This window comes from Nicotiana tabacum, chromosome 14 (genome assembly GCF_000715075.1).
Source record: "Nicotiana tabacum cultivar K326 chromosome 14, ASM71507v2, whole genome shotgun sequence".
NCBI lineage: Eukaryota > Viridiplantae > Streptophyta > Magnoliopsida > Solanales > Solanaceae > Nicotiana > Nicotiana tabacum.
The window spans coordinates 114,113,130-114,185,218 of record NC_134093.1 but is presented as its reverse complement, the minus strand read 5'-3'; the positions used below and the strand labels follow the sequence as shown (position 1 = coordinate 114,185,218).

General features: G+C 38.1%; 1 protein-coding gene across 1 annotated transcript; it reads left to right on the top strand.

Moving 5' to 3' along the window:
* Positions 1-22,056: 22,056 nt before the first annotated feature.
* Positions 22,057-27,199, top strand: LOC107765706 (flotillin-like protein 6). Its single transcript, XM_016584380.2, has 3 exons — positions 22,057-22,356; positions 24,632-25,600; positions 26,351-27,199. The coding sequence occupies exons 2-3, from the start codon at positions 24,671-24,673 to the stop codon at positions 26,891-26,893; spliced, it is 1,473 nt and encodes a 490-aa protein (XP_016439866.1). The 5' UTR covers positions 22,057-22,356; positions 24,632-24,670; the 3' UTR covers positions 26,894-27,199.
* The last annotated feature ends 44,890 nt before the right edge of the window (positions 27,200-72,089 follow it).

Genomic DNA, 72,089 nt, shown 5'->3' with positions numbered 1-72,089 from the left:
CGCATGCGTATCAATATCACAATATATCACAATTTGCACCTTAAGTGCCCAAATATTTCAATTTGCCAAAATAAATCAACGATATTTTCCACAATAAAGAGCTCACGGCTCATGCTAACATAAATCATCAATAATATTTTTCCACAATCAAGAGCCTACGGCCCCATCACAATGAGTACAAAAATCTTACAAAAATATTCAGGAATAAATAATTTAGCAAAATAATATTTCAAAATCTTTAACACGTTGCTTCAATACCAAATTTAAAATGTCAAATACTTCATATTAATAATATTTAATTTAAATAAAATTAATTTCAAATAATGCACAGAATAAAAGAAACCAGGTTTTAACCAAACATGTAAAACAATTAGCACGAAAAGGTCAAACAAATTTAAAGTATACAAATCAAATCAATGATGGAGAATATAAAAAGATTTAATAAATTAATTAATATCCAATAGTGATCTTCACAATTTAAAAACATAATCCTTCACATTTAGTCCGTGTACACACTCGTCACCTTGTGTATACAACTTTCATCACATTACAATTAATACCAATCCTAGGGGAGATTTCTCCCACACAAGGTTAGACAAGTCACTTACCTCGACTTGCTCCGATTTAACCAAGTAGTATACTTTTTTTTTCGATTTTTTGATTTCGATCGACTGGTATCTAGTCATAATTAATTCGATACAGTCAACAAAAATTATAGAATTAATTCTATAAGAAAATACTACATTTTTCAATAAAAATCCGAAATTAACTCAAAATGGCACGTGGGGCCCACATCTCGGAATCCGGCGAAAGTTACGAAATATGAACGTCCATTCAACCACGAGTTTAACAATTCCAAAATGACTAAATTTCAATAACGATTCGACCCTCAAATCCTCAAATCTATCCAAGAGGGTTTTCAAATTTTTCCAACTTAAATCATCAATTAAATGTTAAAAACAATGATGGATTCGGGTAATCTAACCAAGATTGAATTAAGAACACTTACACCAATGTTTTTCCTTAAAAATATATCAAATATAGCCTATGCTCAAGCTCCAAGTTGTTAAAAATGGCGAATGGGACGAAGCCCCCATGTTTTTATAAGTTATAGATTTGTCCAGGGTGACCTCGATCATGGGGTCCGATCCTGGACCTCGATCATAGAAGTTCGATCGTGGGGATTCCGATCATGGGGTGTCCGATCATGGGGATTCCGATCATGGGAGTCCGATCATGGAGTCCGATCATGGGACTGCCTCGATCTTGGGCTGCCTCGATCTTGGACTGCCTCGATCTTGGGCTACCTCATCTTAGGCCTCGATCAGTGGCCTTCGAGCTTGCCTTCGATCATGGCCCTCGAGCCTTGCCTTCGATCATGGCTCTCGAGCCTGCCTTTGATCCTCGGCTCGATTTCTGGGATTGATTTCTGGGCTCGATTTCTGGCCTTCGATTTTTGGGCTCGATTGCACAATAGAAGAAAATTTGTTGCAGCTTTTGCAGCATCTGTTTAAGTCCCATTTTTTATCCGTTAACCATCCGAAACTCACCCGAGGCCCTCGGGGCCTCAACCAAATATACCAACAAGTCCTAAAATATCATACGAACTTATTTGAAATCTCAAATCACATAAAACGACGCTAAAATCATGAATTATGCTCCAATTTAAGCTTAATGAAACTTTAAAATTTCCAACTTCTACATTCGATGTCGAAACCTATCAAATCAAGTCCGATTAACCTAAATTGTACACATAAGTCATAAATGACATAACGAAGCTGTGAAAATTTTCAAAACTGGATTCCGACACCGATATCAAAAAGTCAACTCCCCGGTCTAACTTCCAAACTTTAAATTCCTATTTTAGTCGTTTCAAGCCTAATTTCTCTATGGACTTTCAAATAAAATTCCGATCACGCTCCTAAGTTCAAAATCACCATACGGAGCTGTTGGAATCATCAAAATTCTATTCCGGGGTCGTTTGCACATAATTCGACATCCGGTCGCTATTTGAATTTTTAAAGTTTTAATTTTTTATCAAAATTTCATATCTCGGGCTAGGGACCTCGAAATTTGATTTCGGGCATACGTCCAAGTCCCAATTCACGATACGGACCTACCAGAACTGCTAAAATACTAATCCGGGTCCGTTTGCTCAAAATGTTGACCAAAGTCAACCCAGTTGAGTTTTAAAGCTCTAATTCATATTTAATCCATTTTTTCACATAAAAACTTTCCAGAAAATTTTACGGACTGTGCACACAAGTCGAGGAATGATAAATAGTGCTTTTTAAGGTCTTAGAATACAGAATTAATTATTAAATTTAAAGATAACATTTTGGGTCATCACACAAGTGCTGGAGGCTCCGATGATCTATAAATAACTCACAAGCCATACCATAGAGATAGTGCCTCCAAATCATCAATGCATGAACTATGGATGCTAATTTTAAATCATGAATAGGGTAGTTCATTTCATGTGGCTTCAACTGGCGCGAAGCATAAGCAATCACTCTACCCTCCTGCATTAAGTCACACCAAATACCGATTCGAGAAGCATCACAATACATTGTATAAGAGCCTGAAGCTAAAGGTAAAACTAGAACTGGAGTTGTGGTCAAGGCAGTCTTGAGCTTCTGAAATCTCTCTTCACACTCATCCGACCACCTGAATTGTAACGACCCGACCGGTCATTTTGAGTATCATGGCCCCGTTCCCCCATTTACTGCTTAATTTATGCTTTATAGTTGTTTTGTGACTTATCGTGTTAGTGAGTTCGGGTCCGGAAGAAATTCAGAGTGAAATTAGACATTTAGTCTCATAATTGAAAATTTAAGTTAGAAAAGTGGATCGGATATGGACCTATGTGTAAACGACCTCGTATTTAAATTTTGATGATTCCAATAGCTCCGTATAGTGATTTTGGGCTTAGGAGCGTGTCCGTAATATTATGTGGAGGTCCATAGTGGAATTAGGCTTGAAATGCCGAAAGTTGAATTTTTGAAAAGTTTGACCGGGGGTTGACTTTTTGATATCGGGGTCGCAATTCGATTCTGAAAATTTGAGTACCTCTGTTATGTCATTTATGACTTGTGCACAAAATTTGAGGTGACGTGATTTGGTAGGTTCTTGAGTCGTTTGTAAAAATTAGAAATTTCAAAGTTCATTAGGCTTGAATTGGGGTGTAATTCATAGTTTTAGCATTGTTTGAGGTAATTTGAGGGTTCGACTAAGTCCGTATGATATTTTAGGACTTGTTGGTATATTTAGTTGAGGTCCCGAGGGGCTCGGGTGAGTTTGGGATGGTTAACGGATCATTTATGGCCATGGTGGGATTACTGATATCTGTTGCTACATTTTTCAGATTTTCTCTTTCGCGTTCGCGAAAAGGAATTTTAGGCAGGCAGGATTTACTCTTCCCGTTCGCGATGGGGTCTCGCATTCGCGAAGAGGAGCTGGTTTGTGCATCGCATTCGCGTTTGGGTATCGCGTTCGCGAAGGGAAAAATAGTGGAAATGGATTTTTGCCTTCGCGTTCGCGAGCAGTGTCTCGCGTTCGCGAAGAGCAATTGTTGGGCATCACATTTTGTGCTTCGTGAACGCGAGGGACCTGTCACGTTCACGAAAAAGAGAGGTCTGGATAGAAAGTTTAAGTTCAGAAAATGGGACTTCGTCCCATTTTCCATTTTTAACGATTTTGAGCTCGGATTGAGGCGATTTTTGGTTGATATTCAGAGGAAACAATGGGGTAAGTGTTCTTAACTCATCATTGGTTAAATTACCCGAATCCATGGTTGTTTTTATCATATAATTGGTGAATTGAGTTGGAAAAGTTTGAAAACCCTCTAGATTTGAGGGTCGAGTTGGGGTCGGATTTTGGTAAAATTGGTATGGTTAGACTCGTGGTTGCATGAGCTTCCGGATTTTGTAACTTTTGTCGAGTTCCAAGACGTGGTCCCTACGGGCAATTTTTGAGCTAATTTTTGGATTTTTATGAAAAATTATTATTTTCTTATGGAATTAATTCCAATGAATTTTATTGATTGAAACGAATTATTTATGGCTAGATTCGAGACGTTTGGAGACCAATTCACGAGGCAAGGGCATAGTAGAGAAAAGAATTTCACGGCTTGAGGTAAGTAACAGTTTTAAATCTGGTCCTAAGGGTATGAAACCCCGGATTTTTGTATCATGTGTTTATTTTGGAGGTGACGCATATGCTAGGTGACGGGCGTATGGGCGTGCACTGAAGGGATTGTGGCTTGGTCCATCCCGGAAAACTGTAAAGTTGAATAATTTGTTGTTAGCTATAGGCTCTCTATGTGTTGATAAATTTTGACTGTAAATCGTGTTACAAATCATGCTTAGGCTTTGTGATAGTACTGTTGGGACCCACAGAGGTTGCATACTTGTTGAATTGCCTGCTAAATGCTATATGTACTCAGTCTCAGTTTTTACTTGCACATTTTATCTCAATCTCTGTTATTATTATTGATACATCATATCATTATTGTTTGGGCTGATTTCATGATTATCGAGAGCCCGAGAGACTGGAGAGATTTATGACCGAGTGAGGCCGAGCGCCTGATTGTGAAATATTGATACCATAGCACGTGAGTTATCCGTGCAGCATGTGAGTTGACCGTGCAGATCCTTATATTATACTATAGCACGTGAGTTGACCGTGCAGGATGTGAGTTGGCTGTGCAGGACGTGAGTTGGCCATGCAGGACGTGAGTTGGCCATGCAGATCCTTATATTATACTATAGCACTTGAGTTGGCCGTGTGGATCCTTATATTATACTATGGCACGTGAGTTGGCCGTGCAGCACGTGAGTTGGCCGTGTGGATACAGATATTTATATTATGGCACGTGAGTTGTCCGTGTAGCACGTGAGTTGTCTGTTCAGATTATAGCGCTTGGGCTGTAGGAGCCCTCCGGAGTCTGTACACCCCCAGTGAGCCCGGGTACCCATTGAGAGTAAGTGATGAGGGCTGGGAGCCCAGGGAGTGATGGGGGTTGGGAGCCCAGTGAGTGATTGTACTTGATTTTCATTTGTTGTTGCACCTAGTTGCTATCTGTCATTGTTGTGAAATCTCTGAAAGATTGTTGATATATGGATTACATCAACAGGAACTGTATAAAAATTGATTTGACATTAAACTGTCAGATTTGATAGCATGTCTATTCTTTGCTGGAATTACTGGAAATGAACCATAACTGTGTAGCTCGTTACTATCTTCTGTTCCTTATTTATTATTGTTACTTGCTGAGTTGGTTGTACTCATACTACACCCTACACTTCGTGTGCAAATCTAGGTGTTCCCGGACATAACGGGTGTTGATCCTTTTGCACGGTTAATTTTCAGGAGATTTTGAGGTAGCTGTCGTGTTCCACAGACCTTGTCTCTCCTTCTCTATCTCTTTGTTCACTGTATTTGGTTTCAGACTATTATAGACTATATTTTCCAGACTTGTATTCATATTAGATGCTCATGTACTCAGTGACACCAGGTTTTGGGGAGTGTTTGTATTATATTTAAATATTATATTTTCAACCTTAAAGAGAAGTTTTGGTTTATTGAGATTATCGGCTTGCCTAGTATCGAGATAGGTGCCATCACGACAGGTTGGGATTTTGGGTCGTGACATGAATGAAACACCTTTCCGAGTTAATTTAGTCATAGGCACTGCAATAGACGAGAAGCCCTCCACAAAGCGACGATAATACCCGGCCAAGCCGAGAAAACTCTGAATCTCAGTAGCTGAAGATGTCCTGGGCCAACTCTGAACTGCCTCTATCTTCTTCGGATCCACATTAATTCTCTCACTAGACACTATGTGTCCCAAGAATGCCACCAAACTAAGCCATAGCTCACACTTAGAGAACTTGGCATAAAGTTTCTCCTCCCTCAATCTCTGTAATACAATACTCAAGTGTTGTGCATGTTCCTCCTGGCCATGTGAGTACACCAGGATATCATCAATAAATACTACGATAAACAAATCAAGATACGGCTTGAGTATACTATTCATCAAGTGCATAAATGCTGCTGGGGCGTTGGTCAGCCCAAAAGACATCCCGAGAAATTTATAATGACCATAACGGGTCCTGAATGCTGTCTTTAGAATATCCGAATCCCAAATTTTCAACTGGTGATAGCCAGACCTCTAATCAATTTTAGAGAACACCCTTGCTCCCTGAAGCTGGTCAAATAAATCATCAATACGTGGCAAAGGATACTTGTTCTTGATTGTAACTTTGTTCCACTGCCTGTAGTCGATGCACATCCGCATAGTACCGTCTTTATTTTTCACAAATAGAACTGGTGCACCCCAAGGGGACACACTAGGCCTAATAAACCCTTTATCAAGAAGTTCCTAAAGTTGTTCTTTCAATTCTTTCAACTCAGCTGGTGCCATATGATATGGAGGAATAAAAAATGGGCTGAGTACCCAACACCAAGTCAATACCAAAGTCAATATCCCTGTCGGGTGGCATACCCGGCAGGTTTGCAGGAAATACATCCGAAAAATCTCGCACTACCGGTACAGAGTCAATAGTAGGAGTGTCTGCATCAATATCTCTCACAAAGGCCAAATATAACAAACACCCCTTCCCAACCATTCGTTGGGCCTTTAAGTAAGAAATTACCCTACTGGAACATAATCTAGAGAACCTCTCCACTCGACCCTCGGCAACCCCGGTATCGCCAACGTCATGATTTTTGCGTGACAATCCAGAATAACATGACATGGAGACAACCAATCCATACCCAAGATAACATCGAAATCAACCATACTAATCAATAAAAGATCAACTCTAGTCTTTAGTCCCCCAATAGTTACTACACATGACCGATACACACAGTCCACAACAATAGTATCACCCACCGGCGTAGATACATGAACATGTGATACTAGGTACTCATAGGGGCATATCCAGATAACGAGCAAAATATGATAATACATATGAATATGTGGAACCAGGGTCAAATAATTGTCACGACCCAATTCGATGGGCCGCGACGGGCACCCGGTATCTTACTCAATCGAGTACCAACATAACGTATCTTTTCGTATCATACTATCATAGATAACTAAGCTGGAAAGGCTACCATGAGATAAGTAGAATACAACATGTAATACCAACTTATACATAAGACATATGGGCCTATAAGACCAAAATAACCATTCGTACACTGGACATAGGCTAACAAGGCCATACAATCTTTTACTTACATGACATCTGTCTACAAGCCTCTAAGAATACATAATTATCATAAAGGTCGGGACAGAGCCCCGCCATACCAAATAATACACATCTAAATCATACTGACCAAACAAGCAATTCCGGGACAAATGAAGGGCACCAACATCTTCTGCTGAGCTGATCGCCTACTCGGAGGACACTCGAACTGTCTATCGAGACCTGCAGGCATGAAACGCAACATCCCCAGGCAAAAGGGACGTCAATACCAATAATGTACCGAGTACGTAAGGAATAAAAATCAGTAAGGAATAGACATGAGAGAAACATGGAGTAAAAGACTCAACATGTAAGTCTGAATAACTCTGTAAATCATTTCATATTTATAATGTCATGCATATGCGTATAAATGTCATACCATGCATAGGCATATGCGTTCACAACATCATCAAGCCTATAAGGACATCCCATTATCTCATCTCGGCCACTGTGGGCAAATCATCAACATATACCAGCTGATCAGGTGATGGTGTGTATATAACGCCATAACCTTTTCCCATATCCCATATACATATAATATACGCCTATATAACGCCATTTGGTCATGGGTCAATGTGAATATATAAATGAATGAAATGCATAAGAAATATGTTAATAAGATTTCTCGGAATGTCATAAAAATCAATATGCTTTTCGGATAAACTTTATCAAATACGTATTTTTTTGAGACCCATGAACAAAAGATATAATAATAATTCACATGGGGAATCAAGAATATAGACACCCCTAGTATTTTTATGAATAGAGTCATTTATGAAAGTTGCGTATTTTGCTCGTTTCATTTGTATTATTTGGATCATGCCAAAAAGAAAGAAGAGATAGCCTTAACATACCTGAGCCGATTCTCTTGACAATCCCTCTAACACACGTCTTTTGCGAAGAACACGTAACGGTGGATCGAATTAGGGAAAAATCCGTATGATATTCTTAAGAAAGGTTGCACCGTACTCCCTTATAATTGCAAAATCCTGTTGCTATTATGCTAAGAAGTCTCGTATGAATTTTGTTTCAAGAAAACTCACGTTACTACCATTCAAATGCTTGCATGAATTATTGAAGCATTTTCATCCGTTACTGTATTAGTAAGTAATGACCATCTTCATTAGAGAAGCCTTTTGTATTAGTGGGTGTGGGCCCCACTTATGTGTGACTAAGCCACAAAAATCCTCTAAATAAGCCACCACCTCCTTAAGCATATGACTAGATGTCAAATTGCTGCCAACTTTCCAAAATCCCACGTGGATTGTCATCCCCCTTATAATTATCCAATAAAATCTTACTTAAATATTTATCCACAAATCTAATAATTAACCAATTATCCACATAATTAAGAATTATCTCAAATTACTTAAAATACTACTCAATTTTAACACACTTTGTACACCTTACTATTATGGCCATGCGGTACCTTGTATGGCACTAGTCCATAAATACGGGGTATTTTAGCTCGGACCGTATTTTATCCCAAAATGCCAAACTTCGACGGAAATTCATTTTCTTCGATTTGCTTACTCTCTCACCTTCACGAATTTATTTATCACTTGTTTGAAATAGCATAATGCTTGCAATCTCAAAATAATCTTATTTCCCAACTTACATCGATTAACTTACGGCTAAACTTTAACGTACGAAAATGCGAGATGTAACATCATTCCCCCCCCTTTGGAACATTTGTCCTCGAATGTTGACTGATGCACTTATCATTATCATAACCCATGTCTTCCGAATACTTTAGTACTCTCCTTGCAATCTAGGTAACTATTCTGTGAATAATTCCAAAGGCCAGGGCATTCCCCCCTTTAGGCCTCTTTCTCACACCACGACTTATGGTCGGAATTCTTCCAATCTCGTAACTGTTGCTACCTTCTATCATGTAGCCTGCACGACTCTGACCTTGTAAGTGCGCCTATGTGACTCTTCTCTCCTTTTTTCTTTGGCTTTTAGCCCATATCTAGGCCTCACTTTGTAAACATATACAGAGCTTGACAAGATGTCCCTCTGGGCATCTATAGGTATACTGAAGTTCTTCGCTCGGTACTTTGTCGAACTTACAAATATTGCTATATCTTATTTTATAGGCCCGATTATCTATCCGCATGACTTTACTGCATCAAAGTAGGTCATAATATACCATAACTCTTACCTCGATTTATCATAACTGAGGTCTGCTACCAAACTCCAGGTTACGTTCGTTGCTTATCCCATATGTATAAATCTATGTCCTTTAATACTTCCTCATTATTGTTCATCTTAAGAATGACGTCCTAATCTCACCTCATATTTTGTGACTTTTTTCTCTCCATTGTTGACTCACCTTAATGTCGATCTATCATCTACCACTGATAACTTGATCTCTTATGTAACACTGCCGCTAGGGCTCACGTCTCATCAGGGACATCTGGAGTAATTAGATTGATCCACCTAGGGTCTATACTATACTTTCATAACCGTATTTTGTAGCATCCCAATATGACTCACCTTACATGGGTATTTTAATCCCATACAATTCATGAAATCCTCTTCAAGTTATTACTCAATCTAGGGCCCAAACGTCATCCTTTATCTTTCACAATCACATCTCCATTCCACTACCGGGGCAATATTTCATTTCTTCTAGATGCTATTAGTCTTAGACTTCTTTGATTTCACTCATGCTATACTGAGATTTCTATTATTTAGAGAGACCATTAGCTCCCTTGTTTTCATGGGCTTAATCCTGAGGACTTATCCATTCTCGTCACCTTCTCACTCTCCCTTTCTTATCCTTACTCCTACCTTCCTAAAACCTTGTCGCTTTACCATCCATACTTTAGCTTGCGATCTACACATATCTATTTATACTACTCGCAACCTTCCTTCAACTTGCTTGCACCATAGATTTCCTCGTGTTATTCTGGAACATCAAGCGAGACATCACATCATCTCTAACTCTTCTTTATTCTTTTAACTAGACCTCTTGATACATAGAAACCATAGGCCAGAAAATATGCCACTGACGATGCCGTTATCATTCCTGGATACTAAGTCTCAGTGTTTCTGGCCTTCTATCTGAAGTATGGACTATTCACAACCTTCTGCATTTGAGTATCTCGTACGTTGTTCACCTTTAACTTACTTACATTAAAATCTCGATCCTCACATCTTCTATCTCTTTTATGACCTCCCTTCCACATAGGTATAATTCATATCCACAACTTGAAACTTTATTATAGCACGTGCACCTCTGGTGCATACACATTCCAGTGGGAGCTTCATACTGACTTCTTATGAGGCTAGTACTCTTCTAACTGGATTTCTCGTAGAGCCGTTATGAAATACAGTTGTTATACTATCTCTCTTGTACATATTATATTAAGGGTGATTTTGCAATATTTTCAGTCACGATTTCTATAATTTTCTAGGTCCAATAATCGGACTCCTGATTTGCTTCGTTGATGTAACTCTTTAGTTTCCTCTTCCTTATGATCAACCTTTGTGTAGGCTTAAGCTATTTTCCGATCTGCGGCTCCTGGTATTAGTTATTACTTTAGTCTTTCATAGCTGCTATGGAATATCCGTGATACCATCATCCAACAATTCAATCCCTTGTCTATGACCTGGACTCAATTCTTTCTTTTAACTTATACTAGAGTCTTCTACAGCTGTATGATTGTCAACATATATGCTGCATGGATAATACTCTGAAATCTAAAGTGCATTCATAACGTAACTCACTCTGGATCACTGATCGAATAATTTCTTTTGTTCCTTCTCAACTTTCTTTAAATGTAAGCAATTACTTTTCCTGGTCGTTTTTCCACTTGTTGCATGTATACTTAGCTTATCTAAGTTCCCACGCATGCCAAAATTTTCGTGCAACTCATATGATCTCGAATATTACTTTTGATTTTTCTTCCCATTCCTTAGCCACGGTAAGTGCCACTTTCTAATGGAGTGCATATAATATTGTAGTGAGACTGTGCTTAGCTTGAAGCCTTCTTCCTTATTTCCTCAGCTGGTCTTTTATTGTAGTACTTAGGGAGGATCCTCTGATTCTTGTAAAGCTGTGAGCTTATTACATTGTATACTCGACGGACTTTTTGATGTCCTTTCCTTGCCTATAATTATCCATAGTTACTTACCTCTACGTCCTTGTGCTTGTAGGGTTGCTTCTGAACTTGATATTTGACTGTCTTCCTAGTGACACTCTCTTTTATTTTCGTAACACTCATATGGTACCTTTAACTACCCCAACTCCTATCTGAATATTTCTCAAGTATTACAATGTCATAACTGCGAGGCTGAATTCAGTATATCGGGTTTTACTATGTTCATCTTGTATGATCTACTGATCTGTCTATAACCTCTCGTCTAGCCATAACTAGGCTCTTCCTTAATCAACTACTAACTACTCGTTGGCCCATTCTCATATCAATATTCTGCGTAATCTATCTTGGGTTATTTCCTTTGTCTTAACTTACGTCTTGCACTGGCTCCTTATCTATCAATAACATCTCGGGCAGGGACCCTTAGTTCCTTTCCTTGACGCCATATTTGCGTAATGTTCTGGAATCGTAGCATATCTCTAGGCTTTGAATAAGTGCAATCTCATCCCTTTTTTATTTTTTTATCGCATTCTTCCCTTACCATTCCATAATTACTAGAACTACCTAATTCTGACTTAATACCATATCACTCCATATTTCCCCCCTTTAGTGGAGTACTAAGAGTTGGAGCTACGACGACCTACCTATAGATGTTTTACCTCTTCATCTTTGGTGTCCTTTCACTTCATCGATGACCCTTACTCGCCTTGCGGTAATCCTTCTGTACCAAGGATAACGAAATTCCTAACTCGCGAGGGTGACACTTAGTATAACTGGCACATACAATCCCTTAAGCTTAAATTTGCTCACATTGCTTTATTTAGGGAAACGTCTTCCTGATTGACCATTCTATGAATTTCTCATGAATCTCCTTCTGCTGTCCATTCTATTATCGCCGGAACGAAATCTGAAATTCTCACGATACCGATTATTATCAAATCACTCAGTCCCTAATTCATGTTTAGTTTATCTTGTTCATCAGTCCATACTGATTTCTATTATTCTGGGGTCTAACTTTTCCTTTTGGTAATAACGTTAGAGTCACAAACTTATTTTTCAAAACAAGGATATGACTTTATGGCCTATATTCTTTTGTTGCCTCAAGGCCTGTCACCTCTAGTCTTTTTTATTCACTTGACTATAGACTCTATAATACTGTCATCTTTTTGATCTACCGTTGTCATCCATGTATCATATCTTACTCATAATGCTTCACTGACTCTCTTCTTATTTCCTGCTAACATCTATGTCTATCACTTTATTCTGAAAAGTAGAACAAGACATTCTTTTGCTTTTAGCTCCCCTTGCTCCATCCATTGGCTCTTCGAATTTCCTAACATTCTTCCTCTACTAGGGACATGAGCCACACTACGATAATATTTATCCCTTCAAGGCTTCCAGTGCCTATCTTTGTAGTACTCATGTCTAGCTGTACTATTTTAGAGTGCACCATTTGGGTGTCTCACAAGGAGATCTATTAGCACATTTGCAATATCCTTCGGAAATGTCAACTAATGCAAACAATCCATCTACCATTTTGGGTCACTCTAACCCCATTTGGATTCTCATATCCGTCCTTCTCTTATACTACTTATGTTAGCTTCCATAGGGCATAGATGAGATGAGTGTGGCCAATTGTACATACCTCTGTTACAATTGAAGGTAACTCAAAATGCTTATATTTCTCTGCATGAATGGTAAATAATGATATTCTTCACTAACTGGGTACCTCGTACCCTTCTTCATCTTGCTTTTTTTACTTGTTGAAATTTGTATCTATCTTCTGAATCTCTTATTGCCTTTCACCATAGGGGTGGACAGAAGATATTCATGCCTTAGGGCTCCGTAACAAGAAGCTTACACGTCTTAGTACACACATGTTCTGATGAAGATCTCACATTTATCCATCATAAGCATGATGCAAAAATTGAATTCCTCTGACTCAACTCTTCCATAGCTATATCTCTTACCAACCGTCTTTCTGGATGTAGGCATCGTCGTATTATGAATAAAATAGAATTTAGGAGTTCGAATTCTTACAATTGAGCTCTACCACACGATCTAGAGTAAGAAGAAAGAGTGACAATCCTAAATGCCCTGTAGCCTCCTGCTTATAAGTGTGGTGCATGACACACCCATAAACAAGACTCTACTAGATACGACTTGTAGACTCCCTAGGACAGAACTACTATCATACCACTTTTGTCACGACCCAAGCCGATGGGCCGCGATGGGCACCCGGTACCTTACTCAACCGAGTACCAACATAACGTATCTTTTCGTATCATACTATCATAGATAACTGAGCCAGAGAGGCTGCCGTGAGATAAGTAGAATACAACATGTAATACCAACTTATACATAAGACATATGGGCCTATAAGACCAAAATAACCACTCGTACACTGGACATAGGCCGACAAGGCCATACAATCTTTTACGTACATAACATATATCTATAAGCCTCTAATAATACATAATTGTCATGAAGGTCGGGACAGAGCCCCGCCATACCAAACAATACACATCTAAATCATACTGGCCAAACAAGCAACTCCGGAACAAATGGAGCGCACCAACATCTTTCGTTGAGCTGATCGCCTACTTGGAGGACTCTCGACCTATCTATCGAGACCTGCGGGCATGAAATGCAGCATCCCCAAGAAAAAGAGACGTCAGTACAAATAATGTACCGAGTACGTAAGGAATGAAAATCAGTAAGTAATAGACATGAGAGAAACATGGAGTAAAAGACTCAACATGTAAGTCTGAATAACTCTGTGAATCATTTCATATTTATAATGTCATGCATATGCGTATAAATGTCATACCATGCATAGGTATATGCGTTCATAACATCATCAAGCCTCTAAGGACATCCCATCATCTCATCTTGGCCACTGTGGGCAAATCATCAACGTATACGAGCTGATCAGGTGATGGTGCGTATAAAACGCCATAACCTTTTCCCATATCCCATATACATATAATATAAGCATATATAACGCTATTTGGTCATGGGTCAATGTGCATATATAAATGCATAAAATGCATAAGAAACATGTTAATAAGATTTCTCGGAATGTCATAAAAATCAATATGCTTTTCGGATAAACTTTATCAAATACGTATTTTTCTAAGACCCATGAATAGAAGTTATAATAATAATTCACATGGGGAATCAAGAATATAGATACCCCTAGTATTTCTATGAATAGAATCATTTATGAAAGTTGCGTATTTTGCTTGTTTCATTTGTATTATGGGGAATCAAGAATATAGACACCCCTTGCTATTATGCTAAGAAGTCTTGTATGAATTTTGTTTCAAGAAAACTCATGTTACTACCATTCAAATGCTTGAATGAATTGTTGAAGCATTTTCATCCGTTACTTTATTAGCAAGTAATGACCATCTTCATTAGAGAAGCCTTTTGTATTTAGTGGGTGTGGGCCCCACTTATGTGTGACTAAGCCACAAAATCCTCTAAATAAGCCACCACCTCCTTTAGCATATGACTAGATGTCAACTTGCTACCAACTTTCCAAAATCCCACGTGTATTGTCATCTCCCTTATAATTATCCAACAAGTCTCACTTAATTATTTATCCACAAATCCAATAATTAATCAATTACCCACATAATTTAGAATTATCTCAAATTACTTAAAATACTACTCAATTTTAATACACTTTGTACACCTTACTATTATGGTCATGTGGTACCTTGTATGGTACTAGTCCATAAATACGGGATATTTTAGCTCGGGCCGTATTTTACCCCAAAATGCCAAACTTCGACGAAAATTCATTTTCTTCGATTTGTTACCCTCTCACCTTCACGAATTTACTTATCACTTGTTTGAAATAGCATTATGCTTACAATCTCAAAATAATCTTATTTTCCAACTTACGTCGATTAACTTACTGCGAAACTTTGACATACGAAAATGCGGGATGTAACAATAATATAGAAGCTTCCATGTGGCATACTGAGACAATACATGTGATCACTGCATCTGAAGCAACGGCATATGGCCTGGCAGGAATATCATAGAATCGGGCCTGACCGCCCTGATCTGCATCCCTCTCTAGGGTGACCTATAACTGCCTGAGCCCCACCCCATGCTGGGTGGGTGGGTGGTGAAATAACTGGTGCTGGAGTTGTAGCCTGACTCCTCTACTGAACTGGACCTCGAGAAAGGCGGGGACAATATTTCCTCACACGACCCAACTCTCCACACTCATAGTAATTCCTCTGGAAAAATGGTGGCAAGTTATGAGGCAGACCTCGAGAACCAGAATAACTACCAGAAGAACCTGGTACAGATGAACCCTGAACTGATGGTGCACGAGATGAACTCTGCGCTGGAAGTGCACTAAGAGAAGACTGACTCGGTCGAGCACTATATGAACCATGGCTAGCTAATGTACCACGATGAGCTGGATGAGCCATCTGAGTGGGCCTATAAGTTCGACCCCTGCTGTGATAGGACTGTACCCCAGAAGGAACACCGATGGAATTACCCGGACCACAAGACCTCTTGGCCTCCCTCTTCTCACGCTCCTGAGTACAGACCATTTTTAGCTGTCGAGCATTGTCAACCACCTCGTCGAGTTTAGCACCTGCTACATTTCCCAAGGTCATAACAAAACAGAACTGATAGTTGAGGCCATTAATGAACCTCCTGCTCTTCTCCCTATCAGTGGGAACCAACCAAACTACATGACGAGCCAATTCTAAAAACCAAATCTCATACTGAGTCACTGACAGTTTCTCCTGACGTAAATGCTCGAACTGCCTGCGGAGTTCCTCTCTGTGGGTCTGTGGCACAAACTTATCCAGGAATAATACGGAGAACTCATGCCATGAAAGTGGTGCTGCACCAACTGGTCTGCTCATCTCATAAGTCTCCCACCATATGAAGGCTGCCCCGGTCAACTGAAAAGTAGTAAATGAGACCCCACTAGTCTCCAAAATACCCGCTGTACGAAGCATCCGCTGGCATCTGTACATGAAATCCTGAGCATCATCTGATTCAGTTCCACTGAAAGAAGGAGGACATAGTCTCTCAAATATCTCTAGTCTCTTCTGCTCCTCATCATTCATAATAGGACCCACCTGGGCCTAAGCAGCTGCAACCGACTGTACTGGTAGTGCCCCCGGTAGCTAAAGTCCCTGTACTACCTGCTCTGGAGTACGGGCGACAAGGGTATGAGTACCTCCCACGGCCTGAGAAGTGGCTGGTGCGACTTGAGCCGAAACCACCTGAGCAAGGCCAGTTCAAGTAGTCAATAACTAGGCTAAAGCCTCCCGAAGGCCTGGAATCACAATAGGCATAGCTGGTACCTGAGCTGGTCCCGCCGGCTCAACTATATATGGAACCTGCTCTTGAGCTGGAGCAACTGGTGGTTCTACATGTGCTGCTCCAAATGCTGTGCGAGTTATCCCTTATTCTATACCATGACCCCGATCTCTACCACGGCCCTGACCTCTCGTGGCCCTAACTGGTGGCTAACTGACGGATCCGGTAGTACGTGTCCTCACCATCTGTGAGAGAATAGAATAACAGAAATCTTAGTTTCCGGAATCAACAAATTCGCACGACAGAATACAAGAAAGTGAAATTTTCCTAAAGATTCGGCAACCTCTCGAAGATAAGTACAAACGTCTCCGTACCGATCCGCAAGACTCTACTAAACCTTCTCATGACTCGTGAGACCTATATAACCTAGGCTCTGATACCAACTTTTCATGACCCAAAATCTCACTTGTCGTGATGGCGCCTATCTTAATACTAGGCAAGCCGACAACCTCGATAAACTACAATTTCTTTTAAGTTTGAAAACATAATAAATAAATTTAAGAGTAAAACCCCACAAACTTTTGATACAAAATACTATCTTTATACAATACACTCCCAAAATCCAATGTCACTGGGTACATGAGCATCTAAATGACAACATAATCTGACTGATAAAAATATTGTCTGAAAATATAGAACAACACAAATAACTGAAGGGAAGAGAGTCAAGGTCTGCGGATGCCGAGCAGCTACCTCAATAGTCCCTAATAGATAAATCCACAAATATAGCAACCGCCGTATCCGGAAGTACTTGGATCTGCACACGAAGTACAGAGTGTAGTATGAGTACAACCGACCCAATGTACTCAATAAGTAACAAGACTAATCTTTGGGCTGAAAGTAGTGGCGAGCTTAAAAGGTACAGTCCAATATAAAATAACAGTACAAAAATATAGGCATACTTTCAAGTTTAGCAATTAGCTCAATATAAGAAAAATAGATCAAATCTGATTGATATGAGGAATATGACATCTCAATGTCTACATGCCAATGTACATGCCATATGTGATACAACATAATAAAAATCTCACGTACTCACACTCTCAGAGTACTTAATCACTCAGTACTGTACGGGAAAATTCAGTCCAGGGAAGATCCATCCCTCATATAAGTAGATAAATAAGGTAACTAAATGCCGTGGGAAGTCTATCCCAAATATAAACATCAACTGCACTCACTGTGGGGGTGTGCAGAGTCTGGAGGGGCTCCTTCAGCCCAAGCGCTATAGAAAGCCAATATGGCCTACTGCGGCATGCAGTCCGATCCCATAATAATAAAGCCTATAAGGCCTGCTGCGACGTGCAACCCCGATCCATATAATAATAAATATAAAGCCAATATAGCATGCTGCGACGTGCAACTCGATACCATAAATATCCTCACAAATGGATGAACATGACTCAGTATGAAATTTACATTTTAAAATAATTAATTTCAACAGCAACACGACCCTGTGGCTCTCAAAATATCGACACGTAGCCTAAACAGGATTTTTAATACGAGTCTCAACTCAATTTCTCTAACACGTGGAGAACATTTGAATAATGACATGATTCTTTGATTATGCAACTCTACAAAATTTATTTAAGTCGCAATTTCTATTGTGCACGACCACACGCCCGTCACCTAGCATGTGCGTCGCCTCCAAATAATTCATATAACACGAAATTCAGGGATTCATACCCTCATAACCAAGTTTAGAAGTATTACTTACCTCAAACCATGAAATTCTTTATTCCAATACGCCTTTGCCTCGCGAATCGCCCTCCGAACGCCTCGAATCTAGTCACAATTAATTCGATACAGTCAACACAAATTATATGAATTAATTCCATATGAAAATACTAATTTTCCAACAAAATCTGAAATTCAACTCAAAAATTGTCAGTAGGGCCCAAGTCTCGGAACCCGACAAAAGTTACAAAATATAAACGCCCGTTCAACCACGAGTCCAACCATACCAAATTTATCAAATTCCAACATCAATCCGACCTTCAAATTCTTAAATCTTATTTTCAAACCCTAGGCCCAAATCCTCGAATTTTACCTCAAAACACGTAATCTAGTCGAAATAATCAATGATAATTCAATATTATTGACTAACAATGATCACACATGACTTATCTCAAGTTTTCCCGTGAATTCTCGCTCAAAAATCGCCCCAACCCGTGTTTGAAATGTCCAAAATGATAAAAATGTCGGACCCTTCTGTTTTTTTAGCTTGACCAGCATTTTCGCTTCTGCGGAGTACTTAACCGCATCTGCGGTCTCGCAGATGCAAGGTACTCCCCCACTTCTACGGACAAGAGGTCCGCTTCTGCGGCCTCGCTTTTGCGGTCGACATTGCCGCTTTTGCGGAACAAGCTGCATCCCTTCACTCCGCATCTGCAGCGCCTGGCTCGCACCTGCGGGTTCGCAGATGCAGAAAGCTTCACGCACCTGCGACCTAGCCCCATGCCAACTCCAAATCCGCTTCTACGCAATCCAGGCTCGCTTCTGTGAGCTCGCACCTGCGAGATAAGTTCCGCAGGTGCGATTGCATAAGTAGGCAGCATGTTCCAGCTTGTTCTAAGTCCAAATTTGATCTGTTAATCATCCGAAATTCACCCGAGGCCCTCGGGACCTCAAACAATTATACCAATAAGTCCCCAAATATTATATGAACTTAGTCGAGGCCTCAAATCATTTCAAACAATGCTAAAACCATGAATCACACCCCAATTCAAGCCTAATAAAAACTAACAAATTCCAACTTCTACATTCGATGCCGAAACCTATCAAATCACGTCCAATTGACCTCAAATTTTGCGCACAAGTCATAAATGACATAACGGACCTATAAAAATTTTCAGAACTGGATTCCGACCCCGATATCAAAAAATAAACTCCCAGTCAAACTTTCAAACTTTAAATTTTCTATTTTTTGCCATTTCAAGCCTAATTTAACTACGGACTTCCAAATAATTTTTCAAATACACTCATAAGTCCAAAATCACCATACAGAGCTATTGGAATCATCAAAACTCTATTCCGCAGTCGTTTACACATAAGTCAACATCTGATCAAGTATTTCAACTTAAGCTTTAAATCTTGGAACTAAGTATTCCAATTCATTCTGAAACCTCCCCGACAAGTCACATAATTATAATTGAATACATGATAAGCAGTAAATGGGAAAACAAGGCTATAATACTCAAAACGACCGGCCGGGTCATTACACGCACCTGCGCCCCAAGCTTCGCTGAAGCGAAGCTTCTCCCATGGCCTCAAAGTCGCAGAAGCGACAGTGCCTCCGCATAAGCGACCACGCACGTGCGACCAAAATTGCGCAAGTGCGATGCACCAGAACCAGACCTGTGTTCTTGAACAAAAATGGTCTGAAACTTGTCGGAACTCACCCGAGTCCCTCGGGACCTCGGCCGAATATTTCAACAAGTCCCGTAATATAATACAGACTTATTCGGGGTCTCATTTCATGTCAAACAACGTCGAAACTATAATTCACACATCGATTCAGACTTGTGCGTTTATGAAATTTTTAATTTTATAACTCACGTCGAAACACGCCAAATCAATCCGGAATAACCTCAAATTTTGCAGATAAGTTCCAAATGACATAACGAAGCTATTTCAACTTTCGAAATCTCAATCCGAGTCCGATATCGACAAAGTCAAATCTACGGTCAAACTTTGAAAATTTTTAACCTTTAAATTTCTAGTTTTCTTCAAATGGCGATAATTCGAGCTAGGTATTTTCGAATTTGATTCCGGGCATACGCCCAAGTCCCAAATCATGATACGGACCCACCGGGATCATCAAAATACCGATCCAGGTCCGTTTGCTAAAAATATTGATCGAAGTCAACTTAAGTGAGTTCTAAAGCACTATTTCACATATTTATTTATTTTTCACATAAAAGTTTTCCGAAAAAATATATGGACTACGCACGCAAGTCAAAAAATGCTTAATGGTATTATTCGAGGTCTTAGAGCATAAAACTAAATGTTAAATTTAAAGATGACCTATCGGATCATCACATTAGGATTTTGAGTTTAATTACTTGTTGGCTTGTAACTGTTTCATAATTCCAAGGCCCTGAAAAAAATTTAATGCTTTATTATTTTTAAAATTAATATATAAATATATTGTTCACATTGTAAATTTATTCGGTACGGTTCGGTATTTTTTCGATTTATCTTCATAAAATAAAAAACCTACCCTAATTATTGGTACGATTATATATTTATATAAAAACCTACGATTTTATTAAAAGAAACCTAAAATTCGGTTCGATACGATATGTTTTGGTCGGTTTAATTGATTTTTAAATATCGGTTGACATCCCTAGTAAAAGGGTCGAAGAAGAAACAGATTCTTGGACTACCTGTGTTCCATCACTACATAACTTTTATTTCTCTCTCGATTTGTTCTTCTTCTTGGTTGATTTTTATATCCGATTTTAGATTTAATCATGGGTAAATGACCTGGTTTCTACTCCAACATCGCAAGAAGGCATGAGATCTTTTGTGCATGGACTACCAGATGGGGGAAGATCCAGCCTGTTACATGTGGGTTCCCGTGAACTCGGTGACTTTTAAACATTTCTTGTATATATATTAAAAAGATCCACTAAATATCCATAAATATTTGATTTTGAACTCACACATTTACTTAAGGTCGCTATAAAAACTCATAAACTTTAAACCCTGAATCCGCCTTTACTACCATACTGAAGTTGCTATTACTTCATTGGCGCTGAAGAAAAGTGATCTATTTTTTGGCTGATGTATAACACTCAATTGAAGAACAAGAATATCACAACAGATAGTAAAATAGACTTAAATACAATTGTTTTGGCAATTGTTGCGATTGATGAACCTGCTCTTGGGTTGAAAACTATTCTTACTACTCGCTCTGTTTTACTACAGTATTTTGGATAAATGTGTATTTGATTAATAAATTTATTTTCTGATTCGATGGGTAAAAACGAAAAGATGAGATTTATGATGCATTGGACCGCGTATGTATTGTGCCGGGATCGCCTATGCATTGGACAAAAACGTATAATTGTCCAATGTCCAGCATAATTAAAGGTTATTTTTGACATTTTAAAAGTATATACAATGACCACCTTTTTAAAAATTAATTTAAGATGTTGCGCCCCAAGAGTAAGGTGGAGAGTTCTTGGAGGGAGGGAGCCGAGGGTATATCGAAAACAGCCTCTCTAGCCTAGGATATGGGTAAGATCTGCGTACACATTACTCTCCCCAGACCCCACTAGTGAGATTATGAGATTATAATGTATTGTTGTTGTTGCTAAGATCACACGGTTTTATTGTCCAATTCAAAAGATGTAGAGGTATTATTTTCCAAACCCAAAATATTAAGGGGGTTCAGTAAAAGTTACTCTCTTAACTACATTATTTAACCATGGTAAACAGTAAAAGTTTATGCAAAGGACACGTGTCATACATTTATTCGCTTGAGTGAACATTGGTTAAGTTCCTTCTACTAATAGAAGTAGAATTCCTGGTTTGATTAAAATTCTCAAGCGGAAATACAATGGCGATAAAATCACTCAACTGAACGTTCATTGCTAAACTAGGGTTTTTCGATTGCTGAGATTCTACCCAAGGTAAGTTTTTTCAGCAATGTTGAGCTCTTAATGACTGTTGTAGTTCTGATTTTGCATGTAAAATAGTTTAATAATTAATGATTGTTGTAGTTCTGATTTTGCATGTAAAATAGTTTAATAATTAATGATTGTTGTAGTTCTGATTTTGCATGTAAAATAGTTTAATAATTAATGATTGTTGTAGTTCTGATTTTGCATGTAAAATAGTTTAATACTAAAAGAATTATGAGAAATTATTGTTTGATAACACTACTTTGGTTGTCACTTTTGGTTTCCTGGGCCTCAGCCCTCAAGTCATTAATTAACCACAAAAGGTTAAGAACTCTTTTTCAATTTCTTTTTTGCTAAAATTTATCGTTCGACGGAGCCGGGTCTATCGGGAATAACCTCTTTACCTGCACAATATAGGGGTAAGAGTGCGTACATACTACCTCCCAGACCCTACTTGTGGTATAACGATGGGTGTGTTGTTGTAATTTGCTAAAAAATTGTCATTTTCTCGTTCTTCTTGCTTTTACTTTCTTTGAATTTTGTTCATCAAGTCAAGTAATTTATATACACTGTGCTCAATCTTATAGGTATTTTTTGAACTTTCTCTTCTTTGAGTTTTTTTTTTTGGTTTATTCATCCTAGAACTCACTGGGCTGACTAATCTAGATTCGCATCGGGTATTGGATCATTTAAAGGTTAAACATCCCTATGAGGAATTTTTCCATTCTCCGTGCTTAAACTTGAACCTCCGGTTAAGCATGGAGGGATCTCGTGGATTCAGGATTTGAACTTTATGGCTTTGATGTTGGGATTTTACCACAACCAATTTGATTTACTGGGTTCAAAGCCAATTATTTATATTTTGTTTATGTTTTAACGCATAAGCAGAGTTTAAGCAAAAGATACTGAGTTTGAATAAACCCCTAACATTAAACTATAATTGTTCACCCCTGGGCCATCACACCACATCCCTTGGTGGTGAGTTTTCCCCATTGTAGTGATCAAATAAGACTCTAATTGTATGTGGTGTTTGTGATGTGTAGATTAATTGATGTATCTGCTTCAGCTAATTAATTAGAAATTAAAGACTATTAGATGTTGGAATTAAAGTTGTTTTCAGCGGCTTTGACATAGTAGAAAATTTTCCCTGATCTGGCTAATAGTCGTGTACTTTTGTGGCTCATAAAGCTGTCTTCTTTTGGTTTAATTTCTCTCTTTTAGCTCTTGTAACATCTTTTAGTCACTGATAAACTTATTGATAAAATTTCCGTCGTTTCTCTTCTTTGCATTTAAAGCATGAAAGTAACTCATAGGCCTTTGGTTTAGTGATAAGAACGAAACATGATGTGTGGGTAGGCATATGTCACGGATTGGTGCCTTAGAAGTAAGTCTAAGTGGAAAAAGTAGAGGGGCGGACCCATTATCTATCGAGTTTTAAACCTTACGCTACTGGCGAATCTCTAAGTTATCTAAAAAAGAAAAACATGAAGTAGGTGCAGAGCAGGTTGGTGCCGTGCCGTGCTTAAGTGGTTCCTTGGCATTAAGTATACAGCTGATCAGACATAAGCTTTGTCTTGAATGGAATGGTGTTAAATGTAGTTGGCAAAATGATATATTGATTGTTAAAGAAAAATAACTAGGAATTGGAAATAGGAATCTAACATAAGAAAATTAATCACAAATCGAACTAGAAACTTGTAACTGTAGAAATTTTGTATGGTTTGCAGTTGAAAGACATCATTACTTCAATAATGGGAATTCCTTTACCATACAATTGATGTTTGAGTTATTCTTTCTTACATTGCATATATACTTAATATTATTTCTTCATCTACTCCTTTTCATTGCTACAACTTATGTATTAATTGTGCCTTGAGCGTAAAGTCCGAAAAGGTTAATATCCTAATTCTCAAATGTCAATTCAGTTAGAGGCAGACCAAAGAAAGCCTTATGTCTTTGCTTGTTTCGTGGTATGGACCAATCCGGATTGAAACTTCATGAGAATATTGATGTTGAAATGTCACTGATAAGCTGATGAGTTCACCGTCATTACACCCTAATTCCCATATTGAGCATTAATGCACTTCAGTATTGAGCCTACAGTACAGACAATAAGCTCAGTACCAAATCTTGCTGTCAGTTAATCCGTATTTCCGCTTGAGACTTTTTTGTACTTGAGACAGAGATTGTCAATTTGTATTTTTTCTTTATGCATCTTACAATGCATGCGTATTCTTAAATTGAGTTCTATTTTGGTGTATAACCAGTTTACTTTTGTTTTTAGAAATTTCTTCAGGAGGTGCAACAACAAAGAAACAGAACAATGTGGTACCATGTGGCAAAGCCATCTGAGTTTTTGGTCATCACTGGCAAAGGAATTGATGAGTTGAAAATTGCAAAGAAGGCTATGGTATGGCCATTTCAGAAATGTGAAAAAATTGATGTTACCCCTGTAAATTACACCTTTGAAGTCAATGCCATGAGCACAGAGAAGCTATCTTTCCTACTCCCTGCCGTTTTCACAATTGGTCCCCGGGCTGATGACCACAGCAGCCTTGTCAAATACGCAAGGCTTCTTTCTCTTCATCAGCGCAATTCCCATGATGTAAAAGAGCTTGTTCAAGGCATCATTGAGGGAGAGACACGTGTCTTGGCTGCTTCAATGTCGATGGAAGATGTATTTAAAGGCACAAAGGATTTCAAGCACGAAGTTTTTGAAAAGGTTCAGCTGGAGCTTAACCAATTTGGACTTCTGATATATAATGCTAACATTAAGCAACTGGTTGATGTTAGAGGCCACGAGTACTTTTCATATTTGGGCCAGAAAACTCAGATGGAAGCAGCAAACAGGGCAAAAGTTGAAGTAGCTGAAGCGAAAATGAAGGGCGACGTTGGATCCAAACAGAGAGAGGGATTGACAATTCAAAATGCTGCAAAGATTGATGTTGAGACAAAGGTTATAACCGCGCAAAGAAAAGGTAAAGGTAAAATGGAGGAGATTAAGGTAGGATCAGAAGTCAAGATTTTTGAGAATCAGCAAGAAGCTGAAGTGTCTGAGGCAAATGCAAAACTAGCTACGAAGAAGGCAGCATGGTCGCAGCAAGCAAAGATGGCAGAGGTGTTAGCTGAAAAAGCTGTGGCAATACGAGAGGCTGAGTTACAGCAAGAAGTCGAGCGAAAGAATGCCTTGACTAAGACTGAGAATTTCAAGGCTCAGTTCCTCAGTAGGGCTAATGTGGAATCTGAGATTAAGGTGAGTCTAGTTGTGTTTCAGTTATTCCCTCTGTTTCATTTTATATGCACTCTTTCCTTCTTTAGTCTGTTCAAAAAAGAATGGTGCTTATCTCTATTTGAAAACTTTTTAACTTTAAACTTCTCATTTTATCCTTATTGACATACTCTTATAGCCGTAAAAATATCATGGCATGTTTAAGGCCATAAGTTCTAAGGGGTCGTTTGGTTTGGAACAAGGATATCCGATATCCTGCGATCATAATCCTGCATCCTATATGGGATAGATAATACCAAGATCTTGGTATAAAATTTATATCAATTTTAGCTAATACCAATAACCAAACATGGGATAAATAACAAGAACGACAAACCTAGTATAATTCAGCAAGTGGGATCTGGGAATAAATGTAAATTCCAATTTTTTTCTAATCCTAGTAACCAAATGACCCCTTAGGGTACTGTTAGCATGTGTCAAAAGTTTTTCTTTCTTTCCTTAATTTTTGGAGTATCTATTGATGTTTCCATCCAGATGGTATCAGTTGATTCTCTTTACTTGATTGTTCAATGGCATTTTTATATAGACCAAGGCAATGGATGTAAGACCCTCAAATAATTAAGCCAACATGGCTGTTCAGAGTTAATATATTCTAGATGTTCTATTCAAATAATGGTTTCATCAGATGACATTCGGATCTATAGAATAACGGATCGTGTTCTAAGTATTCATGATTTTTTGTCATAATGTGGCTGATTGCTTGTGAAAATTCAGGTGCAAGAAGCAAATTCGGAGTATTACCAAAAGCAAACAGCAGCTGACGCAATACTGTATGAGAAACAAAAGTTAGCAGAGGCTCGAAGGATCGAAGCAGACGCTGAAACGTACGCGAAAAAACAAGCTGCAGATGCTGCATTCTATGCCAAGAAGAAAGAGGCAGAAGGACTTGTGGCTTTTGCAGAAGCACAAGGGATTTACATACGCACATTGTTGTCAGCACTGGGAGGAAATTACATTACGTTGAGGGATTACTTGATGATTAATGAAAGGATATACACAGACATCGCCAAATATAACGCAGAAGCTATCAGAGGACTGCAACCAAAGATCACTATTTGGTCAACTGGTGTAAGTGAAGGGGAGATGACCGATGGAACACACATAGGAAAGGGAAATGGTGCCATGAAAGAGATGGCATCGCTTTACAGCGTAATTCCTCCGTTGCTACAGACCGTGTATGAGCAAACTAGTATGCTGCCTCCACCATGGCTGAGTACGTGCAGCACCAACCTGACCACATCGACCGAATCAGCTTAAGTTTCTCACATAATATTATTTGCTACTTTGCTGGTAAATGATCTAGTAGACTTAACATAACACATAAGTACTAGTACATATTGTTGGTTCATTGGCAAGTGAAGGAATTAACAGTAGATTACTATGCTGCAGTTAGTTATGGTCTTGATAAGAAACTTTTCTGTTTTTTTTCTTGTGGGTAGAACTACTTCAATGTCATCTTTTTGTGCATTGGAAACAATATGAAGGGACAGTTGGTAAAATGTGAACTTCCCATTGAGTAGAATTGCCATAGCTTCAGCTTGAGTTGGAGAGGAAAGTAAGTTATTTTCCAGCAGCCAAACATCAATAAATATTTTTGTTGAAGAATATTTTGCATTTAAAAGGTAAAAAACAACTGTCTATGCTTATATTTTTCTTGATAGCCTAATTAAAATATTTTCTAAATTTTCATAGCCTGTTGGATAGTGCGACAGTTTCTTCTAGAAATTTTTTTTTCGAAAAATATTTCTCAGAAAATGTATTTTATGGGTTCGTATCAAACGCACCCATAAAAAGATTGAATTTTTTTTCTTGAAGTTATTTTTCTCATTATATGCTATTTAAGAAATAATTTTAAAAATTTAACTTCACCTTACAGGCGACCTATTGTTAAAAAATTCTGCATTTTAAAAAAAAGGAAAAGACTGAAATTTTGTATAAGGTAACAAGTCGCTGTTTCAACAACATATTGTTAAAAATTGCATATATCCTAAAAAGAAAGGAAAAGTATAATGTAAAATTTTAAGGTAGCTCACTGATTAAAGAAGTGACCTATTCGATATAGATTATACCAAAATGAAGCATCTCTAGAAGATTAAAAACCATTAAGTGATAAAAACACTTAGTATAAAATAAGTATTAATAATGAAATAGATTAATACTTGAAATCTAATCTATTCAATTTGAATACTAAAATTATCATTCGTGTATTAGAAAAGAATTGATTGATAAATCTAATGAGGTTATTCACAATCACGCTTTAAGTGTAGACAATTCATTAGTATTTCAACTATATATTGGGAGTTGCTTTACGGGCTAAAAGGATATCAGTATCAATAAGAACGACTTAAATATATTGACTCTTTTGTAATCCGATATTAGATATATTAAATTATTTTTAATAGTAACTGTATACAGCTGTCTACTAATTGGTCATTAATTAGCTGTGTATTGTAACTATAAAAATTACTTCTTCCCCTTAAGCGTGAACAAAATGTGCATTATTCAAGAGAATAAAGTTAAAATTATACTTTTTCCTTCACATTATTCACGATAACGTGATCTCAGGGAGCCGTTCATACTTGCAAATAAGAAAGCGATGATAAGAAAACATATTTATCAGAAAATTTGTTATTTTTTACCGCCTGAAAAGATCAAAATGTCTTCTTAATTTCTTAGGACGCACGGTGTTGTCATTATTTATTCATGTATACATAATGTACAAGTCGCTCTTCTTTACCTTTTAATATTAGTTTTTGTTTCACTTGGATCTTCTAAGATTAAGAATTTTTTCGATATCCTATCAAAACTTTAACAATAGATTTGTGTTATAAAATAATGATTTATTCAAGTCTCTTTTATGGTTTAATACGATTTACAGATCCAATGAATTAGCAGTTTTGCATAAAATTTGCAAACTTTTTTCTAATTAAACTAGGTGTATCTATTAATCCTAAGATAAGGAGGTCTTTACAATCAATCACCATAAAGGGAATTTTAACTTTTTAGTTCCCACTAATGTAGAAATAAATGAATTTACAATTTAATTAGATAATTTAATTTGAACTATATTATTAATACACCTCTTTAAATATTATTGGTAATGTGATGCTTCAATTAAATTTCAATATTAATGCTAGTACTCAATTTTAAAAGTTGAGTACCAATACTAGGTTGTCTGGTAATGAATTTCTTTTAGTATTTCGCGTGATATATGGTGGAGATATTTTAACGAATTTGATTTTATAAATTTAAGAAGTTTCTCGTATATTGCAATTTCTGTCCATCTTTGTCATATTTAACATTTTCCTTTTCAACTTAAGATTCAATTTTATTTATTGATGTTAATGCATTTAAAAAAAATTAATCGTAAATCTGAAAGTTTTTCTTGTTTAGTTACATTCAGGCTTACTACGGTAAGCACATTAAAATATTTTCTAATATAAGTTAAATTTAAGATCTAGTTTGCATGTCAAAAGTCTAATTTCATTTTTGTTATACCTTAAAAATTTACTTTTCAAATTAATTTTCCAATTATATTTAAGGTAATTTCATTATATCGCTGTTAAACCTTGTTTTCTACCATAATTTTTAACATGATGAAAATATTACTTCCAAATGCAATTTGGTTAGAAATTCAATTACCATTATGAAGAAATTCTTAATTCTTGTATATAAATACTCATGATACTTCATTTCTTATAAGCACATTCTTGAAAACAATTGATCAATAGACTTTATTTTATATCTTTTAGCAATGGAGGATAAGAAGACTACGGGGCGTCAAAATATCGCAACCCAAAATCCAATAATTGTGATGGTGCTTATCTCAATACTAGATAAGCCAACAACCTCAATAAATCACAATATATTTTAAGTTAGAAAACATAATGTTTGAATTCGATAGAAAAACCTCACAATTACAGATACAAATCACTCCCAAAACCCGATGTCACTTAGTACATGAACATCTAAATGATACAAAGTCTGACTGATAAAAATATTATCTGAATATATAGAACAATACAATAACTGAAAGGAAAGAGAGTCAAAGTCAGCGGACGCCAAGTAACTACTTTGATAGTGTCCAACTGATAACACTCTGAGATCTAACAGTCCTCGTATACGGAAGCACCTAGATTTGCACACGAGATGCATAGTGTAGTATGAGTACAACCAACTCAATAAGTAACAAGACTAACCTTTGGGCTGAAAGTAGTGACGAACTCACCAGGTACAATCCAGTATAGAAATAACAGTACAGAAATATAAGCATGCTTTCAAGTTCAACAGTTAAACTCAGTACTGTATATGGCCAATCCAGCTCAGGAAAGATCCATCCCATATATATATATATATATATATATATATATATATATATATATATATATATATATATATATATATATATATATACACACACACACACACACACACACACAGTGACTCAGTACCGTATGAGGCCAATCCTGGGAAAAATGACTAGGACAAGGACAAGATCCATGTCGAGGGAAAATTTATCACAATTATAAATTAATAAGGCAAGTCCATGCCCTGGGAAGTCCATCCCGAATATATAAAAATAAGGCAAGTCCATGCCCTGGGAAGTCGATCCCGAATATAAATAAATATGGCAAGTCCATGCCCTGGAAAGTCCATCCCGAATATAAATCATCTACGCTCACTGTGGGGGGTGAAGACTCCGGAGGGGCTCCTTAAGCCCAAGCGTGATATAAAGTCGATATGACTTGCTGCAGGCGGGCATCCCCGATCTATATAATGATAAAGCCTATAAGGTCTGCTGCAGCGGGCAACCCCGATCAATATAATAATATATATATAAAGCCGATATGGCCTGCTGCGGCGCGCAACTCGATCCCATCAATATCCTCACAATAGATGAACATAACTGAGTAAGAAATGTATATTTTTAAACAATTAAATTCAACAGCAACACGACCCTATGGGTCCCAAAATATCGGTACGTAACCTAAACGTGATCTTTAATATGAGTCTCAGCTCAATTTCCATAACACGTGGAGAATATTCGGATAATAACATGATTCTTAAATTTTATAACTCCACAGAATTTATTTAAGTCATAATTTCTATGGTGCACGCCCACACGCTTGTCACCTAGCATGTGCGTCATCTCCAACAATTGATATAATACAAAATTCGGGGATTCATACCCTCAAAACCAAGTTTAGAAATATTACTTACCTCAAACCGTGTAATTCTTTACTCCGCTATACCCTTGCCTAGCGAATCGGCCTCCGAACGTCTCGAATATAGTCACAATTAATTCGATTTAGTAACTACAAATTATTGGAATTAATTCCATATGAAAAATACTAATTTTCCAACAAAATTCGAAATTTAACTCAAAAATTGCTCGTGGGGCCCATATTTCGGAACTCGACAAAAGTTACAAAATATAAACGTCCATTCAACCACGAGTCCAACCATACCAAATTTACCAAATTCCGACATCAACTCGACCTCCAAATCTTAAATTCTTATTTTAAAATCACTAGGCCCAAATCCTCTAATTTTATCTCAAAAACACGTAATTTATTCGAAATACTCAATGATAATCTAATATTATTGACTAACAATGATCACAAGTGACTTATCTCAAGATTTCTCGTGAATTCTCTCTGAAAAATCGCCCAAAATAGTGTTGAAAATATCCAAAATGTCGGAACCCTCTATTTTTGTACACTGCCCAGAAGTTCCGCTTCTGCGGAATTTTTAACCGCATCTGCGGTTCCGCTTTTGCGGTGAAGCAACCGCTTCTGCTACTGCCTTTGCTTCTACGGACAAGAAGTCTGCTTCTGCGAAGAAGCGTCCGCTTTTGTAGTTGCGCTTCTGCGAGACTTCGTGCGCTTCTGCGGACCTCACGCTTCTGCGAGCTCGCACCTGCGAGCCAATTTCCGCAGGTACGATTGCATCCGTAGGCAACAACAAGTTTCAATTATTCTAAGTCCAAATTTGATCCGTTAACCATCCGAAACTCACCCGAGGCCCCCAGGACCTCAACCAAATATATGCTCCAAATCTATTCACAATCAGTATAATACCATCAATATACGCTAATGGAAATGAATTCCACAAGAAAAGCTTCAAAATTAGACCAAAACCCGAAATTGGCTCAAAAATCGCCTGTGGGGCCCATGTATCGGAACCCGACAAAAGTTACAAAATCTGAAAGCTCATTCAACCACGAGTCTATCCATACCAATTTTACCAAAATTCGACCTCAACTCGACCCTCAAATCTACAAATCTAATTTCCAAATTTCTAAGTTTCAATCTCTGATTTATACCTCAAAATCATGTAATCTAGTCGGATTATTCGATGATAATTCAATATTATGGAGTAGAAATGATCACAAGGGACTTACCTCAAGTTTTCCTTGTAAATATATCAAAAATCGCCTCTCCCCAAGCTCCAATTTGTCAAAAATGGCAAATGGGACGAAGTCCCTATTTTTATAATTCTGCCCAGACATCCTCGATTCTGCCTCGATCTTGGCCCTCGATCTTGTCCTTCGATCGAGGTCCTCGATCCTAGTCCTTGGTCCTACCCCTCGATCCCGGTTCTCGATCCTGAGCTCGATCATGGCTTCGATCGTGGCCCTTGACCATGAGCTCGATATGGGCTTCGATCGTGGCCCTCGACCCTGAGCTCGATCTGGGCTTCGATTGTGGCCCTCGACCCTGAGCTCGATATGGGCTCGATTTCTAGGCAGAAGCAATTTCCAACAGAAGAAAATTGCAGCAACTGATCTAGTTCAATTTTTGATCCGTTAACCATCCGAAACTCACCCGAGGCCCTCGGGACCTCAACCAAATATACCAAAAAGTCCTAAAACATCATACGAACTTAGTCGCATCCTCAAATCACTCAAACAACGCTAAAACCATGAATTACACCCCAATTCAAGCCTAATGAACTTTGAAATTTCTAATTTCTACAAACAACTCCGGAACCTATCAAATCACGTCCTATTGACCTCAAATTTTGCACACAAGTCCTAAATGACATAACGGAGGTATTCCAATTTTTAGAATTGGATTCCGACCCCGATATCAAAAAGTCAACCCCCTGGTCAAACTTCTCAAAAATAAAACTTTTGGCATTTAAAGCCTAATTCCTCTACGGACTCCCAAATAATATTTTGGACATGCTCCTAAGCCCAAAATCACCATACAGAGCTATTGGAATCATCAAAATTTAAATCCGAGGTCGTTTACATATAGGTCCATATCCGGTCCATTTTCTAACTTAAAATTTTCAATTATGAGACTAAGTGTCTTATTTCACTCCGAGTTCCTTCCGGACTCGAACCAACTAACCCGATATAACATAATATAGTTGAATAACACAAAAAGAAGTAGGAATGGGGAAAATAGGGTTACAACTCTCGAAACGACCGGTCGGGTCGTTACACAAATTAATGCCAAAATCAATATCTCTGTCGGGCGGCATGCCCGGAAGATCAGCTGGAAACACATATGGAAAGTCCCTCACTACTGGAACTGACTCAACCATAGGGGTATCAATACTGACATCTCTCACATAAGCTAAATACGCGTCACACCCTTTCTCAACCATTCGTTGAGCTTTAAGAAATGATATAACTCTACGGGGAATATACTCTAAGGTACCTCTCCACTCTAATCGCGGTAAGCTTGGCATAGCCAGCGTCACGGTCTTAGCGTGACAATCAAGAATAGCATAATGGGGCGACAACCAGTCCATGCCCAAGATAACATCAAAATCTACCATGCCGAGTAATAATAAATCGGATCTGGTCTCAAAACCACTAAGAGCAATCAAACACGACCGATACACGCGGTCCAAAACAAGAGAATCTCCCACAGGAGTAGACACATAAACAAGGGAACTCAAGGAATCTCGAGATACGCCCAAATACGAGGCAAAATAAGAGGACACATAGGAATATGTAGAGCCTAGGTCAAATAATACCGATGCATCTCTATGACAGACTGGAACAATACCTGTAATGACAGAGTCGTAAGCAACTGCCTCTGCACGAGCCAGAAGAGCATAATACCTGGCCTGGCCTGGCCTCCCCCTCTAGGGCAACCTCGACCTCCCCGACCTCCACCTCGAGCTGGCTGAGTAGGTGGGGCGGTAGCTGGTGCTGGAATCATAGCCAGAGGACCCGGTGGAGCACGTGGTGGCTGAGAAGTCCGTGGAGGTACACCCCTCCTAAGTTTGGGGCAATCCCTCACCATATGGAGAGTGTCACCACACTCAAAACAACCCCTTGGATGGCGTGGGTGTTGTGACTGACTCGGGCTAGGTCTGCTAGACTGGCCGCTAATAGCACCCCGAGTAGGAGGCACACTAGATACTAGTGGTGCATAATAAGGCTCCTGTGGTCTAGAAGGGGCTGGAACACCACTAGCGGCTGTAAGAGCTGAATGAACAAGGCGACTCACATAACCCCTACCATGGCGAGCTATTGGGGTACGAGCTCCAGAATAATAACTAGTCTCTCGAGACCTCTTGGACTCCCTCTCCTATATGTCCCGAACAAGCATGCCCTCCAATCTCCTGGCAATGCTCACAACCAGCTGTTAAGAAATATCCATCTCGAGCTCCCTGACCATACTAATCCTGATACTGGAGTGGAGTCCCTCAATAAAGTGACGAACCCTCTTCCGAACTGCAGCAACCAAGGCCGGTGCATGTCGGGACAAATCACTGAAACGGACTGCATACTCTGACATAGTCATAGAACCCTAGTGCAACTGCTCAAACTCCACGCGCCATGCGTTCCTGAGGCTCTGAGGGACATACTCTCTCAAAAACATGTCCGAGAACTGAGTCCATGTAAGTGAAGCTGCCTCATCCGGAATACTCATCTCATAAGCACGCCACCACTGATAGGCTGCTCTTCTAAGCTAGAAAGTGGTAAAAGAAACCCCACTCGTCTCCGCTACACCCATAGTACGGAGAATACGATGACACTCCTCCAAAAAACCCTGAGCATCATCTGTAGCCAATCCGCTGAAGGTAGGTGGGTGGTACTTCTTGTACCTCTCAAGTCTGAGTTGCTCCGCCTCAGAAGAGACTATCCTAGTCTCATGCTAAACCAGAGCTACCGGCTGCATAGGAATGAACTCTGGGGCCTGATCAACCTGGACCTTCTGCTCAGGAGTACGGGCTGCGGGAGTCTGTGCCCCTCCCCCGGCCTGAGATGTGGCGGGAGCTAGTGGAATCAGTCCAGCCTAAGCTAAGGTGCTGAACATGCTCATGAACTGGGCTAGAGTCTCCTGGAGGGCTGGTGCAGCAATAGGAACCTCTGGTGCCTTCCCTCTAGCTGGAGCTGCTAGGGGCTCCTCTGTCGCAGCTCGCGCAGGTGCTCTGGCTGCACTGCGTGGTTGTCTTCTACCCCCGGCCCTGGCCTCTGGCGGCTCTAGCAGAGGGTAGGGTGGCTGGTCGTAAAATCTCCCAATACGGGTCCTCACCATCTGTGAGAAAGAATAAAATAGAGTATTTTAGAATTTGATGCCAATAACTCACACGACAAGGAATCAAAAAAAGTATGAATGTTCCTACAGTTCCATATCCTCCCGAAGATAAGTACAGACGTCTCCGTACCGATCCGCGAGACTCTTATAAATAGGCTTGTGACTCACGACATCTATGAACCTAGAGCTTTGATACCAACTTGTCACGACCCAAATTCTCCCTCCATGAATTGTCGTGACGGCACCTAGTCTCTACGACTAGGTAAGCCTAATACTTTGCGGAAATGAAATGGAAAACATGAAAGTTACCAACTAACAGTAGCGGATATTTTAAATAAGAAATTGAGATGCCGCTCGGCATATACAATAATCAACTCTCGAAATATACATAACACTCCCAAGACCCAGAACACCATAAGTCACAAGCTTCTACGAAGTTCTAACTGTTCTATACATCAGTGTCAACAGAAATAAGAGAAGAATTAATATAGGGGAATAGAGGGGGACTCCGAGGATCTGCGGGCGCAGGCAGATGTACCTTGAAGTCTCCGAAAACAGCAGCGACTGCAACCAAGGACGAGGCTGGTAAGAGTAACCTGGATCTGCACACGAAACACATGTGCAGGAAAGGGCATGAGTACACTACAACGGTATCCAGTAAGTGCCAAGCCTAACCTAGGTCGAGTAGTGACGAGGTTAGGTCAGGCCCTACTGGTATATATATAATAAAAATAAGGCAAAATGAAATATCGCAATATAATAAAGACAGAAACTTAATGAGAATGAAAACATAGAAAGGTAACAGCTCAGTACACAGAAATAACAACAGGGGATCTCCCGAGATACCGTCTCGTAGTCCCAAACGTAAATGTGCAGGGGGATCTCCTGGAATACCGTTCCGTAGTCACAAAGTAAATATGCAAGACAGGGGGATCTCCCGGAATCCAGTTACATAGTCCCAAAGTAAATGTGCAGGGAGATCTCCCGGAATACCGTTCCGTAGTCCCAAAAGTAAATATGCAGGGGGATCTCCCGAAATACTGTTCCGTAGTCCCAAAAATAAATACACCGCTCAAACAATAGAATTCAACAGCTACAACACAAAATCCTACAATTTAAACTAAGTACAAGGCAAGGACAACATGAAATTTACTAGACATGCTGCACGGAGTTCAGATAAACAATTAAGGCAAATAGTCATGTTGTTCTAATCTAACAGGGTACTACACATGCTGATATGACTCAACTAAGGAGGAAAACAGGTTATTACTTAGCAGAAATTGGGTTTTTACAACAATTAGCCCGTGTACGTACTCGTCACCTCACGTACACGGCGCTCATATAAAAAAAATAGTACCAAATCCTAAGGGTTTCCCCCACACAAGGTTAGACAAGCCACTTACCTCGAACCAAGCTCAATCAATCCGTAATAATGCTCTTTCCACGAATATCCGACTTCGAATGGCCCAAATCTAGGCAAAATCAACTACATATCATAAATATAACTACAAGGAACTAATCTAGCTAATGAAATCAAAGCTAAAGCAAGAAATTAGAAAATCGCCCTAAAACACTACCACAGGCCCACGTCTCGGAATCGGGTAAAAGTCACAAAATATGAACACCCATTTACTCACGAGTTCACTCGTATCAAAATTACTCAAATCTGATACCAAAATCTCGATCAAAATCCCAAAATTCGGCCTAAGCACTTTTCTCAAAATTTTCCCAAATTTTCCACCCCAAACCACTAATTTAATGATGAAATTAAAGACATAATCATGGAAATTAACCAAAACTAAGTAAGAATCAGTTACCCCAAACACCCACGTGAAAATTTCTCCAACAATCGCCTAATTCCGAGCTCTCAAGTCCAAATGGTGAAAAATGATATAAACCTCGATTTTGAATCTTTATATCTGCCCAGTTAAATCCTTCTTCGCGTTCGCATTGAACAAAAAAATGTTGACCAGAAATTCCTCTTTCTCGAACGCGAGTGACCTCTGGCGAACGCATACCTTTCACTGGTGGACCCTACGCGAACGCGGGAACCTCTTCGCGAATGCGTAGGCTTAAATGCTTGAAGCTCCATTTGCCCGTTCCTCTCCGCGAACACGAGGACCATGTCACGAACGCATAGCCTCAAGGTTCCACATCTTCGCGAACGCGGGAACCACATCGCGAATGCAAAGAGTAACTCAGCTTCCCAGATGCCTTACGCGAACGCGATGAAGAAAATGTCTGCAACAAAACACCAGAAAATCTGCTATCTTCCAAAGTCCAAAAGTGATCCGTTAAGCATCCGAAACTCACCCGAGGCCCCCGGGACCTCAACCAAATATACCAACCAATCCTAAAATACCATACGAACGCAGTCGAGCCCTCAAACCACATCAAACAACTCTAAAATCACGAATCGCTCCCCAATTCAAACTTAAAGAACATGAAACTTCAAATTTCCACAACCGATGCCGAAACCTACCAAACCACGTCCGATTGACCCCAAATTTTGCACACAAGTCGTATTCAATATTACGGACCTACACCATCTTCCGGAATCAAAATCCGACCCCAACATAAAAAATTTCACTACCGGTAAAAATCTTCAAAAATTCGACTTTTGCCATTTCAAGCCTAAATAAGCTACGGACCTCCAAAATATAATCCGGACACGCCCCTAAGCCCAAAATCACCCAACGGAGTTAACAGAATTGACGAAATCTATTCCAAAGTCGTCTTTATAAAGTTCTGACTACGATCTAAATCCTAAGACTTAAACTTCCGTTTAGGGACTAAGTATCCCACAACACTCCAAAAACCAAAACGAAACCTCCCAACAAGTCACAATAGCAGAAAAAGATACGGGGGAAGCAATAAATAGGGGTTCGGGGCTATAACTCTCAAAATGACCCGTCGGGTCGTTACACGTCTCTTCCCGAGCTCCAAATCATCAAAAATAGAAAATGGGACGAAGTCCCATTTTCAGAACTTAAATATTCTACCCAAGTTTTTCCTCTTCGCGAACGCGACAAGACCCTCGCGTTCGCGAAGCACATTTTTATGCTGCCCCAGATTATTTCTTCGCGAATGCGAGGGCAGTCTCACGAATGCGATGCTTTGCCAAGCTTCGCCTTCACGAACGCGAAGCCTTATCGCCAGGCCTTGCCTTTCTACGCAAACGCGAACACTCCCACGCGTTCGCGATGAACACTGTCCATTACCCTTCGCGAAAGCGGTCCCCTCTTCGCGAACACGTAGAGTAAATTTCGCCTGCCTCCAGTTCCTCTTCGCGAACGCGAGGCCCCTCTCGCGAATGCGATGAAGGAAACAAGATACTGCACCAGAAAATTTCCAGCAAGGTTCCAAATCCAAAATTCATTCCTTTAACCATTTGAAACTCACCCGAGGCCCCCGGGACCTCAGCCAAATACACCAACAAGTCCTAAAACATCATACGAACTTAGTCGAAACCTCAAATCACATCAAACAATGCTAAAATCACGAATCATACCCTAGTTCAAGCTTAAGGAACTTAAGAATTTTCACTTCTACATTCGATGCCGAAACCTATCAAATCAAGTCCGATTGACCTCAAATTTGCACACAAATCATAAATGACATAACAAACCTATTCAAATTTTCAGAATCAGATTCTGACCCCGATATCAAAAAGTCAACTCCCCAGTCAAATTTTCAAGCTTAAATTTCTATTTTAGCCATTTCAAGCCTAATTTAACTACGAACCTCCAAATAATTTTTCGGACACGCTCCTAAGTCCAAAATCACCATATGGATCCACCGGGGCCGTCAAATACACTGATCCGGGTTCGTTTGCTCAAAATATTGACCGAAGTCAACTTAAGTGAGTTTCAAAGTACAAATTCATATTTTTATCAATTTTTCACATAAAAGCTTCCCGAAAAATTATACAGACTGCGCATGCAAGTCGAGGAAAGCTGAATGGTGCTATTTGAAGTTTCAAAATACAGAAATGAATATTAATTTAAAGATGACCTTTTCGGGTCATCACAATAATTGCGCTTAAGTGTAGACAAATCACTAATATTGTAACTATATATAGTAAGTTACTTTACGAGCCAACTTAGTATATCAGTATCAATAAGAACGACTTAAATATATTGACTCTTTTGTAATCCGATATTAGATACATCAAGTTATTTTAAATAGTAAATATATACAGCTGTCTACTAATTGGTCATTGGTTAATTGTGTATTTGTAACTATAAAAATTACTTCTTCCCTTAAGCGTGAACAAATTGCGTATTATTCAAGAGAATAAAGTTGAAGTTATACTTTTTCCTTCACATTATTCAAGATAATTTTAAATTTTGCTTATTCTAAATTTTTTTACTTGATCTCAGGAAGCCGTTCATACTTGCAGACAAGAAAGCGATGATAAGAAGACATATTTATCATAAAGTTTGTTATCTTTTGCAGCCTGAAAGCTCAAAATGTCTTATTAATTTCTCATGTGCGTGCGAACGACGTTGTCATTATTTATTCATATATACATAATGTACAAGTCTCTCTTTTTTACTTTTTAATATTAGTTTTTGTTTCACTTGGATCTTCTAAGATTAAGAACTTTTACGACATCCTATCAAAATTTTAACAATAGATTTGTGTTCTTTATAAAACAATGATTTTATTCAAGTCTCTTTTGTGATTTAATACGATTTTCAGATCCAATGGATTAGCAGTTTTTCATAGAATTTGCAATTTCTTTTTCTTATTAAACTAGGTGTATCTATTAATCCTAAGATAAGGATGTCTTTACAATCAATCACCATAAATGGAATTTTTAACTTTTTAGTCCCATAATCCCATTAATGTAGAAGTAATTGAATTTACAGTTTAGTTATATAATTTTATTTGAACTAGCTTATTAATTCACCTCTTTATAATGTTATTGGTAATGTGATGCTTCAATTAAATTTGAATATTGATGTTACTCAGTTTTTTAAAAGTTGAGTACCAATATTAGGTTCTCTAGTAATGAAATTTTTTGCTTTTCGCGTGATATATGGTGGAGATATTTTAACGAATTTGATTTTATAAATTTAAGAACTTTTTGGTATATGCAATTTGTGTCCATCTTTGTTATATTTAATATTTTCCTTCTCAATTTAAGATTCATTTTTCTATTGATGTTAATGCATTTCCAAAAAACATTATTCATAAAATCTGAAAGTTTTTCTCTTTTAGTTACATTCAGGCTTACTTCGGTAAGCACATTAAAATATTCTCTAAATACAAGTTAAATTTCAAATCTAGTTACAGTGCATGCATGTTGAGAGTCTGATTTCATTATTGTTATTCATTTAAAATTTATTTTTCAAATTAAATTTCAAATTATATTCAAGGTAATTTTATTATACTGATGTTAATCCTTGTTAAGGATCTCTTTATGTTTAAAATTTGAAAAACTTTGGTATAGATTTATATCTTTCCTAATTATATTTTACTCTTGTCTACGAGCACTCAATGAATTTCCATATGTACATTAATAGAATTTCTACTTTTTAAGTTAAATGGTAAATTTATTTCTGTTTGTACAATTAGAGAATTTGATTTAGTTGCTATAACAAAATTTGGAAGACCTTGGTATGTAAATGATGTTCCATCAAATTATGTTCACAATTGTTAATTACTATTTTGTAAATTTCATTAACTATATTAAAATCATTTACCTTTTTAACTTAAAATTCAGATTTGATTGATGTTACTAATATGCAATCATGCATATTTTGACTATCAATAATTTAAATTTTCTACTATAATTTTCAAAATGCTGAAAATATTACTTCCAATTGCAATTTGGTTAGAAATTCCATTACCATAATGAAGAAATTCTTAATTCTTGTATATAAATACTCATAATACTTCATTTCTTATAAGCACATTCTTGAAAACAATTGAGCAGTAGACTTTATTTTATATCTTTTAGCAATGGAGGATAAGAAGATTACGGGGCGCCAAAAGATTCTCACGAATCCTAGTGTAGAAATAAGTGACAATGCACAAGTTATTGCTAGTCATGCTCGAAACAATATCAACCAAAGCATCAATATGCTTAAAGAATATGATACAAGAGAAAAAGCTGCGATTGATCAAATGATTTTACTTGACCAAATTAATGAGACTAGAGAAATTGGCTGGTGGGAGTCAATTGACAAACTCAATGCAGATGAAGTGGCCAAGTTTGAAGCTTGGTTAAATGGCACTGAAGAGCCGTTTGGAGCGGCTAGAAAATGAAGCTTCATCCTCATCGCGAACCCCTCCCGAGAATGCAAATAACGCACCTAGTGCGTCCTGAATGAATCATATCAAGATATCAAAAAAAACAAATATGAAATTTTAAATTTATATTATTGGTATATGCTTTTATTTTCTTGTTTTTGTTTTTAATATTTTGTTTCAATGATGGTATGTGTTGCATGTACTCCCGATGAATTCTATTAATGATTTTATATTATATCTTTTAGTATATGTTATCTCTTATATGTTAAACTTCTTAATATTGTTTTTTATATGTATCTGTAATACCTTAATCTCTTAGTGTGTATTAGATTATATTTGAAGCACGTTATGTCAAAATAGTCATATGAAAATGATGTGCGTAAGTAATGAATGACTACTGCCGGGGAATAAGAAAACTCAAAAAAAAAGGGGGGATTTGTTGGGGGGGGGGGGTGGGGGGGGTGGGGGAGGGCATATGTATAAATAAATAAAAACTCAAATACAAATGGTATAACTCTTTAAGGAAAAAACAAGAGTTTGATCACAATACTTGAAGAAACTTTTTAGTAAGTCTCAAAGTCTTGTTTTCAACAATTCTAATAGTTCGTAACAATTGGTATCAGAGTAAGGTTCGAATTTTTACATATAATCTAGGGTTAAGATATTTTCACCGTCTTCAACAAAGAACGAAGTAGAGAAATTTGACGGGGGTTCTAGTTTCTGTCTATGGAAGATTAGGATGAAATCGTCCCTGGTGTTACAAGGGTTATGGAAGGTAATTGATGAGGATTTTCCTGAAGAGATGATAGAGACAACGAAGGCAGGCCTGAAGGAGAGGGCTTTGAGTGCGATTTTCATGAGCGTTACAGATAACGTTCTTCGGGAAATTGCTGAAGAAACTTCTGCAACAATAGCATGGAAGAATCTGTATTCTAAGAAATCGCTAACAAACCGTCTCTACTTGAAAAAGAGGTGATACAATCTCTGTATGAACGAAGGTACACTTGTTAAAACTCACCTTGATGAGTTTAATTCAATTATAATGGACCTGAAGAACGTGGATATCAAAATTGAGAGTGAAGATCAAACCTTGATTGTGTTATGTTCTTTACCATCGTCTTATGATACTTTTGTTGATACGCTACTATATGGGAAAGACAACATTTCACCGGAAGATGTTAGTAATGCACTTGTGATGATCCAAAAGGTCATCTTTAAATTTAATAATTATTTCTGTATTCTAAGACTTCAAATAGCACTATTCATCATTCTTCGACTTGCGTGCATAATCCGTATAATTTTTCGAAAAGTTTTTATATGAAAAATTGATTAAAATGTGAAACAGAACTTTAAAACTCAATTAAGTTGACTTTGGTCAACATTATCAGCAAACGGACCCATATCAGTATTTTAACAGTTCTGTTAGGTCCGTATCGTGATTTGGAACTTGGGCGTATGCCCGAAATTTAATTTGGAGGTCCCTAGCTCAAGTTATGGCCATTTAATGGAAACTAATAATTTAAAGGCTAAAGATTTCCAAAGTTTGACCACAGATTTGACTTTTTTATATCGGACCCAGATTGAGATTCCGGAAATTTGAATAGCTCCGTTATATCATTTATGACTTATGTGCCAAATTTAAAGTCATTCCGGATTCGTTTAATATGTTTTGGCACGAGGTTTGCAAAGTAAAAAGTTTGAAAAAAAATCAAAAGTTCGAATCGAAGTATGAATTATAATTTCGATGTTGTTTGACATGACTTTAGACCCCGAGTAAGTCCGTATTATATTACGGGACTTGTTGGTAAATTCGGACGGGGTCCCGAGTACCCCGAGTATGATTCGGATCGAAATCGGATCAAATAGTGGACTTAAGCAAATTCTGGAATTCGCTGCTTCTGGTGTGTTTGCTTCTACGAAGTCTTGGCCGCAGAAGCGGCTCCGCAGAAGCGTGAAGTCCATTGCAGAAGTGGAAGAAGAGGAGCTGGGCAAGAAGACGCAGAAGCGGAAAACTGGACGCTTCTGCGAGTCCGCAAAACAGACATTTCGTTCGCAAAAGCGGAAAGCAGTGCAGAAGCGGCATTTTCAGTCGCAAAAGCGACGCCGCAGATGCAGCCATTTCGTCGCAGAAGCGAAAATTGACAGAACATTAAGGGGTCAAAAATGACCATTTTTCTTCGTTTCTTTTGGGTTTTAAAACCTCAATTTTTGGGCGATTTGAAGGAGTTTTTCAAAAGTTCGAACTGGGTAAGTGTTCCATATCCTATAATGATTATATTTCATGAATCCATGTCTATATTCGTCATTTATTTCGGATTTAGATGAAAGAAATTGGAATTTTTGTAAAACTTTCCAAAAACAAAAATATTAAGATTTGAATATTCATTTGACATCGGAATTTGATAATTTTTATATGGTTGGTCTCGTCTCGGAATGGGTGTTCGGATTTCGTAAGTCTTTCCAAGTTTCGAGACGTGGGCCCTACTGATAATTTTTTAGATGAATTTAGGATTTTAATCCGGAAAATTAGTAAATTCATATGGAATTAATTGCTACGATTTGTATTGAGTATATTGAATTGCTTATGACTAGATTTTAGGATTTCGAACACGAATTCGCGAGGCAAAGGTTTATTGGAATCTTGAGTTGGTTGCAAATCGAGGTAAGTGCCGTGGTTAACCTTGACTTGAGGGAATAGAACCCTAGAATTATTTGCTACGTGAATTTCATATGTAACGATGTATAGGCAAGGTGACGAGTACCTATACTTTGTCAAATTAATTTTTTGCATAATTATTTAAACATCATAAATTGTTTTAAGACACGAATTAATTGTTATAATGATTGTTTCTCTCATATTCCCTGTCAAATATTAATTCTTGAATTTCTGCAATAATTATTACATGCTTATTTGATTTATATGTCTTAATTGCTACTTGAGATTTAGCATATTAAATATTAAATTGCCTATTTTCTTCCTGATTTTTACAATTAATTGCTACTTGTCATTATTTATTTCATAAATAAATAATAATTATTGTATGCCTTGATGCTTAATAGTTTCTCATTGAATGTGGTATTTATTGGAGTATTTTTATTACATTTAAGAGTTGTTAAATTATATTGCTGGAACGGGTTGCACGCCGCAATGGAAATAAAAATGAATATATTGGGGGATCGGGTTGCACGCTGCAACAGATTTATTTAAAGTTTATATTGTTGGAGCGGGTTGCATGCCGCAACAGAATTTAATCGAAAGATTAAATTGTTGGATCAGGTTGCACGCCGCAACAGATATTATTCTAAGTTTATATTGTTGGAGCGGGTTGCACGCCGCAATGAAAATAAATTGAGGGATTATGACTGCTGAATTGACTTCAATTATTGATATTATTTAACGGTCTTACTTCTATTCATGTTATTATTATTATTATTATTATTATTATTATTATTATTATTATTATTATTATTATTATTATTATTATTATTATTATTATTATTATTATTATTATTATTATTATTATTATTATTATTATTATTATTATTATTATTATTATTGTTGTTGTTGTTGTTGTTGTTGTTGTTGTTGTTGTTGTTGTTGTTGTTGTTGTTGTTGTTGTTGTTGTTGTTGTTGTTGTTGTTATTATTATTATTATTATTATTATTATTATTATTATTATTATTATTATTATTATTATTATTATTATTATTATTATTATTATTGTTATTATTATTATTATTATTATTATTATTATTATTATTATTATTATTATTATTATTATTATTATTATTATTATTATTGTTATTGTTATTATTATTATTATTATTATTATTATTATTATTATTATTATTATTATTATTATTATTATTATTATTATTATTATTATTATTATTATTATTATTATTATTATTATTATTATTATTATTGTGTACATGTTAATGTAAGCTACCTGCCTTAGCCTCATCATTACTACGTTGGGGTTAGGCTCGGCACTTGCAGAGTACATGGGGTCGGTTGTACTCATACTTCACTCTGCACTTCTTGTGCAGATTTCGAAGTTGGTCCCAGCAGCGTACCATAGATGTGCTCGGATTTCAGCTACCATAGGAAACTTGAGGTATAACTGCACAGCGTCCGCAGTTCTGAAGTCCCCTTCTACTTTATTTTAGCTGTGTGTTTTCTTTCAGACAACTTTATTTTATTCAGACCCTTATTTGTATTATTCTAGAAGCTCGTGCACTTGTGACTCCAGTTCTGGGGTGGTATTTAGACATCGCGATTATTATGGATTATTCGCTTTATTTCCGCACTTGTTTCTTTGTTATTAATTAATTGAAAATTATATTAAAATGGCTAATTATATTCTAATGTTGGCTTGCCTAGCAAGTGTAATATTAGGCGTCATCACGGTCTCGAAGGTGGGAATATCGGGTCGTGATAGTTGGTATCAGAGCAGTAGGTTACATAGGTCGCACGAGTCATGAGCAAACTTAGTAGAGTCTGAAGGATCGTTACGGAGACGTCTGTACTTATCTTTTAGAGGCAATAAAGTTTAGAAACAATATCACTTTTTTCTTATTTTATAGTGCGATCTTATTCTATCATCGATAATTGAACCATTTTATTCTTATTCTCTCGCAGATGGCGAGAACATGTAATACATCTACCAACGGACAGGGACCAGAGCCCGCGGTGGCAACTATGGCCAGGGGTAGAGGTCGAGGCCGAGGTCGTGCTAGAGCCCGAGACATAGGTAGAGCTCAGCCTAGATCTCAAGCAGACACATGTTGTAGAACCTTAGGTGGATCTTCAGGAGGAGGTTCCCGTTCAGACTGTACCGATTGGACCAGTTTAGGTCCCAAAAGGATTCATAGCTACTCCAGTACTTCAGGACGCTCTAGTCCGTTTGGTGAGCCTTATGGAGGGTGTGGCCCAGAATGGTACATTTTCAGTGGCACCAACCGTCTCACAGGCTAGGGGAGGCACAAACTCCTACTACTCTGGCTTCGGAGCAGATGGCTCCCCAGTATCAGGCTCCAGCAACCCCGCCAGTTGGGGTAGTTCAGTTAGTTATTGCGGCACAGGACGGTGATAGGCCCGCCATGTCTTCTGAGGCCTTATTGAGACTGGATAAGTTTACTAAGCTCTTTCCAGTTCACTTCATACACCTTCTGAGGACCCACGTGATTATCTTGACCGTTTCCATGAGGTATTGAGAAACATGGGTATAGTGGAGACCAATAGGGTTGATTTTGCTGTATTTCAGAGATTATATGCTGACCAGACCAGTTGGATCGCCTGCATTGACCTGGGAGCAGTTCTCACAGCTATGTATGGAGAAGTTTCTCCGTATCGCATTGAGAGAGGATTTCCGCAGGCAATTTGAGCGTCTACAGCAGGGCAGTATGACTGTTGCTCAGTATGAGACCCGTTTTGTGGATCTAGCCCGTCATGCTGTTCTTTTACTTCCTACTGAGAGAGAGAGAGTGAGAAGGTTTATTGATGGACTTACCTACCCTATTAGGCTTCAGATGGCCAAGGAAACCAGATGTGAGATTTCCTTTCAGGCAGATGATAATATTACGAGAAGGATCGAGATGGTTCTTGAACAAGAGAGAGGGCATGGGTCTCATAAGAGGCCTCGTCAGTTTGGTGGGTTCAGTGTTGCCTCATCTGGAGGCAGGGGTAATTTTGGTAGGGATCATCCTCCTAGACCATTTCATTCAGCACTTCAGGCATCTCACAGTACTTCAGGGAGTCAAGGTCCTATTATGCCTTACTTTGGGCAACCATCATTTAGTGCACATTCAGCTCTTATCAAAGCACCACCACTCCAGAGTCACTACATCGGTTATCCGGCCCGTCCGGGTCAGCTTTAGCTTCAGCAGCCATGACATCATGATGGGTGTTATGAGTGTGGGAACATTGGTCACATCAGGAGGTATTGCCCTAGGTTGTCGAGTAACAGATCTCAGCAAGATTCTCATGCCATCATACCGGCACCGGTTGCCTCACCGCCTGCTCTTCCAGCTAGAGGTGGAGGTCAGGCCATTAGAGGTAGAGGCCAACCAGTTAGAGGCCGTCCCATAGACGCAGTTCAGAGTGATGGAGCCCAGCCCCGATTTTATGCTTTTCCAGCTAGGCCTGAGGCCGAGTCATCCGATGCCGTGATTACAGGTATTGTTCCAGTTTGCCATAGAGATTCTTCAGTTTTATTTGATCCGGGATCCAATTATTCCTACGTGTCCTTCTATTTTTCTTTATATTTGGTTGTGCCTCGTGATTCTATGAGTGCTTCTGTGTGTGTATCTACACCGGTGGGAGACTCTGTTGTAGTAGACCATGTCTATCATTCGTGTGTGGTCACTATTGGTAGTCTTGAGACTAGTGTGGATCTTTTACTTCTTAATATGGTAGATTTTGATGTCATCTTGGGTATGAATTGGATATCACCTTATCATGCTTTATTGGATTGTCATGCCAAGACGGTGACCCTAGCCATGCCGGGGTTACCTCGGTTAGAGTAGAAAGGAACTCCTGGTCATTCTACTAGCAGGGTTATTTCTTATATGAAGGCTCGGCGTATGGTCGAGAAAGGATGTCTAGCCTATTTGGCTTATATTCGCGATCCCAGTGTGGATGTTCCTTCTATGGACTCAGTACCAGTTGTTCGTGAATTTCTAGAAGTATTTCCTTCAAATTTTCCAGGGATGCCACCCGACAGAGATATAGACTTCTGTTTTGATTTGGCTCCGGGCTCTCAACCAATTTCTATTCCACCATACCGTATGTCCCCGCTGGAATTGAAAGAATTGAAGGAGCAATTACAAAATTTTCTTGATCATGGATTTGTTAGACCCAATGTCTTGCCCTGGGGTGAACCAATACTATTTGTAACAAAGAAAGATGGCTCTATGCGTATGTGTATAGATTATCGACAGTTGAATAAGGTCACTATCAAAAATAAATATCCGTTGCCAGGAATTAATGATATATTTGATCAGCTTTAGGGTGCCAAGGTATTTTTGAAGATCAATTTGAGGTCTGGTTACCATCAGTTGATGATTAGGGCATCTGATGTCCCTAAGACACCTTTTTGGACTCGGTATGGGCATTACGAATTTCTAGTGATGTCATTTGGGCAAACAAATGCCCCAATAGCATTTATGGATTTGATGAATCGGGTGTTCAAGCCTTATTTGGATTCCTTTGTGGTTGTGTTCATTGATGATATCTTGATTTACTCTAGCAGTCGAGAGGAGCATGAGCAACATCTTCGGATTGTGCTTCATACTTTGAAGAATAATCAGTTATATGCTAAATTTTCAAAATGCGAGTTTTGGTTAAACTCAATTGCCTTTTTGGGCATGTTATATCGGCTGAAGGCATAAAAATAGATCCTAAGAAGATTGAGGCAGTTCAGAATTGGCCAAGACCTACTTCATCTACAGAGATCCGGAGTTTCCTAGGTTTGGAAGGATATTATCGCCGGTTTGTGGAGGAATTTTCGTCTATAGCATCTCCATTGACCAAATTGACCCAAAAGGGTGCCCCCATTCGTATGGTGAGACGAGTGTGAGTTGAGCTTCCAGGAGCTCAAGACCGCTTTGACTACGACGCTAGTATTGGTATTACCCACAGGTTCAGGATCGTATACAGTGTATTGTGATACATCTCGCGTTGGGCTTGGTACAGTATTGATACAAGATGGCAGTGTGATTATATTTTCCTGTCTAATTTGTATTCTGGACTGATGCTGTATTTTATTTTTAATTTCCTAGTAAATGCTCATGCACTTGTGATACCGGATTTTGGGAATGGTTGTGAATTGTTTAGAAATTTAGTTGCTAAAAATATTTATCATTTACTCTATGAGTTTTATCTTTATTATTTCATTGAAGAAATTTTGATTTCAAAAATACTAAATAGGTAATTAAGTGAAGTTTGTATTGTTGGCTTGCCTGACAGCGGTGTCCGGCGCCATCATGACCTTAATGGATTTTGGGTCGTGACAGATACGGTTAGTCTTACTTCGGCAAGCACATTAAAATATTTTCTAATACAAGTTAAATTTCAAATCTAGTTGCAGTTAATGCATGTTGAGAGTCTGATTTCATTATTGTTATTCATTAAAAATTTAATATTCAAATTAAATTTCCAATTATATTCAAGGTAATTTCATTATATTGATGTTAATCCTTGTTAAGGATCTCTTTATGTTTAAAATTTAAAAAACTTTGATATAGTTTATATCTCTACTAATTATATTGACTCTGGTCTACGAGCACTCAATGAATTTCCATAAGTACATTGGTACAATTTCTTATTTTTAAGTTAAATGGTAAATTTATTTCTGTTTGTACAATTAGTGAATTTGATTTAGTTGCTATAAAAGATTTGGAAGACTTTGGTTCGTAAATGATGTTCCATCAAATGATGTTCACAATTGTTAATTACTATTTAGTAAATTTCATTAAGTATATTAAAACCATTTACCTTTTTAACTTAAAATTTCAGATTTGATTGATGTTACTGATATGCAAATCATATTTTAACTATCAATAATTTAAAGTTTCTACTATAATTTTCAACACGATGAAAATATTACTTCCAATTGCAATAGTTAGTAAGAAATTCAATTGCCTTTATGAAGAAATTCTTGGCATATGTGTATAAATACTCATGGTATTCTAATTCTTGTAAGTAACATTTCTTGAAAACTATTTATCAATAGACATTATTTTATATATTCTAGCAATGGAGGATAAGAATACTACAAGGCGCCAAAAGATTCTCACGAATCCTAGTGTAGAAATAAGTGACAATGCACAAGTTATTGCTAGTCATGCTCGAAACAATATCAACCAAAGCATCAATATGCTTAAAGAATATGATACAAGAGAAAAAGCTGCGATTGATCAAATGCTTTTACTTGACCAAATTAATGCGACTAGACAAATAGGTTGGTGGGAGTCTATTGACAAACTCAATGCAGATGAAGTGGCCAAATTTGAAGCTTGGTTGAATGTCACTGTCTTTAAACTAAAGAGCCGTTTGGTGCGGCTAGAAAATGAAGCTTCATCCTCGTCACAAGTCTCTCCAAAGAATACAAATAACGCACCTAATGCTTCGTGAATGAATCATATCAAGATACCAAAAAAACATTAAATTTTACATTTATATTATTGGCATGTGCTTTATTTTTTTGTTTTTTTGTTTTTAGTATTTTGTTTCAATGATGGTATGTACTGCATGTACTCCCAATAATTTCTATTAATTATATTATATTAGTATGTCTTGTTGAGATTTTGTTTTTAAGATGAAATAGTCTTAAAATGAGGGTGAATGGGAAATGGAGGGAAAATGAAATTTTGAGTAAAATTTTAAGTTTCCCCCTCTTGACAATGAGACATTGTCCCATATTGGAAGAGGAAAAGATTTTTGGTGGGTATATATATAATTGCTCTTCTTGTAGCTCTTAAAGAGTTAAGAAGAAAGCAAGCCTCGCGCCGTCGTCGTCGTCGCTCTTCGGCTTCGGCTTCGGTAAGATTATCCGCATTTGTAACGGATATTTTTCAATCCGTGTATTGACCATTTGGTAGCTACCTAATGCTCTTCCCACCATGAATGTGCTTGCACCACAAACAAGCTAATACTTGCTCCACCATGGAGGGTGGACGATTGGTCTTCTTCAATACTGGCTGCTATATATATGTGCAACAGCTGTTGAAGAAAGACACACACAACACACAAGACTAACAAACTGAAAATCGCTCAACAGATTTGGCTATACATTGCACTCCTTCCTCTCAGCATTTCCATACGATTTTCTGAGTTTCTACTCCTTCGTTCTGCATTGTTTTAACTTCAAACAAAGCAACTGTAAGTGTGATTTGATACCGAACTTTGTGTTCGCTGAAACACTGGGGTTTGAAGTACCGCTACACCAGTGTATGATTCGTTCTATCCTGGGAGGAAATAATCCATTACCTTGGGTACTAGGAGGGGATTAAATTTCTTAAGGAAACACTGTGAATTCAGTGGGCTCGAATTAATTACTGTTTCATTACGTTAACTTATATTTTGCAGAATTATTATTTACAAATACATCAATATTGGCGGGACTAACATTCTTAAGGAATTTAATATTTATTTCTGTATTTGTGTTATTCTTATTATTCTGCAAACTAAAACCTTTGTGGTTTTGTGTACTCCCGTTTTGGAGAGTAAAGCCTTCGTGGCGTTTTGTTGGAAGATTAAAATCTACGTGATTTTTACTCCAGTTTAAAAACGTTTATTAAACGTTTGTTTGTGTCATTCTTTTACAAAAAAATGACGACTGAAAGCGAAAACCAAGCTGTTCCGATGGTGACTGCCAACGCATCGACAAGCCGAACACCGGCATTGGCACCGGCAGAAAAACCCGGAAATTTTTCCGAGATTGATTTCAAGCGCTGGCAGCAGAAGATGTTCTTCTACTTAACTACGTTATGTCTACAGAAGTTCATCAAGGAAGATGTTCCTGATCTGCCAGATAAAACTCCAGAGAATGAACGCTTTCTCGTGATTGAAGCGTGGAAGCATTCTGATTTTTTATGCAAGAATTATATTCTTAGCGGACTGGATGATAATCTGTATAATGTATACAGTAGCGTGGAGACGTCAAAAGAATTGTGGAATGCGCTTGAAAAGAAATATAAAACTGAAGATGCCGGGATGAAGAAATTTGTTGCCGCAAAATTTTTGGACTACAAAATGGTAGATAGCAAGTATGTTATTACCCAAGTTCAGGAATTGCAAGTGATTATTCATGATCTACTTGCTGAAGGTCTTGTCATCAACGAAGTATTCCAAATAGCAGCAATGATTGAGAAGTTGCCTCCGTTGTGGAAGGACTTCAAAAATTATTTGAAACACAAACGAAAGGAAATGTCCCTTGAAGATCTCATTGTTCGGTTGAGAATCGAAGAGGACAATAAAGTTGCTAAAAGGAGAGGCCATGGAAATTCAACAATAATGGGAGCAAATATTGTTGAAGCTAACAAAAAGAGGAAGAAGGCTTCTGGTCCGAAATACAACCCAAGCAAGAAGCGGTTCAGTGGAAACTGCTACAACTGTGGAAAAACCGAACATAAATCTATGGAGTGTCGTGCTCCGAAGAAAGACAAGAAAAGGGGTCAAGCAAACATGGTAGTAAACCATGATGATGTTGATAACTTGTGTGCCATGCTTTCTGAATGTAACTTGGTGGGAAATCCTAAACTGTGGTGGTTTGATTCAGGAGCCACTTGCCATGTTTGTGCAGTTAGAGAAGCTTTTGCTACTTATGCTCCTGCTGGACCCAGAGAGACAGTTTATATGGGAAATGCTTCAACAACAAAAGTTGAAGGATATGGGAAGATATTTCTGAAAATGACTTCTGGCAAGGTCATGACTTTGAACAATGTCCTTCATATTCCCGAATTTAGTCTCTACTGGACTTCTTGTTAAGCACGGTTTTAAGTGCGTTTTTGTGTCCAACAAGGTTGTCATTAGTAAGAATGAAATATTTGTAGGAAAAGGTTACCTCACCGAGGGCCTTTTCAATCTGAATGTAATGGTTATGGAAAACAATAATAATATTTCAGCTTCTTCTTACTTACTTGAGTCAAATAATTTATGGCATGTACGTTTGGGTCATGTCAATTATAAAACCTTGCGGAAAATGATTAACTTGGAAGTACTGCCCAAGTTTGAATGTGAAAAATCAAAATGTCAAACATGTGTGGAATCTAAGTATGTTAAACATCCTTATAAGTCAGTTGAAAGGAATTCAAATCCTTTAGACTTAATTCACACAGATATTTGTGACATGAAGTCAATACCATCTCGCGGTGGAAAGAAGTATTTCATAACTTTTATTGACGATGGTACTCGATATTGCTATGTTTACTTACTGAATAGTAAAGATGAAGCAATAGATGCATTCAGGCAATACAAAAATGAAGTTGAAACGCAACTTAACAAGAAAGTAAAAATGATAAGAAGTGATAGGGTTGGTGAATATGAATCTCCTTTTGAAGAAATATGTTTAGAATATGGAATTATTCATCAAACAACAGCCCCTTACACGCCCCAATCTAATGGGATTGCGGAAAGAAAGAATCGCACATTAAAGGAGATGATGAATGCGTTGTTGATAAGTTCTGGTTTGCCACAGAACTTGTGGGGGAAGCCATTCTTACGGCTAATCGAATATTAAATCGAGTGCCCCATAGCAAAACACAATCCATTCCATATGAAAAATGGAAAGGAAGGAAGCCCAACTTGAATTACGTTAAAGTGTGGGGGTGTTTGGCAAAAGTGCAAGTTCCTAAACCCAAAAGGGTAAAGATAGGACCGAAAACCATTGATTGTGTTTTCATAGGATATGCGACAAATAGTAAAGCATATCGATTTCTGATTCATAAATCAAAAAATCCCGACATTCATAATAATACGGTTATAGAATCAGATAATGCTGAGTTCTTTGAAAATATATATCCGTATAAAAAGGAATGTGAGTCGTTTGGTGAAGGATCTAAACGACCTCGGGAAGAAACAAAAGAAAGTACATGTAATCAGGAGGATCCAAGACGTAGTAAACGTCAAAGAACGTCTACTTCATTTGGACCAGATTTTGTGACTTTCTTATTGGAGAATGAGCCTCAAACATTTAAAGAAGCTATGACTTCTTCGGAATCATTGTTTTGGAAAGAGGCAGTCAATAGTGAAATAGAATCCATATTGAACAACCATACATGGGAATTAGTTGATCTTCCTCCTGGAAATAAACCTTTGGGTTCTAAATGAATTTTTAAGAGTAAAATCAAAGTTGATGGCACTATTGATAAATTCAAGGCAAGGCTCGTAGTCAAAGGGTATAGACAACGAGAAGGTCTAGACTACTTTGATACATACTCTCCAGTTACAAGAATTACGTCCATACGGATGTTAGTAGCATTAGCTGCAGTGTATGGTCTTGAAATTCATCAAATGGATGTTAAGACGGCCTTCTTAAATGGAGAGTTGGAGGAAGAAATTTACATGGAACAACCTGAAGGGTTTGTGGTTCCAGGTAAAGAAAAGAAGGTATGTAGACTTGTTAAGTCTCTTTACGGACTAAAATAAGCACCTAAACAATGGCATGCGAAATTTGACCAAACAATGTTGTCAAATGGTATTAAGATAAATGAATGTGATAAATGTGTGTACATTAAAAATGTTCCAAATCACATAGTCATTGTTTGCCTATATGTGGATGATATGCTGATAATGAGTAATGACATTGCCAACATAAATGCTACTAAGCGTATGCTCAATAGCAAGTTTGATATGAAAGACTTGGGAGTTGCTGATTTAATTCTGGGAATTAAGATCCATAAGACTCCTCAAGGTCTGGCATTGTCACAATCTCATTATATTAAGACAGTACTTGAAAAATTCAAGCACTTGGGCTTTAAAGTTGCAAAGACTCCAATTGACGTGAATCTTGTATTAGCAAAGAACAAAGGCCAAAGCATATCACAATTGGATTATGCTCGTGTGTTGGGATGCTTAATGTATATCATGAATTGTACACGACCAGATATAGCTTGTGCTATAAGTAAACTGAGTCGATATACGAGCAATCCAGGCCAATCTCATTGGATGGCAATGAAACGAGTTTTGGGATATTTAGAACATACCCAGAACTTTGACATGCACTAGAGTAAATTCCCTGCGGTGATTGAGGGATACTGTGATGTAAATTGGATCACCGGTTCAACTGATTCTAAGTCCACGAGTGGATATGTATTCACTATTGGTGGAGGAGCGGTATCTTGAAAGTCATCCAAACAAACATGTATTGCCCGCTCTACAATAGAGGCTGAATTCATAGCCTTAGATAAAGCCGATGAAGAAGCTGAATGGCTCCGGAATTTCTTGGAAGACATTCCATTTTGGTCCAAACCGTTGGCATCAATATGCATACATTATGATAGTCAAGCGGCTATTGGAAGGGCTGGGAGCGTTATGTATAATGGTAAATCTCGTCATATACGATGAAGACATAAAACCATTAGGCAATTACTCTCTAGAGGAATTATCACGATTGACTATGTAAAGTCAAGTGATAATGTGTCAGATCCACTTACAAAAGGCCTAACTAGAGAGGTAGTTGAGAAATCATCAAGGGGAATGGGGCTATGGCCGAGAACAAGTCATTGTGGCGGTAACTCTACCTAGAAGACTGGAGATCCTAAGATCTAGGTTCAAGGAGATCAAACAAAGTCATTAATGACGGTTCAACATTGTCAAATAAAATTTTAGTCCGTTCTCGTGATGAGACAATGTTCAGTACCAAGGATAAAGCATTAAGGCTTTTTAATGATTTCTAAATTTGATACGGGGTATATCAAATAGTGTATCTACAGGATGACACGTTTAGGAATCACCTATGTAAGTGTAAAGTGTTAGCCGCTTCAAGGAGAACTTTGTAAGGCTAGTTCTCTACGCACTTATGAAACCAGGCGGTGTTCATGGCTGAAACGAACACAACAATGAGAACCCAAGACGGTTAAGGGTTGATTGTGTGACTTATGGTTGTCTAGGTATACACCAAAGATCGACGGTTCAAAGATATCAAATCTACCGATTGACCGAGTATATCCGACATAAGTTTACTACGGAAAGTTCAAAGGGAAACCTACTTATCCAGATGCGATTAATCCTTGCTTGTAAATCACACAGTTTTTCCATGCATACTTCCGTGATATAGCCATTCCCCATTCATGTGGGGGATTGTTGAGGTTTTGTTTTTAAGATGAAATAGTCTTAAAATGAGGGTGAATGGAAAATAGAGAGAAAATGAAATTTTGAGTAAAATTTTAAGTTTTCCCCTCTTGACAATGAGACATTGTCCCATATTGGAAGAGGAAAAGATTTTTAATGGGTATATATATAATTGCTCTTCTTGTAGCTCTTAAAGAGTTAAGAAGAAAGCAAGCCTCGCGCCGTCGTCGTCGTCGCTCGCTCGGCTCGGCTTCGGCTACGGCTACGGCTACGGCTTCGGCTTCGGCTTCGGCTTCGGCTTCGGCTTTGGATTTGGATTTGGATTTGGACCAAATTTATTTGTTAATAGTAAATATTAACGTAAGATTATCCGCATTTGTAACGGATATTTTCCAATCCGTGTATTGACCATTTGGTAGCCGCCTAATGCTCTTCCCACCATGAATGTGCTTGCTCCACAAACAAGCTAATGCTTGCTCCACCATGGAGGGTGGACAATTGTTCTTCTTCAACACTGGCTGCTATATATATATGTGCAGCAGCTGTTGAAGAAAGACACACACAACACACAAGACCAACAAACTGAAAATCGCTCAACAGATTTGGCTATACATTGCACTCCTTCCTCTCAGCATTTCCATACGATTTTCTGAGTTTCTGCTCCTTCGTTCTGCATTGTTTTAACTTCAAACAAAGCAACTGTAAGAGTGATTTGCTACCGAATTTTGTGTTCGCTAAAACACTGGGGTTTGAAGTACCGCTACACCAGTGTGTGATTCGTTCTATCCTGGGAGGAAATAATCCATTACCTTGGGTACTAGGAGGGGATTAAATTCCTTAAGGAAACACTGTGAATTCAGTGGGCTCGAATTAATTACTGTTTCATTACGTTAACTTATATTTTGCAGAATTATTATTTACAAATACAGCAATATTGGCGGGACTAACAATCTTAAGGAATTTAATATTTACATTATATACATTTCTTAATATTGTATTTCATATGTATTTGTAATATCTCGATCTCTCCGTGTGTATTCATTAGATTATATTTGAAGCACGTTATGTCAAAATGGTCATCTAGAAATGATGTTCTAAGGCTTAAGAAATGAATAAGTGTTGGGGAACAAGAAAAGTTGGAAAAATAAAGGGTATGACATATATGAATGAGACAAGACTTAATACAAATGGAATAACTCTTAATGAAAAAAAGAATTTGATCACGATAGCTGAAGAAAAAATTCCAAGTGTCAAAGTCAGATAAATAATCAAACTCTCATATTTCCTTCAATTTAAATACGATCTCGGGAACTAGTTTCAACATCAGATGAGAAATCACCTTTTTAAAACTAATATTTACATTCTTCTTGGATAAAAGCGGTTAATTTTGAATCAATAATAAATGACAATTAATTCAAACTGTGGTAGTCGATTTCATGATTTAAAACGAAACAAATAATCTCAAATGTTAACCATTCTTGGAAATGTTATGTTCACCAAAGTGTCCATGGGAAGTTCGTGTGGATTTATTTGCGTCTCATCGTAATCATGTAATTTAGGAAAGAGTTTGAAGTTATATGTGCTAACAGGATAAAAATGTTTATGTTACTACGTTACTTACTTATTTTATTCTTTTAATATATACTACCAGGTAATTTATTTTATTTTTCAATATTATAAATTTCATATATTTTTGTAAACTAGGGAACTCGCAGCAGCTATTCTTCGGGTGCGCTCCAGGTAAATCTCGCTTCAATGCAATAGCTTGCAATCTACGCTGAAGAGGTAAACCCCACTAGACAAGCTCATGCAACGAGCTCGACCGAGAAAGCATGCAGGGGGTTTCGAACCTGCGACCTCCCATTTGGGGATCTCCTGCTCAACCAACTCGGTCACCCTTTCACATTTCGTCAGCTTCTATATGGTATGACGGAATAAAAATTCAAAAAATATTTTAAAGAAGTATGATCAACTTATTTTTCAAAAAGCTTTGTCACGATCATAAATTCCACTGGAGCCGTGATGACGCCTAACACTGCTTGCTAGGCAAGCCAACAACTAATATGCATAAGCAAAATTCAATAACGGTACTAAATAATCTCAAATGCAGAATAATATAAATCACTGAAGTCTAAATATCAATACAACTCAAATCCACCCCAAAATCTGGTGTCACCGAGTGCATGAGCTCTGTAAAGTGCTAAATACGAGATTTGAGTCAAATACAATGTTGTCCGAAAGACTAAATAGTGATAACATGAATTAAGGAATGGGACTTCAAGGTATGTGTCACGACCCAAACTCCATTTGTATAACGTCGTGACGGCACCTAGTCTCGACGACTAGGTAAGCCTAACAAATTATGAAAAATAATAAAACGAAAGTAAAACTTGGCAACTAACAGCAATGGATAACTGAATTACTAGTAACAATGCCGCTCGACGTGTACAATAGCCAATACCCTATAAATACACAGTCTTTCCAAAACCCAAAACATCATAAGTCACAAGCTACAGAAGGAAACTAGAATTTATATACACCGGAGTCTAATAAAAAAATACGGAAGGTAAATGACATAGGGGAGAATAGAGGGTGACTCCGAGGTCTGCGGACGCGGCAAATGTACCTTGAAGTCTCCGTACAGCAGCAAGCACTCTCAGCTAATAGAGGGGCTCATAAAAAGCACCTGGATCTGCACACAAAACATGTACAGAAGAGTAGCATGAGTACACCACAACGGTACCCAGTAAGTGCCAAGCCTAACCTCGGTCGAGTAGTGATGAGGTCAGGTCAGGTCCACTGGTATATAATAAATAAATCAGGGAAATATAACAGTATATTAAGAGACTGGAATTTAACAAAAGGAAAACACAACAAAAATAGCAGTACAACACAGGGGTAAACAACAGGGGATCTCCCTAGATACCGTCTCGTAGTCCCGAAGTAAAGAAGCAAAGAGATCTCTAGAGGTACCGCCTCGTAGTCTCAAAAGTAAATGTGAAGGGAGAACTCCCGAGGTACCGCTTCGTAGTCTCAAAAGTAAATATGCAGGGAGAACTCTCGAGGTATCTGTAACGACCCAACCGATCATTTTAACTTTTAGAACCCTGTTTTCCGAAATAAAACTTCTCATATGTGCTTTAATAATTTATGACTTGTGGGGATGGTTGGTTCGGGATTTGAAATTATTTGGGTTGAAATCGGAACACTTGGTTCCTTAAGTTGTCTTTAAAAGGCCAAGTTTGACTTTGGTCAATATTTTGAGCAAACGGACTCGGATCACTATTTTGACAGTTTTGGTAGGTCCGTATCGTAATTTGGGACTTGGGCATATGTACGGAATCAAATTCCAAGGTTCCTAGCCCGAGATATGGAATTTTGATAAAACAATTAAAAATATTTAAGTTCAAATAGTGACCGGATATCGAATTATATGCAAATGACCCTAGAATAGAATTTTGATGATTCCAACAGCTCCGTATGGTGATTTTGGACTTAGGAGCGTGATCGAAATTTTATTTGGAAGTCCGTCGTGAAATTAGGCTTGAAATGGCTAAAACAAGAATTTAAGTTTGGAAGTTTGACAAGGGAGTTGACTTTTTGATATCGGAGTCAGAATACAGTTCCGAAAATTTTTATAGCTCTGTTATGTCATTTATGACTTGTGTGTAAAATTTGAAGTCAATCGGAGTTGATTTGATAGGTTTCGACGTCGAATGTAGAAGTTGAAAATTTTAAGTTTCATTAAGCTTGAATTGGAGCATTATTCATGGTTTTAGCGTTGTTTTATGTGATTTGAGGTTTCAAATAAGTTCGTATGATATTTTAGGACTTGTTGGTATATTTGGTTGAGGTCCCGAGGGCCTCGGGTGGATTCCGAGTGGTTAACGGATCGAATTTGGAATTTGAAGAAGAGTTGAGGCAGCTGATATCTGGTGTGATCGCACCTGCGAAAAATCCATCGCGGGTGTGAAGCCGCAAGTGCGAAAATTCCATCGCGGGTGTGAAGCCACATGTGCGAAAAATTCATCGCGGGTGCGAAGCCGCAAGTGCGAAACATCCATCGCGGGTCCGAATCCGCAGGTGCGAAACATCCATCGCGGGTGTGAAGCCTCAGGTGCGAAAAATCCATCGCGGGTACGAAGCCGCAGGTGCGAAAAATCCATCGCATGCACGGACACCGCAGGCGCGAAGAATTTTGCCATGGGTGCGAAGCCGCGGGAGCGAAGGATTTTGCCGCGGGCGCGATGATCGCTAGGCAGTGAATATTTAAAGCGGGGATTTGAGCATTTTTGCTCATTTCTTCATTCTTGGACGATCTTGGGAGCTTCTTGAGAGGACCATTCACCTAGCAACGTGGAGGTAAGTTAGTTCCCACCTATTGCAAGTTAAATACATGATTTATATATGGATTTAGACATGAAAATTTGTAGAAATTTAGAGTTTTGAAGGAAAACTTAAAAAATTGGTATTTTTAATTTTTCACCACGAAAACGGTTATGAAATTGAATGGAAACTATATATTTGAGTTCTTGAGATTATGGGTAACGATTTCCTCCGAAAATTTAAGAAATCCGGGTATGGACCCGGGGTGAATTTTAGAAATTTTACCATTTTGGATAGGGTAACTTATTTTATAGATAAAGTTTGAATTATTGAATGTGTATTAATTATGTTATATAACTTTTGGATAATTCAGATTTTTCGGCATTGAATTGAGAATTTAACGTGACGTGGTGATTGGGAAGTGAACTTTTAGACAAGGTAAGTCTCTTGTCTAATCTTGTGAGGGGAAAATTACCCCATAGGTGATTAAATTAAATAACTGTTGCTAATTGTGGGGGCTACGTACGCATGAGGTGACGAGAGTCCGTGCGTGGCTACTATTAATGCTAAAGTGCGGGTAGTTTAGGACTCAAACGCATGAATTAATTGTGTAAATGGTAGTCTTTACTTAATTAAATTATGTGATATATTTATATATATATGTTGTGAATTTTTAGATAAGAATATTAAAGGATAGAAATCCCATATGCTTGAAATTTTGTTTAAATTATTTAATTGTTAAGAGAAATTGTTCTTCCTCCTGAATTTATCTTATAATAAATATACTCTCATTCCGGAGGTACATAAGAAAATGTCCTCCTTTCTTGTGGAGTGGGCCGAACGCTTCGGCAGGATAGATGCATCTATGGATCGTGCCACACATCCCTCGGCAGTGTACACAATACTCTGGATCGGGTTGAACGACCTCGGCAGAAATTGTGCTTGATAATAATAAAAATTACACGATACTTGGACAGTTTATTGCAGCTTGCAAAGCTATTTGATAAATTGAAAATTTATTGAAATTGAATTGCAGCTTGTGAAGCTATTTAATAAATTGGAAGTTTTATTGAAATTGAAGGATTTAATTAATAGATTAGAAATTGTTGCATTTGAAGAATTTTTATTATTTCTGCTAATTGAATAAAATTATTGTTAACTCTGTGAATCATGTTGATTTGAATAATTATAATTTATTCCATTTATTATTGATGACCCTTAGTGAGTGTCAAAGTCAGCTATCTCGTCTCTGCCACTTTGAGATTAGGCTTGATACTTACTGGGTAAACGTTATTTTCGTACTCATACTACACTTGCTGCACATTTTATTGTACAGGTTCATATATGTCTTGTGGCCTTGTGGGCGCAGAGGTGTGATTAATAATTGTGGGTACATAGGTGAGGTGCATTCTGTATTACGATCTGCAGCTAACAGAGTCTCATTTAGAGTTATTATATTTTCCTGTCTAATTTGTATTCTGGACAGATGCTGTATTTTATTTTAATTCCCTAGAAAAGGCTCATACACTTGTGACACCGGATTTTGGGAATGGTTGTGAATTGTTTAGAAATTTAGTTGCTAAAAATATTTATCATTTACTCTATGAGTTTTATCCTTACTATTTCATTGAAGAAATTTTGATTTCAAAAATATTAAAATGGGTAATTAAGTTAATTGATTATGGTTGGCTTGGCTGACAGTGGTGTCCGGTGCCATCACGGCCTTAATGGATTTTGGGGCGTGACAACGTGGTATCAGAGTACTAGGTTCACGTAGGTCTCACGAGTCATGAGCAAGTTTAGTAGAGTCTTGCAGATCGGTACGGAGACGTTTGTGCCTATCGTCGATAGGCTATAGGGCTGTTAGGAATACTTCCCTTTTTGATTCCTCATCGTGCGATTCGATTCCTTTGAGGCTTATGCCTACATTTCCTTCCTATTCAATCTTATGCGACGTGAAGTGCTTGTTATAAATTGGGGATCGAGGAAATTTTTAATGGTACTACAGATGTAGTGCGGGATGCTTCCCCCTGTGTAATTAATTGGGCTATTGTCGTCGCCTTGCGGAAGGCCGCTCTATCATTTCAAATTAAGTATCAGTACTACATAAGGTTTTGATATTTGGCATTGATCGTTATGACGATTTGACCGTTGTTATCGCACAGGGTTTATGAAATGGTAAAATGCTTGTCTATGTGTCAGGGCAGTAAACGACTTGAAAGAAGGTTTTCTTAGTACATGATTCAGAGGTTCCATGTTTTAATTCCAGCAGAGAAAAGGCAATCGGACTATGAATGTTCAGGTTTGGGGTTGATGGAGTAACGAAGCTTGATATTTTCGAGTGTGGTAGAGTTATCAATTTTGATGTGGTGTCATCGCCTTGTAAAATGCATTAAGGTTCGCCGGTGTTATAGTTTTCTTTAACTCGCCTTCACGATGGGGTGTTAGGAATTGGTATAGGGGAAAAAGTCGTTAGAGATCGTGGTGTGCAGTGATTCAAGAGCGAAGCAGCGTTCATAGTATTGATGGCTCGAGAAGGATGATCGTCCGAAAGGTTTAAAGCTGGTAAGGAGCTATTGGTTCAAGTGCTACAGTGACGAATTTTGAGTTAAGGCAAAAATTGGGCAGCGAAGGATGAGGAAGGACATGTGGAAGGTGCCTTGCGGTGGTTAGGTTCCGAAAAGGCCAAGTGTAAGAAAACAGTCGCACCTCTATTGACGCCCATGAGGAGTGAACGGACTGGTGCAGCTGGTGAATGAGCTCGGACTCAGGATGATCTACTGATTTCGTAGTAATTGCACTCAGTGCAGCGATGTTGGAATATGTCGGCATATAATTTCCACATGTGGGTTATCTCATGTGAGCAGGTTAGCAGTCGCTTGGTGTTGACGAAGCTTCTGCGAAGAATTTTACTGGCTACCCGGTAAGCGATTTAATATGCAAATGTGGCTAGTGGTTCGGAGTGTTTATTAAAGGTTAATAGAAGAATTTCGAGAAATTTGGCAAGTTGCGTGTGCAAGATCATGTCGACGATGAAGAAAGAATCTCGGTGGATTCCAAAATTTTTTAATTTGTAGCTTCAAGCTAAGTGGGAGAACCCCACTGTCTATAATTGGATTGCGTAGTGTCAACTTGTACGGTTTCTAGTTATCGGTATATTGGTGGGTCATTACAACTAAGGAAAGAAAATATCGGTGGTAATTTGAGCAAAGGATTTGGGGAATGTGTGCCATATTTGTCCTTATCAATTCATATTCAGGTTTGTGGGAAGACTCAGAGTTTATGCTTCGTATAGATGTAATGCACAAGGAAAGTGAGACAGTCGGGTGTTTCCTTGAGAAAGTGTCCATGTGCTAGAAGGGCCTTGGAGTTGATCATGTATGGGAACAAGTCAGAGCAAGTGACTCTCAATAACGGTCATAGTGGGTTCAAAAATTTAAAGTGTGGTGTCTAAGGATCTCGAGTCCGTAGTATTGTTGAGTATTGAGCTTTTGCAGCAGATTATGAAACGGGGCTTGGAGTACTTTGCGTTATCTTCAGGTTGTGGTGTAGCATTTGAGAAACGGAAGAAAATAACTTCGGATTCATAAAAGAAGTATCAGAATGGGTGTACCAGTTGAAGATGTAAAAGTGCGCACAAGGAGGGGTATGGGATGATTTGTGGGTTTTGAAACAGTGTGGTCTCGTGAAATAAGGTCACTTGGGATGAGTGCGTTTGTGATGTAATGAATTGAGTTATTATTATTATTTCTAAGGCATGTGGAGAATAAATTGAGAAAAAATGGGTCGGCTAACAATGGTTGAATTGGCATGATGGTGGCAATGATCAATTCCTTCAGCGCGTTGCGTTATGCATGTGATTTGTGGCGGTACGTGCGAGGCTAGACGGCCACCGTAATTGATTTTATTTGGAGGAATTCAAGTATTATGGCATGTTATGTGTAGAGGGATCCCGGAAGAGTTATGGTGGTTTAGACCACTATTTGGGGCCAGTATTCTCTGCGGATATGGGAATTCAGTCACGTGTTGCAATGGTTCTCTTGAAATGAGTTAAGTGGAAGGTTGCTATATGATGATGTGTTGCCCTATTAGTGGTTCGGGAGTTATGATGGAATTCATATACTCCTACGTATTTGCGTGATTAAGTGCATTAAGTAGCATGAGATTCGTAAGTTGAGGATTTAAGATTTCGGCTCGGTATTGACAAGGATGTCACAAGCTTGGACGAGAAGGAAAAGGATTTAGATGTTTAAAGTAAGATAGTATTGTTTTCGGCGTCACCTAAGGTTGATGTCAGGTGTAAGAGACCTTGTGTATTGATTTGTGAATTCTTGATATGCTTTACAGTATTAGTGTTCACCGCTGTGGCATGGATGTGGAGACTTGTTACCTGGTGCGGAAGGTCGTGGGAGCGTTTCCCACGGAAACATTGTGTAAGAGTGGCATGTAGTCACTTAATTGAGTGAAGATTGAAACCAAGTATGAAGATTATGGCGATATCGCTAATTGGAGAATTTATGCCTGGATGGCGCTCGGTTCAGTTGGTTGTGGACTGTGGAAGTTTGTTCCGGTTATGATGGTTGCTCTTGTGTTTATGGAAAAAAAGGTCATTATGGATCCTTGAAAGGTTATTATCCTAGTACGGTGTGATCAGAATCGGCTTGAGGTCTGTGGATGGATTTAAATATGAATACGGGCTCTATATCAGGCCGGATGTGTTCATTTCAGCCTAAAAGCTCCCTATGGAGGAGTATTCAGACGTTAGATGTCGTTTCGTCATCAGTTATTTCATATAATACTATATTGTGCCGTGTGAGTTATGAAACGGCTTGATAAATTTCTTATGTGTTGAGGTTCCGCGTAGCGATGGTGTTATGTGAGCAAGATGGCTCTCGAGATTTAGATCATATATCGCACCTTAGTTGTGCTTGAGTTTTGTAGCGTATGGCATTGTCGGTCTTTCCAGGGATGATATTATGCACTGAGTGTGCTTGTGTCCGATATTCAGATATTTTGCAGTAATGAGCATTCTAGCTCGGTAAGTATTTTCTTATAGATTCTTTTTGTGCAGATCGGGTGGCATACCGCCACGGGTATGTTGTTTGGATTGGGTTGCACGCCGCAACAGTATCATGTATGGATCGGGTTGCATGCCGCAACAGTGTGATGTCGAGTACAATCACCTATATTCTATTTTGTGTGTTTTGTGTCCCATTTTCTGAGGAAGGATCATGACACCTTTTCAATTGTCTAATTAGTCACGTGGGTTGAGTAATCATTTCCAGAGTTCATTTTCCTTGTGTATCGCAATCGAGTCCGTAGCTTATTAGGTAATTGTGGCATCATATGAGGCTTTTTGATCGTGTCTGAGGTGGTTTATTGCCTGAGCAGATTATACTTGGTGAGCAAGATTATTGGATTCGGGATCAGTGCGATCAGATTATATGAAGTGTAATATAGAGAAAATACCATTATTTGGTTATAATGAGGCAATGGTTCTTGTCAGAAGGAGAAATTTAATAATTGTTGACTCGGCAATTAGTTATGAATTTCTACACATTTCTTCCATCGTGGAAGCATTTCAAGAGTTGGAACAGGACTTATATGTATCATGAGGTGTGTTGTGAACATCAGATTCGTGAAATTTTGGCTATTGTTATCAAAGGATGTTATTATAGTCATGTGAATGATGCAGTGCATGGTCTAAATTCAACCAAGGTATGCAACCCTGTATTGGTGCATCGTGTAGTGATTGATACGACATTCATAGGTTGGAAACATGCATGGTGGAGAATTCTGGATGTTAGAATTGGGCTCTAAGGCTTATTTGCCTAAATGAAGGGGAGAATTTTAGGATTGGCTTGAGTTAATGTGCTCAACTGGGTGTGGTAGCACGGGTAGGTGCATGAGGTGTTAAAATAGTGATTTTGGATAACTCTGGAACACTCCTTAGCATGTTCGAGGACTAACGTATATTTAAGTGGGAGATAATGTAACGACCCAACCGGTCGTTTTGACTTTTAGAACCTCGTTCCCCGAAATAAAACTTTTTCGTATGTGCTTTAATAATTTATGACTTGTGGGGATGGTTGGTTCGGGATTTGGAAGTTTTTGGGTTGAAATCGGAACACTTGGTTCCTTAAGTTGGCTTTAAAAGGCCAAGTTTGACTTTGGTCAACATTTTGAGCAAACGGACTCGGATCACTATTTTGACAGTTTCGGTAGGTCCGTATCATGATTTGGGACTTGGGCATATACCCAGAATCAAATTACGAGGTCCCTAGCCCGAGATATGGAATTTTGATGAAAAAATTAAAATAATTTAAGTTCAAATAGTGACTGGATGTCGAATTATGTGCAAATGACCCCGGAATAGAATTTTGATGATTCCAACAGCTCTATATGGTGATTTTGGACTTAGGAGCATGATCGTAATTTTATTTGGAAGTCTGTAGTAAAATTGGGCTTGAAATGGCTAAAACAAGAATTTAAGTTTGGAAGTTTGACCGGAGAGTTGACTTTTTGATACCAGAGTCGGAATACAGTTCCGAAAATTTTCATAGCAAAATTCATTAAACTTGAATTAGAGCATACTTCGTGGTTTTAACGTCGTTTTATGTGATTTGAGGTTTCAAATAAGTTCGTATGATGTTTTAGGACTTGTCGATACATTTGGTTGAGGTCCCGAGGGCCTCGGGTGGATTCCGGGTGGTTAACGGATCGAATTTGGAATTTGAAGAAGAGTTGAGGCAGCTGATATCTGGTGTGATCACACCTGCGAAAAATACATTGCGGGATCCAAGCCGCAGGTGCGAAAAATCCATCGCGGGTGCGAAGCCGCAGGTGCGTTAATTCTTGAGAGGAGCATTCACCTAGCAACGTGGAGGTAAGTTAATTCCCACCTATTGCAAGTTAAATACATTGTTTATATATGGATTTAGACATGAAAATTTGTAGAAATTTAGAGTTTTGAATGAAAACCTAGAAAATTGGAATTTTTTATTTTTCACCACGAAAATGGTTATGGAATTGGATGGAAACTATATATTTGAGTTCTTGAGATTATGCGTAACGCTTCTCTCCGAAAAATTTTGAAAATCGGGCGCGTGGGCCCGGGATGAATTTTAGGAATTATACCATTTTGGATAGGATAATTTATTTAATAGATAAATTTCGAATTATTGAACCTGTATTAATTATTTTATATAACTTTTGGATAGTTCGGATTTTTCGGCATGGAATTGAGATTTTAACGCGACGTGGTGATCGAAAAGTGAACTTTGAGACAAGGTAAGTCTCTTGTCTAATCTTGTGAGAGGAAAATTACCCCATATGTAATTAAATTAAATAATTATTGCTAATTGTGGGGGCTACGTACGCATCAGGTGACGAGAGTCCGTGCGTAGCTACTATTAATGCTAAAGTCCGGGTAGTTTAGGACTCAAAAGAATGAATTACTTGTGTAAATGGTAGTCTTTACTTAATTAAATTATATATATATATATATATATATATATATATATATATATATATTTATATATATGTTGTGAGTTGTTAGATAAAAATATCAAAGGATGAAAATCTCATATGCTTGAATTTCTATTTAAATTAATTAATTGTTAAGAGAAATTATTCTTCCTCCTGAATTTATCTTATAATAAATATACTCTCATTCCGGAGGTACATAAGAAAATGTCATCCTTTCTTGTGGAGCGGGCCGAACACCTCGGCATGATAGATGCATCTATGGATCATGCCGCATGTCCCTCGGCAGTGTACACGACACTCTGGATCGGGCCGAACGGCCTCGGCAGAAATCGTGCTTGATAGTAATAAAAATTACACGATACTTGGACGGTTTATTGCAGCTTGTAAAGCTATTTGATAAATTGGAAATTTATTGAAATTGAATTGTAGCTTGTGAAGCTATTTTTATAAATTGGAAGTTTTATTGAAATTGAAGGATTTAATTAATAGATTGGAAATTTTTGCATTTGAAGGATTTTTATTATTTCTACTAATTGAATAAAATTATTATTAACTCTGTGAATCATGCTGATTTGAATAATTATAATTTATTCCATTTATTGTTGATGACCCTTAGTGAGTGTCAAAGTCGGCCATCTCGTCTCTACCATTTCGAGATTAGGCTTGATATTTACTAGGTAAACGTTATTTTCGTACTCATACTGCACTTGTTGTACATTTTATTGTGCAGGTTCATGTATGTCTAGTGGCCTTGTGGGCGCAGAGGTGTGGTTAATAATTGTGGGGACATAGGTGAGCTGCATTCTGTATTATGATCCGCAGCTAACAGAGTCTCCTTCAGAGTTATTATATTTTCCTGTCTAATTTGTATTCTGGACAGATACTGTATTTTATTTTAATTCCCTAGTAAAGGCTCATGCACTTGTGACACCGGATTTTAGGAATGGTTGTGAATTGTTTAGAAATTTAGTTGCTAAAAATATTTATCATTACTCTATGAGTTTTATCCTTACTATTTCATTGAAGAAATTTTGATTTCAAAAATATTAAAATGGGTAATTAAGTTAATTGATTATGGTTGGCTTGCCTGACAGTGGTGTCCGGCGCCATCACGACCTTAATGTATTTTGGGGTGTGACAGTATCGCCTCGTAGTCTCAAAAGTAAATGTGCGGGGAGAACTCCCGAGGAACTGCCTCGTAGTCTCAAAAGCAAATATGCAGGTAGAACTCCCGAGGTACTGCCTCGTAGTCTCAAAAGTAAACACACAGCGCAAACCGATAAATACGACAGTTAAAAGCAAGATTTCTACAGTTATACTGATAAAGAACAAGGAAAAGCACGAAAATCAACTTTGCATGCTTCACAAAGTTCAAATAAGCAGTTAACGCATGTAGACATGCGATATTAGACTAAACAGGATAACTACACATATTGGAATAGCTCAATTAAGAATGAAAACAGATTAATACTCATTTAAACGGTATAACTCAAATTAAAGGAAAAACAGGTTACTAATTAGTAAAATAAATTGGGTTTTACAACAAATAGCCCGTGTACGTACTCGTCACCTAACGTACACGGCGCTCACATATCATAACAGTACCAAATCCTAAGAGAATTTCTCCCACACAAGGTTAGGCAAGCCACTTACCTCGAACCAAGCTCAATCAATCGGTAACGATGCCTTTTTCACGAATATCCGACTCTGAATGGCCTAAATCTAGCCAAAATCAATTACATATCATAAATACAATTATAAGAAACTAATCTAATTAATGAAATCAAAGCTAAAGCAAGAAATTAGAAAATTGTCCCAAAAAGTCTACTCGGGCCCACGTCTCGGAATCGGGTAGAAGTCACAAACTATGAACACCTATTCACTCACGAGTCCAACCATATAAGAATTACTCGAATTCGACCTCAAATCGCCTTTCAAAACTCAAAATTTTAGTCTAGGAAGTTTATATCATTTTCCCCCAAATTTCTAACTCAAATCCCTAATTAGATGATGAAAATAGTAATAGATGCTTGAAATATAGTCCAATCCGGGTTAGAATCACTTACCCCAACAATTTCCTTAAAGAACCCTCGAAATATCGCCTTACACCGAGTTCTCAAGGTCCCAAAATTGAAAATGGAAAACAAACCCTCGAACTTGATCTTTTCTACCCAGCTATTCCGCATCTGCGGTCCTACTGTCGCACCTGCGACGCCGCACCTGCGGAATTTCCCTCGCAGGTGCGGAAATGACTTAAGGGAGCTGGGTCCTCATCTGTGATGAAGGGGCCGCAGCTGTGTGTGTGCGCCTGCGGAACTTGGTCCGCTTCTGCGGTCTCACTTCCCACATGCGCTCCTTTGGCGCATCTGCGGGCACCGCAGATGTGGAAAATAGCCTCGCACCTGCGATCCCGCACCTGCAGTCTCCCCACCGCAAGTGCGAAACACCAAAAACTAGAAAACTTCAGCATTTTGCCTAAGTCCAATTTCAATTTGTTATGCATCTGAAACACACCCGAGGCCCCCGGGACCCCAACCAAATATACAAACAAGTCCTAAAACACCATACGAACTTAGTCGAGCCCTCAAATCACATCAAACAATGCTAAAAATACGAATCACCCTTCGATTCAAACTTAATCAACTTTGAAACTTCAAACTTCTAAAACCGATGCCGAAACCTATCAAACCATGTTCTATTGACCTCAAATTTTGCACACAAGTCATATTCATCCTTAAGGACCTACTCCAACTTCCGGAATCGGAATCCGGCCCCTATATCAAAAAGTCTACTACCGGTCAAAATCTCCAAAATTTCGAGTTTTGCCAATTCAAGCCTAAATCAGCTATGGAGCTCCAATTCACATTCCAGACATGCTCCTAAGTCCAGAATCACCCAACAGAGCTAACGGAACCAATGAAACTCTATTCCGGAGTCCTCTTGACACAGTTCCAATTACAGTCAAAAATTCTGAGACTTAAGCTTCTGTTTAGGGACTAAATATCCCAAAACACTCTGAGAACACAACCAAAGCCTCCCGGCAAGTCACATAAGCAGGAAGAGATACGGGGAAAGTAGTAAACAGGGGATCAGGGATATAACTCTCAAAATAACCGCCCGGGTCATTACAGTATGCGAACGGAACATTAGAGCTACCTCCTAATCTCCGAGCTAATCCGGATACAGCTCACAGACAACCACCACTATCAATAATACCTGGATCTGCACACGAAGTACAGAGTATAGTATGAGTATAACCGCCCCCATGTATTTAATAAGTAGCAAGCCTAACCTCGGGATGAAAGTAGTGATGAACTTGATAAGGTCTGATGCTCACTTTCCATAGCCAACAACAACAATAACAGCAAAATAATAACATATAAAAAAAGAAGCTCAAATAATAGAAGGCTCAACTTAACACAGTAGGAGGAGAAACATGCATGCTTTTCAGGAATATTAGTCAAGTCATCAACTTTCCCACAGAAATCACTTAGACATAAGTTTATCAAGATAAACTGAGATTTCAAATTCTAAACATTATATATAGTGATATCAAATACAAATTAGCATGATGAAAATACTTCTCTATGCATGCACGTCAAATATACATGCTAAATCAACAATATCACACTTAAATCATCAGGTATACACAATATCAGTACATACATAGAACCTAGCACAAGTACCCCTAAATTATATATACTCTCAGCACGCTCACGGTGCATGACTCAAAGCCTCTGAATCATCACACACGCATACATACACTCAGCATTGTACGGGTGCCTGGCTGAAGCCCCTCACTAAGCACATATCAACTGCCTGCACTCATAGAATTATACCTGACTTCGGAGGAGCGGATCCTAGCCCAAGCATTGATCAGATCAAAGTTAACGATCAATATTATAAAGCCCAATATGGAGCCTGACGTGACGCCCTCACAATCCATATAAACACTCGTCAACTAATTTCGCTCAGCATAATATGGGCCTAAACACAAACGTCTTCTCACAATCAATATCACCTAGCTCAATATGGGGCTTGATGCAAGCGTCCCTCACCATCAATATCAACATGGCTA

Excerpts from the sequence above, each read along its gene's own strand:
- LOC107765706 (XM_016584380.2), top strand. The coding sequence starts at position 24,671 with ATGTGGTACCATGTGGCAAAGCCATCTGAGTTTTTGGTCATCACTGGC. Across the intron at positions 25,601-26,350 it reads ATGTGGAATCTGAGATTAAG|GTGCAAGAAGCAAATTCGGA; the intron begins GTGAGTCTAGTT and ends GTGAAAATTCAG.